The 72,089-nt window shown below is 37.8% G+C and overlaps 5 protein-coding genes, 1 long non-coding RNA gene and 1 pseudogene across 8 annotated transcripts in view; all 7 read left to right on the forward strand.

Annotated features, from left to right (window-relative positions):
- LOC116733096 (gastrula zinc finger protein XlCGF57.1-like) overlaps window positions 1-244 on the forward strand; it is a 19,105-nt gene extending 18,861 nt beyond the window's left edge. For all 3 annotated transcript variants that reach the window (XM_032583802.1, XM_032583800.1, XM_032583801.1), the window contains one exon: window positions 1-244. This exon is cut by the window's left edge. In XM_032583802.1, the coding sequence (XP_032439693.1) occupies window positions 1-95 (95 nt within the window). In that variant the 3' untranslated portion in view covers window positions 96-244.
- Window positions 1-6,032, forward strand: part of LOC116733102 (gastrula zinc finger protein XlCGF57.1-like) — a 366,755-nt gene extending 360,723 nt beyond the window's left edge. The window contains exons 3-4 of the mRNA XM_032583810.1: window positions 3,903-4,772; window positions 4,857-6,032. Of these exons, the coding sequence (XP_032439701.1) occupies window positions 3,903-4,772; window positions 4,857-5,590 (1,604 nt within the window). The 3' untranslated portion in view covers window positions 5,591-6,032. The remainder of the gene's footprint in view (window positions 1-3,902; window positions 4,773-4,856) is intronic.
- A 4,875-nt stretch (window positions 6,033-10,907) lies between these two features.
- LOC116733239 (gastrula zinc finger protein XlCGF57.1-like) lies at window positions 10,908-16,209 on the forward strand. Its single transcript, XM_032584022.1, has 3 exons — window positions 10,908-10,911; window positions 11,473-11,829; window positions 14,184-16,209. The coding sequence occupies exons 1-3, from the start codon at window positions 10,908-10,910 to the stop codon at window positions 15,533-15,535; spliced, it is 1,713 nt and encodes a 570-aa protein (XP_032439913.1). The 3' UTR covers window positions 15,536-16,209.
- A 3,313-nt stretch (window positions 16,210-19,522) lies between these two features.
- On the forward strand, window positions 19,523-21,178 carry LOC116733170 (uncharacterized). The gene is made up of 2 exons (XR_004341968.1): window positions 19,523-19,574; window positions 21,006-21,178. It is a non-coding gene; the product is annotated as an uncharacterized LOC116733170 (long non-coding RNA).
- Window positions 21,179-25,716: 4,538 nt separating this feature from the next.
- LOC116733094 (oocyte zinc finger protein XlCOF6-like) lies at window positions 25,717-38,575 on the forward strand (the record flags this gene model as incomplete). The annotated part of the gene is made up of 4 exons (XM_032583796.1): window positions 25,717-25,986; window positions 35,466-36,390; window positions 36,475-37,811; window positions 38,484-38,575. Coding segments are annotated over exons 1-4 (2,523 nt in total), but the record flags the coding sequence as incomplete, so codon positions are not given.
- A 16,173-nt stretch (window positions 38,576-54,748) lies between these two features.
- On the forward strand, window positions 54,749-57,773 carry LOC116733146 (zinc finger protein OZF-like; the record flags this gene model as incomplete). The annotated part of the gene is made up of 2 exons (XM_032583950.1): window positions 54,749-54,770; window positions 56,187-57,773. Coding segments are annotated over 2 exons (1,206 nt in total), but the record flags the coding sequence as incomplete, so codon positions are not given.
- A 3,590-nt stretch (window positions 57,774-61,363) lies between these two features.
- The window catches only part of LOC116733240 (oocyte zinc finger protein XlCOF6-like), a 29,127-nt pseudogene continuing 18,401 nt past the window's right edge, over window positions 61,364-72,089 (forward strand).

Here is a 72,089-nt window from a genome sequence, read left to right on the forward strand (position 1 = left end):
AGAAACCTTTCTCTTGTGGGAGCTGTGGAAAAAGTTACAGTAACACAAGTTATTTATCTCGTCACATGAAGACTCACTCTGATGAGAAGCCATAGGTCCAAAACAGATCCGATCCAATTTGGCATCTAATCTTATGGAAAATCTGGTCAGATGATGTAAACAGCAAGTTGAACATATTAAAGTCAACAGATTCTTGCAGGCTGCTAGTGATTCACTGTGATTGTGTCTTTCACTGTCTGACCAAGATAAACCTGAGGTCTACTTTTGCCTATCAGCTTGTTTTCCTTAATCCAGTTTTTTGTTTTAATTCTCAGTCGTATTTGTACTTGAGATCCCCATCAGTATCCCATTAGATACTGAAGTTAAAGAGGGGAACACATTCAGACAGGATTAATTTCTGTGCATTTCAGTTTTCATGGAGTTCTGTACCATGTAGAATAATTGAGTTTAGCTTTTATTTGAAGTTTCTGTGTATGACTGGATGTAAAATACTTTAGAAATGAAAGCAGTGAAATGTTCTTGTTTTTCCATAAATAAAACTCTATAATGTTTATTTGAAAAAAATCTCTAAAATAATTTTGATCTGGTCAGATTTTGATTTAGAGCTAACCACACAGTGGTTTTTATGTTCCCAAATTTTTGTCATTGTTACACTTTGCTATGAGAAGCAAAGTATATTATTAAAAAGGTTTGTTAAAATATACACTAGTATTTTGAGCAGAATATGCTTTTTAATAACTGTTGATTTGAATAAATATTGATGGATTATTCAGTGATTGTCATCGTCATTAACTGTTGCCATATTTTTAAATGTCAGCTTTAAGTAAAGCATCTAAAGATCCTTGCAATAACAGTAAAACATGAGTTTTTACACAAATTGAATGTTTTTCCTTTCTTCAATATCAGAATTTAAGACAGTTTTCAAAAAATGTCACATTCATCACATTTTACCACATTAAAAGTATTTTTTCATCAATTAGACTGATTTATTATTCTAATCTCAAATGTAATGTTTTCATTAGTTATTAATTAATTCTGCATTGTCAGAAACTACATCTTTATGGACGTTTCATGCACCTTTCAGTTACTGTATCCAGAGATAACATTGCAGACGATCTACAATACTGTAATGTGACACAAAAACAAGTCAGAAATATCTTTTGCATTTGAAGGATATTTTATAAAAACATTTGAAGCGTATGAGAGGGCTATTTGTCGCCCGCGATTCATATCTCTACCTCACTCTCAGTAATAACAGTGATGAGACATAGATGGTGTGCGCCGAGTTCTGAAATTTTTCAGAAATACATGGAAGTGAATCTGGGAGAGCGTCAGTTACCCTGCCCCATGATTTCGCTCTGACGCACCTTGATAGAAAACCGTAAGCCCTAGAGAAATTTTGAAAACATTTTACCGGAGCAGGCATGCGTATCGATGTCATGACCGAGTTTGACACCAATCGGGCGATATTTGTGGGCGTGACGGCGATTTCTAAATTGTTTTGGGGTCAAAAATCCACTTCATTTCTCACTCTGATGGGCGGCAGTTGGTTTCAGTTATGCTCTGTGTTTCTGCAGTTGGAAATTTTGCTCGTTTTTAGCTTTTTACGTCGCCATCGTAACTCCGATTCCCAATAACAGTAATAGCTAAATGCCGGGATTGAGCCGCACGTTTTGATACCACTTAGACTGTTTTACAAGCTAAAACGATCACAACAATTCTCTGCGTTCCTCTATAATATATGTAGCCATTTACTGTTTAACTTCAAAACTGAATCACAAAATACAAAACTATAATATTAGACTCTGTTTCACAAGCTGAAACGATCACACACAAGAAATGAAAATACCTTCTAATATGGTTCTTGTGTAAGATTAAAAGTATTTTCTGATAACTGACTCCAAGCTCACATTTTTAAATAATTCTTTTTTTCATTAGTGCCAGTATGATGTAATATTCTAATCATAAATGCTGTGTTTCCATTAAATGTGGAAAATCCTCATAATTAACAGAAATAAAAGGCTTGGAAACATCCGTGTGTTTGTGTAATTACTTTAATACTGTGTTTCACTCACTGAAATATATAAACCTTTTATTAATGTTGTAAGATATTTAATATAACTTTATGTTGAGAGGAGGCTCAAAGTGGAAAATTCAAAGGGGAACTAAAAATCGTTTACAGTTTCTTCAGTGCAGCCAAAGTGAAACACACAGGAAGCTACGGAGCTCACGAGGTAGCATTAGCTCCTCTTAGAAGGTAGTTTGAAGACAGGTTTGGTGTTTTCGGTAAATATTTCCGTGTTTTCAGTGAAAATGTCTTCAGTTCCGCCTCAGAGAGAGTTTATCAACGAGCAGGTAACTCCTGCTGGAGAAACATTCACAGAGTGGAAAGAAATCAACGTTAAGATGGAGGAAGAGATGGAGGATCAGCGCAGACTGATGGATTTTACCCGGATACCGAGGATCATCTTACACCGGATAGGTACGAAACACCTTCATGTTTTACTGATTAATCAGGTTTAAGAAAGACGAAGCTGAAGTTGGTTTCCAATTCAAGCTTCCGATTCGGGAAATGGCTAAAGGGCGATTCCACCTATTTTTTCCTTCCGCATGTTTAATCGACTCTAGTTTAAAAACTACAACACCCAGACTCTTCAAACCTGGACTGGAGTATTCTGCTCTAATAGCAGAATATTTAAACCCAGGGGCGATTCTAGGATCTGACCTTTAGGGGTCCTTAGCCCCCAGCAGTGCTAAGGACCAAGAGAAGTTATTTGTTGGTGCATTTTTCTAAACTTCACTGCTTATTTACATACATTCACATAAGAAATTTAATAGTTTTGTCCAACTAAAACCGTTAACAACTACATACAGGTCTGGAAAAAATGAAGAGACCACTGCACTAAACCCCATTGAAAACCTCCTGGTTATTCCACCAAATATTGATTTCTGAACTCTTCCTGAGTTAAAACATTTGTTTTGTTGTCTCTAAATGAATATGAACTAGTTCTCTTTGCATTATTCAAGGTCTGAAAGCACTGCATTTTTAAATTATTTTGACCTTTTCTCATTTTCTGAAAATAAACACAAAGTTTTTGCTTGGAATTTCAGAGACATGTCAGTAGTTCAACAATCTTCATTTTATTTAAACATGTACCTATACAGTGAACCCTCGTTTTTCTCGGGGGTTGTGTTCCCAAAAGAACCCATGATAGGCGAAATCCGTGAAGCATTTACCTTTATTTTTTACAATTATTATAAACCATAATTACCGTATTTTCCGCACTATAGGGCGCACCACATTATAAGGCGCACCTTCAATGAATGGCCTATTTTAAAACTTTTTTCTTATATAAGTTGCACCGTGTTTAAGGCGCATAGGATAGACGCTGCAGTAGAGGCTGGAGTTACGTTATGCATCCATTAGATGGAGCTGCGCTAAAGGGAATGTCATCAAAATAGTCAAATAGACTTAGACTGACTTTATTGTCATTTTGCATGCACAGGGTGTATACAGAATGAAATTTCGTTGCATACGGCTCAGGACAATGTTTTGAGGTTCCAATGTTGTGAGGTTACTCCAGAATAAAATAATATACAGTATAAAATATGAATATAAAATATAAAGTGCAGGACTGACAGTAAAATGGAAGTTATTTTGCTCTGTACATGTGCAAGGTATGAAGTGGAGACCAGATTTTGAGTGCAGTCCAGTTAAGAGTTCAGCAGTCTGATGACAAGTGGGAAAAAGCTGTTTCGGAACCTGGTGGACCTGCACCGGATGCTGCGGAACCTCTTTCCAGAGCCAGAAAAAAATCCTGTTTTTATCCAACAAAATATTAAAATGAAGACTTCCTTGTTTGATTGACATTTAAAGGCTTTTGTTTTGTCTTTTTCTCCAGATCTCCCACAATGTTGCGTGTGTAAAGAGGAGGAGGTTCTCAATGAAACAGAACCACAGAGGAACCAACTCATCTCTCATGGCTCTACAGAAACTGAGAACCAGAATCAGGAAGGAATCAATTCTGAAGACCCGGGAAAAAAGAGAAAGGAAGAACAAAAACAAAAGGAGAAATATGAGACAACGAAAGAGCAGAAAGGCAGAACTGACACTTCAAAACAAAAAAAGCACAAGAAAGCTCACGCAGGGCAAAAATTATATTCTTGTAAAATTTGTTATAAAACCTTTTCTCGAAACGATATCTTGCTGAGACACAGAAGAATTCACAAAGATGAGCAGCCTTTTTCTTGTGGGACTTGTGGAAAGAGTTTCTCTCGGAAAGGCCATCTAAATGCTCATATGAAAGTTCACACAGGTGAGAAGCCCTTCTCATGTGGGACCTGTGGAAAGAGTTACAGTGAAAGAGGGACTTTAACTTGGCACATGAGAATTCACACAGGTGAGAAGCCTTTCTCCTGTGGATCCTGTGGAAAGAGTTTCTCTCGAAAGAATACTCTAAATGTCCATATGGTAACTCACACAGATGAGAAGCCTTTCTCTTGTGGGACTTGTGGAAGACGTTTCTCCCTAAAATCTAATTTAAATGTTCACATGAGAATTCACACAGGTGAGAAGCCTTTTCCTTGTGGGATCTGTGGAAAGAGTTACAGTGAAAGAGGGACTTTATCTCGTCACATGAAAATTCACACAGGTGAGAAGCCTTTCTCTTGTGGGTCGTGTGGAAAACGTTTCTCTCAACAAGGTGTTTTAAATGTTCACATGAGAATTCACACAGGTGAGAAGCCTTTCTCTTGTGGATCCTGTGGAAAGAGTTTCTCTCGAAAGGACGCTCTAAATGTCCACATGATAACTCACACAGATGAGAAGCTTTTCTCTTGTGGGTCTTGTGGAAGAGGTTTCTCCCTAAAAACTCATTTAAATGTTCACATGAGAATTCACACAGGTGAAAAGCCTTTCGCTTGTGGGTCTTGTGGAAGAGGTTTCTCTCGCAAACATTATTTAAATGTTCATATGAAAATTCACACAGGTGAGAAGCCCTTCTCATGTGGGATCTGTGGAAAGAGTTACAGTGAAAAGGGGACTTTAACTCGGCACATTAGAATTCACACAGGTGAGAAGCCTTTTGCTTGTGGGATCTGTGGAAAGAGTTACAGTGAAAAGGGGACTTTAACTCGGCACATTAGAATTCACACAGGTGAGAAGCCTTTCGCTTGTGGGATCTGTGGAAAGAGTTACAGTGATAAAAATACTTTAACTCATCACATGAGAATTCACACAGGTGAGAAGCCTTTCGCTTGTGGGATCTGTGGAAAGAGTTACAGTGATAAAAATACTTTAACTCATCACATGAGAATTCACACAGGTGAGAAGCCTTTCACTTGTGGGACTTGTGGAAAACGTTTCACTCAAAAAGGTGTTTTAAATGTTCACATGAGAATTCACACGGGTGAGAAGCCTTTCTCTTGTGGGTCGTGTGGAAAACGTTTCTCTCAAAAAGGTGATTTAAATGTTCACATGAGAATTCACACGGGTGAGAAGCCATTCTCATGTGGGAGCTGTGGAAAAAGTTACAGTAACACAAGTAATTTATCTCGTCACATGAAGACTCACTCTGATGAGAATCCATAGGTCCAAAACAGATCCGATCCAATTTGCATCTAATCTTATGGAAAATCTGGTCAGATGATGTAAACAGCAAGTTGAACATATTAAAGTCAACAGATTCTTGCAGGCTGCTAGTGTTTCACTGTGATTGTGTCTTTCACTGTCTGACCAAGATAAACCTGAGGTCTACTTTTGCCTAGCAGCTTGTTTTCCTTAATCCAGTTTTTTGTTTTAATTCTCAATCGTATTTGTACTTAAGATCCCCATCAGTATCCCATTTGATACTGAAGTTAAAGAGGGGAACACATTCAGACAGGATTAATTTCTGTGCATTTCAGTTTTCATGGAGTTCTGTACCATGTAGAATAATTGAGTTTAGCTTTTATTTGAAGTTTCTGTGTATGACTGGATGTAAAATACTTTAGAAATGAAAGCAGTGAAATGTTCTTGTTTTTCCATAAATAAAACTGATGTTTGAAAAAAATCTCTAAAATAATTTTGATCTGGTCAGATTTTGATTTAGAGCTAACCACAGAGAGGTTTTTATGTTCCCAAATGTTTGTCATTGTTACACTTTGCTATGAGAAGCAAAGTATATTATTAAAAAGGTATGTTAAAATATACACTAGTATTTTGAGCAGAATATGCTTTTTAATAACTGTTGACGTGAATAAATATTGATGGATTATTCAGTGATTGTCATCGTCATTAACTGTTGCCATATTTTTAAATGTCAGCTTTAAGTAAAGCATCTAAAGATCCTTGCAATAACAGTAAAACATGAGTTTTTACACAAATTGAATTTTTTTCATTTCCTCAATATCAGAATTCAAGACGGTTTTCAAAAAATGTCATATTCATTAAATTTTACAAAATTAAAAGTATTTTTTCATCAATTAGACTGATTTAATATTCTAATCTAAAATGTAATGTTTTCATTAGTTATTAATTAATTCTGCATTGTCAGAAACTACATCTTTATGGACATTTCATGCACCTTTCAGTTACTGTATCCAGAGATAACATTGCAGACGATCTACAATACTGTAATGTGACACAAAAACAAGTCAGAAATATCTTTTGCATTTGAAGGATATTTTTTTAAAAACCCATCAAAAATCCATAAATTAATCAACTCGCCCAATGCTTTCTGTTGTTAAGAGCTTTGGATTAATGATCCTTTTCAGTTTTGTTGTCAATCAAATTGTTGATTTTATGGCTGTAATTAAAGTGATCTGTCTTATAAAAATATCAGACATAAAAACAGGCCAAGAATTTTTCAAAATAACCAGAAGACTTTTATTGTTTTGATGGCTTTAGTTAAAGTGATCTGTCTTGTTCTCACATCTTGTCTCTTCAGTGACCTTTCATGTTTTCACTACTTTTTTGGCAACATGAACCTTTTTTTCACAACACAGTCAGTTATTCTCCATCTTTACAAGTCAAACCAACGAATCTCTGCGCTCCTCTATAAAATATGTATTTATTTACTGTTAACTTCAAGACTGAATCACAAAATACAAAACTAGAAAATTCCTGAAGAAATTCAACCGGGGCCTGCCAAAATGTGCCCGTCGGTTTGGACCCAGCGTTCTGATGCTAAAAATTAGCATCAATGCTAAAGAAACCTGCAATGTAATCAATAGCATGTGGAGAGTAACAAGCATGTTGATTAACATGGTCTTGCACCATTCAGTATGTTAATATTAATGTATAAGCTAAAATGAGTATGTAAGCTTTTTTTGAAAGGGCTACACAAATGTAATGAGTAAGCTTAATTTTAAATCAGTTATAAAACACCCAAAACACAAGTAATTCTAAAGGCCAGCTCAGTCCTCCTCTGTAGTAACTGACAGTTCCACCATGTTTGTAGTTCTGACATTCAGCTCAGACCTCTTTTGTAGGCACTGAGTGTCCGCCATGTTGTAGTCCTAACCTTCAGTCATTGTAGTTCTAAAGAGCAGCTGTTGTGTGAGTGTGAGACAGAAAGGTGGAAAAGAATTATATCTTTGTGAGACACCTAGTCAGTTTTTATTTAAAAAAGCAGTCCGAACAACTCCTTCCCGTTCGGGAACCGTGTTACAGATTCGAAAATCGTTTGAAGAGTATGAGAGGGCTATTTGTCGCCCGCGATTCATATCTCTACCTCACTCTCAGTAATAACAGTGATGAAACATAGATGGTGTGCGCCGAGTTCTGAAATTTTTCAGAAATACATGGAAATGAATCTGGGAGAGCGTCAGTTACCCTGCCGCATGATTTCGCCCTGAAGCACCTTGACAGAAAACCGTAAGCCCTAGAGAAATTTTGAAAACATTTTACTGGAGCAGGCATGCGTATCGATGTCATGACCGAGTTTGACACCAATCGGGCGATATTTGTGGGCGTGACGGCGATTTCTAAATTGTTTTGGGGTCAAAAGTCCACTTCATTTCTCACTCTAATGGGGCAGCAGTTGGTTTCAGTTATGCTCTGTGTTTCTGCAGTTGGAAATTTTGCTCGTTTTTAGCTTTTTACGTCGCCATCGTAACTCCGATTCCCAATAACAGTAATAGCTAAATGCCGGGATTGAGCCGCACGTTTTGATACCACTTAGACTGTTTTACAAGCTAAAACGATCACAACAATTCTCTGCGTTCCTCTATAATATATGTAGCCATTTACTGTTTAACTTCAAAACTGAATCACAAAAGACAAAACTATAATATTAGACTCTGTTTCACAAGCTGAAACGATCACACACAAGAAATTAAAATACCTTCTAATATGGTTCTTTTGTAAGATTAAAAATATCTTTTGATAACTGACTCCAAGCTCACATTTTTAAATAATTCTTTTTTTCATTAGTGTCAGTATGATGTATTATTCTAATCATAAATGCTGTGTTTCCATTAAATGTGGAAAATCCTCATAATTAACAGAAATAAAAGGCTTGGAAACATCCGTGTGTTTGTGTAATTACTTTAATACTGTGTTTCACTCACTGAAATATATGAACCTTTTATTAATGTTGTAAGATATTTAATATAACTTTATGTTGAGAGGAGGCTCAAAGCGGAACATTCAAAGGGGAACTAAAAATCGTTTACAGTTTCTTCAGTGCAGCCAAAGTGAAACACACGGAAAGCTACGGAGCTCACGAGGTAGCATTAGCTCCTCTTAGAAGGTAGTTTGAAAACAGGTTTGGTGTTTTCGGTAAATATTTCCGTGTTTTCAGTGAAAATATCTTCAGTTCCGCCTCAGAGAGAGTTTATCAACGAGCAGGTAACTCCTGCTGGAGAAACATTCACAGAGTGGAAAGAAATCAACGTTAAGATGGAGGAAGAGATGGAGGATCAGCGCAGACTGATGGATTTTACCCGGATACCGAGGATCATCTTACACCGGATAGGTACGAAACACCTTCACGTTTTAGTCAGCCGTGTCATGGTTTGGATCTGAGAATACGGGAGATGTCTCCGTCCGGTGCGGCTGTCAGAGTGGAGGGGTGTTGCTGCATAACACGGAATATTTACAGGAGGATGTTAAAACAAGAGCACGGCGGGAAAGAGGTAGAAATGGTTGTTTTTCGGCCAAAGCTGGCGTTTATGTCTGCTTCATTTGGGCCAACGTTGGAGGGTTCTGGGCTTTACACAAATAATATTCTCAATATTTTCACAGAAACGCCCAACTCTCGCTGAGAGCAGGAAGTATTTATACTCAGATCTGTCCGTGTGTGTGTGTGTGTGTGTGTGCTTAAGAAATGAAATATGAGGAACAATCATGATTTAACCAGCCCTTTTTTGAAAGACAGTTTTGTTTATAGAGATTTCTTAACTTTTTTTTATTTGTTGCAACATGTGTTCTTACATTATTATTAACATTATGTTACTTTTGAAATTGGTCTCAAAACAACAATATTATCGTTTACCGCAATAATTTCTGGGACAATTCATCGCCTAGCAGAACTTATTCTGACTGTCCTGACATCACCCACTTCAACCACTGTATAATAATGCGTAATAATTTAAAGTGTAAATTTCTACAGGAAGTCTTAATTGTTCCTGTGCCACCAAACAGGAAGTGGCTTTAACTTGAACGTTAGGTTCCTGACAAATATTGAATATTCTCCACGGAGCTAAACTGAGACTGACTGAACATAACAAAGAGTCATTCTCAATTGCTTATTGCAATTCCGCTTATCAGTGGCTGTCGATCGATCAGCCACTGATCATAATCAGCCGATTAACGTGAAAAAGTATGTGATCGCTGATCACTGTTTTTTGTTGCTGATCACCTGTATCTCACTTGGCAGCCTGCAGAGACCCTCTGTGCAGCTGATCTCCTCTTTCCTTCACACTGCGAAAACATGCGGCAACAAATCCTAAGTGATGTTGTGTGGAACTTTAATGCTCTGAGAGTGAAAGGGGAAGTTTGCATGTAGTGACGGAAAAATACCTGGAAGGTGAACGACGTCAAAATGCATCAACACGATTTAATATGACATGCAAAAATCAAACACAGAGTGGGTTTGGTGAGTTATCAAGGCTCACTGCAGGAAAAAAAAGACATCCAGAGCGATCAGGCAGCAGGTAAAGCATCACACAACTAGCAACACTCAGCCGGATGAGCATGACGGTCAGAGACTAAACAAATAACACAAAAAATAACTAAAATCATTGGACCAGCAGTGGAAGACGCTGAGTTCTGCTCTCGCTGTTGAACCACCGCTATGCTCTACTGATATTTCACAGACGTATCGCCGTTCGACCTCCACCAGACATTAAACTCTCACATTGAACGTCTGCTTAAAGCTGCAGCTTAAAAAACTACTTTTTACATATGTATTAAGAAGTTTGCTGTCCTAACATGAGACAGATAATCTCTGAATAAAAAGCTCCTGTGCCTCCTCCTGTGTTCTGCAGAATTACTCAGCTTGGTCAGAAACAACCAACCAGAACCAGCATTAATCAGCTGGACCTGCTCTCAGAAAGTTTTGATTTAGCAACTTAGGGATGTTTATTGAATGCAACCTGCATTTGACTTTGAATTAATGTTTTCTTCTTTTATTTGATATTATTTGATATAGGCACTGTTATTAGATTTATTTGACATATGTATAATTTAGGCTACTGAGGCCCATACTGTTAAATGTTATTTTGCTGATTGCAGGTTTTTCAGTTGTCTTTTTGACTTAATAGCTGCTGTATTGGGCTGCAAGTATTTTCCATGTTTTTTGTCCAAATCCGGTGACATTATTGCCAGATCATTTTTTCATTTTGCCAGATAACATAGTAGCATTTATACGTAGCGCAAAAAAAGCTAACAGCCAATCCAGGTTGATCGGCAATGATCGGCCCTCATGGGTGATTGGTATTGGAATCGACAACAGAAACCTGATCAGAGCTTCGCTCATTGGTAGGATTGGAATGGTGAAGCGACATTCGCCAGAGCGTTGCTGAAGTACAAGGGCTTTTCGAAGTTGTTTACAACTTTAATTTTTGTCGTTTCAGTGATAAAGAAAAGAAGATTATGAAATGATGGCTGGAATAAAAACAAGAAACTCTTATTTATTTTTTAATGTGCATTGGAAAACAAACTGTTCTATGTATTAAATGTTTTCAGTATAGAACTACGTTTAAGACTCTATGGTATTAAGCTTGATTAAATCAAGCTGCTGTTTGGAATATTTTTGTTGGGGAGCCACTAGGTTAAGCTGTCGCCATCTTGCTTTCTCACCTGCAGATCCATAGTATTGATTTCTATATCCATTCCTGTCAGAAGGACTAAATTGCTTAAATTAATTTTCATACTTATAAATTTGTAATTTTTGTCTTTGAATAACTTGAAAAGGCTTTAAGTGATTAAAATCAATACTTCCTTCTTTTACTCACATTTAAAAGCTTTTGTTTTGTGTTTCTGTGCAGATCTCCCACAGTGCTGGGGGTGTAAAGAGGAGGAGGTTCTCAATGAATTCAGCAACCAGGAGAGGAAGCCCACTTCAGGTAAAGAAGAACCAGAACATCAAGAGTCCAAAGAGGAAGAGAAGCAACTCTGCATCAGTCAGGATGAAGAGCAGCTTGTGCTGAAACAAGAGACTGATGACATTTTGGTGAATCCTCTTAATGTGCAAAGAATCCACAATGAAACAGAACCACAGAGGAACCAACTCATCTCTCATGGCTCTGCTGAGGATGAGAACCAGGATCAGGAAGGAAGCAATTCTGAGGACTCAGGAGAAAAGAGAGATGAAGAACAGAAACACAACAAAAGATGCCAGAAAGGTAAAACTGATTGTTCAAACTAAAAAAGGCACATGAAAGCTCACAGAGTCCAACAATTATATTCTTGTAAAGTTTGTGATAAAACCTTCTCTCTAAATGTTTGCTTGACTTCACACAAGAAGTCGTTAACATTTTCAACCTGTGGAAAAAGTTTCAGTCAAAAGAATAGTTTAATTTATCACGTGAAGATTCACACAGGTGAAAAGGCTTTTTCTTGTGAAACCCTGCTTTTCTTAAATCAGCAACATAACATGGGATCATTTTGCCATTAATTTCTGCATGTTAACAACAATCACCCCACTGTTACCAATTCTGCTGCGAATCGCAGGAAAGTAAAGGCTGAAAGTTTGTGTTGAGTGTGTGAGTGGAGCAATGTCTGACAATATCAAAGGTTGAGATTAAAAAACCAGTTAGTGTTTTGTGTTAGGCATTTTATGTCATTCTTTAATGTGATATACTGTATATCCTGTAGCTACATAGAGGATAAGTTACCTCCTCTCCTGAGTTGCAATGCTGAATTACTTATTGGATTTAATTGTGCCAGAGCTTTAGCTCCAAAAAAGGTTCTACTGGGAAAGGACAATGAGCCATTTGCTATACAGATGGATCTAGGGTGGAGCATTGTTGGTAGCTTCACATCAGAGTCAAACGAAACTGAAACAAGTCTGTGCCACAGAGTTATGGTAAAGGAACGGTCTTCTGTAGCACTAATGGATATGATCAGTGTTAAGGATGGAAAGGTAAAGGATGAAAGAATCCCACAAAAGGATCACATTTTTCTGGATAAACGTACAGAAAAACAAACAAAGACACAGTGAGAAGGCTCTTCCATTTAAACAAACGTCAGACTCATCAGATAATAAAAGGCCTGCAGAAATCGCATTGAAACACTCAAAGCAAAGGTTTAACAATTAAGAAAGTTACAATAAGGACTATGTGGCACACAAGAATGATATAATTGAAGATGTGGAAGAAGTGCACGACAAAGGAATGCAGGGTGAACATTGCACTTACCACACCCAAAGGCAACCAGCTACCACATCACAACAAACTGCATTAACTAGATGTTGTCATGGATATGGACGGTCTCCTCAAGGTGGGAGGACAACTTCCATCTTTCAAGGACTCCTTCAAGCACCCAGATGTGATCCCAAAGGAATATTAACGAAGCAAACTCTTCATATCTCAAAACCACGACAAAGTAAAGCACCAAGGAAAAGGATTCACCATAAGGAAAATCAGATGGGTTGGTCATTGAATCCCTGAGATAAGCAGAACTGTTGCTTCATTTATCCGCCAGTGTGTCATCGGTCGCAGGCTTCGCAGAGCTCCAGAGGGATGAGAATGAGTGACCTACCTGCACAGCGTTTGAAGCGTCTCCTCCCTTCACACAATGTAGCTTGGACTGTTTAAGGACTGTTAGCAGTGCGCCGAATGCCTTCAGTCACTCAGTAGTACTTCATTAAGGATTTTATGAAGTCATGGATATAGTGAAACCCTGACTGTAAATAACCTGAACAGTCATGACATGTTTTTATTCTGTTGTTAGAAGGTTTTTAAGGTAATGTCTACATGGGTTATTTTGTTAAAATTATCTCTGTTCTTGTGTAAACCAATTAGTTATAATTTTGGCAGGAGTGGAAATAACCCCAACTTATTTGTTGTAATATTTTTAGTAGTGAACGTTATTTTTAGTTGATACGTTTGGTTGTAAGAGCGTGTTTTTGTAGCTTTCACTGTCTTTTTGTTTGTGTGATTGTGCATACAGCTTTTATGGTGAAACTCAAGGTTTACGTTCAATAAACCTCACTGTTCATCAGTCAAGCCAAAATACTTCATTTAGGGGTTGCGGGGGTTTGCTACAACAACAATCACCCCACTGTTACCAATTCTGCTGCGAATTGCAGGAAAGTAAAGGCTGAGATTTAGTCGTGCTTTTGAAAGTTTGTGTTGAGTGTGTGAGTGGAGTAATGTCTGACAATATCAATGGTTGAGATTAAAAAACCATTTAGTGTTTTGCGTAAGGCATTTTATGTCACTCTTTAATGTCATATACAGTATATCGTGTAGCTACATAGAGAAAGAAAACTTTTTGTAATATTTGTCAGGAAGCCACTAAGTTAAGCTATCGCCATCTTGTTTGCTCACCTGGAGGTCCATAATATCATATTTTGACTCACATCTAATTACATTCTGGTCAGAAGAACCTCATTGGTTGAGTTAATGTTAATTCTTGTAAGATTATAATTTTAGAATAACCCAAGAAAATCCTGTTTTGATGCATCAAGAGATTAAAGTGAAGGATTCCTTGTTTGATTGACATTTAAAGGCTTTTGTTTTGTCTTTTTGTCCAGATCTCCCACAATGTTGTGTGTGTAAAGAGGAGGAGGTTCTCAATGAAACGGAACCACAGAGGAACCAACTCATCTCTCATGGCTCTGCAGAAACTGAGAACCAGAATCAGGAAGGAATCAATTCTGAACACCCAGTAAAAAAGAGAAAGGAAGAACAAAAACAAAAGGAGAAATACGAGAAAACCAAAGAGCAGAAAGGCAGAACTGACACTTCAAAACAACAAAAGCACAAGAAAGCTCACGCAGGGCAAAAATTATATTCTTGTAAAATTTGTGATGAAACCTTTTCTCAAAAAGATATCTTGCTGAGACACATAAGAATTCACAAAGATGAGCGGCCTTTTTCTTGTGGGACTTGTGGAAAGAGTTACAGTGAAAGAAGGACTTTAACTCGGCACATGAAAATTCACACAGGTGAGAAGCCTTTCTCCTGTGGGTCGTGTGGAAAACGTTTCTCTCTAAAAGGTACTTTAAATGTTCACATGAGAATTCACACAGGTGAGAAGCCCTTCTCATGTAGGACCTGTGGAAAGAGTTTCAGTGAAAGAGGGCCTTTAACTCGGCACATGAGAATTCACACAGGTGAGAAGCCTTTCTCATGTGGGTCGTGTGGAAAACGTTTCTGTCAAAAATGTCATTTAAATGTTCACATGAGAATTCACACAGGTGAGAAGCCCTTCTCATGTGAGACCTGTGGAAAGACTTACAGTGAACGAGCGACTTTAACTTATCACATGAGAATTCACACAGGTGAGAAGCCTTTCTCTTGTGGATCCTGTGGAAAGAGTTTCTCTCGAAAGGACGCTCTAAATGTCCACATGATAACTCACACAGATGAGAAGCCTTTCTCTTGTGGGTCTTGTGGAAGAGGTTTCTCCCTAAAAACTCATTTAAATGTTCACATGAGAATTCACACAGGTGAGAAGCCTTTCTATTGTGGGTCTTGTGGAAGAAGTTTCTCTTGCAAAGATTATTTAAATGTTCATATGAAAATTCACAATGGTGAGAGGCCTTTCTCTTGTGGGTCTTGTGGAAGAGGTTTCTCCCTAAAAACTCATTTAAATGCTCATATGAAAGTTCACACAGGTGAGAAGCCTTTCTCTTGTGGGATCTGTGGAAAGAGTTACAGTGAAAAAGGGGCTTTAACTCATCACATGAGAATTCACACAGGTGAGAAGCCTTTCTCTTGTGGGATCTGTGGAAAAAGTTTCTCTCAAACAGGTAATTTAAATGTTCACATGAGAATTCACACAGGTGAGAAACCTTTCTCTTGTGGGAGCTGTGGAAAAAGTTACAGTAACAGAAGTAATTTATCTTGTCACATGAAGACTCACTCTGATGAGAAGCCATAGGTCCAAAACAGATCCGATCCAATTTGGCATCTAATCCTATGGAAAATCTGGTCAGATGATGTAAACAGCAAGTTGAACATATTAAAGTCAACAGATTCTTGCAGGCTGCTAGTGATTCACTGTGATTGTGTCTTTCACTGTCTGACCAAGATAAACCTGAGGTCTACTTTTGCCTAGCAGCTTGTTTTCCTTAATCCAGTTTTTTGTTTTAATTCTCAGTCGTATTTGTACTTAAGATCCCCATCAGTATCCCATTAGATACTGAAGTTAAAGAGGGGAACACATTCAGACAGGATTCATTTCTGTGCATTTCAGTTTTCATGGAGTTCTGTACCATGTAGAATAATTGAGTTTAGCTTTTATTTGAAGTTTCTGTGTATGACTAGATGTAAAATACTTTAGAAATGAAAGCAGTGAAATGTTCTTGTTTTTCCATAAATAAAACTCTGATGTTTGTTTGAAAAAAACTCTAAAATAATTTTGATCTGGTCAGATTTTGATTTAGAGCTAACCACAGAGAGGTGTTTATTTTCCCAAATGTTTGTCATTGTTACACTTTGCTATGAGAAGCAAAGTATATTATTAAAAAGGTATGTTAAAATATACACTAGTATTTTGAGCAGAATATGCTTTTTAATAACTGTTGATTTGAATAAATATTGATGGATTATTCAGTGATTGTCATCGTCATTAACTGTTGCCATATTTTTAAATGTCAGCTTGAAGTAAAGCATCTAAAGATCCTTGCAATAACAGCAAAACATGAGTTTTTACACAAATTGAATTTTTTTCATTTCCTCAATATCAGAATTCAAGACAGTTTTCAAAAAATGTCACATTCATCACATTTTACCACATTAAAAGTATTTTTCATCAATTAGACTGATTTAATATTCTAATCTCAAATGTAATGTTTTCATTAGTTATTAATTAATTCTGCATTGTCAGAAACTACATCTTTATGGACGTTTCATGCACCTTTCAGTTACTGTATCCAGAGATAACATTGCAGACGATCTACAATACTGTAATGTGACACAAAAACAAGTCAGAAATATCTTTTGCATTTGAAGGATATTTTTTTAAAAACCCATCAAAAATCCATAAATTAATCAACTCGCCCAATGCTTTCTGTTGTTAAGAGCTTTGGATTAATGATCCTTTTCAGTTTTGTTGGTAATCAAATTGTTGATTTTATGGCTATAGTTAAAGTGATCTGTCTTATAAAAATATCAGACATAAAAACAGGCCAAGAATTTTTCAAAATAACCAGAATACTTTTATTGTTTTGATGGCTTTAGTTAAAGTGATGTGTCTTGGTCTCACATCTTGTCTCTTCAGGGACCTTTCATGTTTTCACTACTTTTTTGGCAACATGAACCTTTTTTTCACAACACAGTCAGTTATTCTCCATCTTTACAAGTCAAAACAACGAATCTCTGCGCTCCTCTATAAAATATGTATATATTTACTGTTAACTTCAAGACTGAATCACAAAATACAAAACTAGAAAATTCCTGAAGAAATTCAACCGGGGCCTGCCAAAATGTGCCCGTCGGTTTGTACCCAGCGTTCTGATGCTAAAAATTAGCATCAATGCTAAAGAAACCTGCAATGTAATCAATAGCATGTGGAGAGTAACAAGCATGTTGATTAACATGGTCTTGCACCATTCAGTATGTTAATATTAATGTATAATCTAAAATGAGCCAAAATGCTAATGTAAACCTAAATGCTGCCAGTAGCATGTGGGCTATCATTAGAATGTTGTCTTACATGGACTTCCTACATTCAGTGTCCTAAACATGGATAATAAGTAAGAAAAATAGCTAAAATCTTATTTTAGGGAAAATGCTTAACCTGAGAGAAAAAGATAATGCAGGCTAATATTATTGCACCACCTATGGCCTTAATTTAACCATAGAGGAATATTAAGGCTTTTATTTTGAAATTTTCAGTAAGCTTCATTTTAAATGTCCAAACTAATTCCATGAGTAACATTGATCTAGGGGCTGCACAGTGGCGCAGTTGATAGCACTGTTGCCTTGCAGCAAGAAGGTCCTGGGTTCGATTCCCGGCCGGGGTCTTTCTGCATGGAGTTTGCATGTTCTCCCTGTGCATGCATGGGTTCTCTCCGGGTACTCCGGCTTCCTCCCACAGTCCAAAAACATGACTGTTAGGTTAATCGGTCTATCTAAATTCTCCACACACACCCTAGGGGTGTGTGTGTGTGAATGTTTGTCCTGTATGTCTTTGTGTTGCCCTGCGACAGACTGTCCAGGGTGACCCCGCCTCCCACCTGGAACGTAGCTGGAGATAGGCACCAGCAACCCTCCCGACCCCATTAGGGACAAGGGTGAACAGAGGATGGATGGATGAATGGAACGTTCATGTAAAAAATACACAAATGTAATGAGTAAGCTTAATTTTAAATCAGTTATAAAACACCCAAAACACAAGTAATTCTAAAGGCCAGCTCAGTCCTCCTCTGTAGTAACTGACAGTTCCACCATGTTTGTAGTTCTGACATTCAGCTCAGACCACTTTTGTAGGCACTGATTGTCCGCCATGTTGTAGTCCTAACCTTCAGTCATTGTAGTTCTAAAGAGCAGCTGTTGTGTGAGTGTGAGACAGAAAGGTGGAAAAGAATTATATCTTTGTGAGACACCTAGTCAGTTTTTATTTAAAAAAGCAGTCCGAACAACTCCTTCCCGTTCGGGAACCGTGATACGTATTCGAAAACCGTTTGAAGAGTATGAGAGGGCTATTTGTCGCCCGCGATTCATATCTCTACCTCACTCTCAGTAATAACAGTGATGAGACATAGATGGTGTGCGCCGAGCTCCGAAATTTTTCAGAAATACATGGAAGTGAATCTGGGAGAGCGTCAGTTACCCTGCCCCATGATTTCGCTCTGAAGCACCTTGTCAGAAAACCGTAAGCCCTAGAGAAATTTTGAAAACATTTTACCGGAGCAGGCATGCGTATCGATGTCATGACCGAGTTTGACACCAATCGGGCGATATTTGTGGGCGTGACGGCGATTTCTAAATTGTTTTGGGGTCAAAAATCCACTTCATTTCTCACTCTAATGGGGCAGCAGTTGGTTTCAGTTATACTCTGTGTTTCTGCAGTTGGAAATTTTGCTCGTTTTTAGCTTTTTACTTCGCCATCGTAACTCCGATTCCCAATAACAGTAATAGCTAAATGCCGGGATTGAGCCGCACGTTTTGATACCACTTAGACTGTTTTACAAGCTAAAACGATCACAACAAGTCTCTGCGTTCCTCCATAATATATGTAGCCATTTACTGTTTAACTTCAAAACTGAATCACAAAATACAAAACTATAATATTAGACTCTGTTTCACAAGCTGAAACGATCACACACAAGAAATTAAAATACCTTCTAATATGGTTCTTTTGTAAGATTAAAAATATCTTTTGATAACTGACTCCAAGCTCACATTTTTAAATAATTCTTTTTTTCATTAGTGTCAGTATGATGTATTATTCTAATCATAAATGCTGTGTTTCCATTAAATGTGGAAAATCCTCATAATTAACAGAAATAAAAGGCTTGGAAACATCCGTGTGTTTGTGTAATTACTTTAATACTGTGTTTCACTCACTGAAATATATAAACCTTTTATTAATGTTGTAAGATATTTAATATAACTTTATGTTGAGAGGAGGCTCAAAGCGGAACATTCAAGCGGGAACTAAAAATCGTTTACAGTTTCTTCAGTGCAGCCAAAGTGAAACACACGGAAAGCTACGGAGCTCACGAGGTAGCATTAGCTCCTCTTAGAAGGTAGTTTGAAAACAGGTTTGGTGTTTTCGGTAAATATTTCCGTGTTTTCAGTGAAAATGTCTTCAGTTCCGCCTCAGAGAGAGTTTATCAACGAGCAGGTAACTCCTGCTGGAGAAACATTCACAGAGTGGAAAGAAATCAACGTTAAGATGGAGGAAGAGATGGAGGATCAGCGCAGACTGATGGATTTTACCCGGATACCGAGGATCATCTTACACCGGATAGGTACGAAACACCTTCATGTTTTACTGATTAATCAGGTTTAAGAAAGACGAAGCTGAAGTTGGTTTCCAATTCAAGCTTCCGATTCGGGAAATGGCTAAAGGGCGATTCCACCTATTTTTTCCTTCCGCATGTTTAATCGACTCTAGTTTAAAAACTACAACACCCAGACTCTTCAAAGCTGGACTGGAGTATTCTGCTCTAATAGCAGAATATTTAAACCCAGGGGCGATTCTAGGATCTGACCTTTAGGGGTCCTTAGCCCCCAGCAGTGCTAAGGACCAAGAGAAGTTATTTGTTGGTGCATTTTTCTAAACTTCACTGCTTATTTACATACATTCACATAAGAAATTAAATAGTTTTGTCCAACTAAAACCGTTAACAACTACATACAGGTCTGGAAAAAATGAAGAGACCACTGCACTAAACCCCATTGAAAACCTCCTGGTTATTCCACCAAATATTGATTTCTGAACTCTTCCTGAGTTAAAACATTTGTTTTGTTGTTTCTAAATGAATATGAACTAGTTCTCTTTGCATTATTCAAGGTCTGAAAGCACTGCATTATTAAATTATTTTGACCTTTTCTCATTTTCTGAAAATAAACACAAAGTTTTTGCTCGGAATTTCAGAGACATGTCAGTAGTTCAACAATCTTCATTTTATTTAAACATGTACCTATACAGTGAACCCTCGTTTTTCTCGGGGGTTGTGTTCCCAAAAGAACCCATGATAGGCGAAATCCGTGAAGCATTTACCTTTATTTTTTACAATTATTATAAAGCATAATTACCGCATTTTCCGCACTATAGGGCGAACCACATTATAAGGCGCACCTTCAATGAATGGCCTATTTTAAAACTTTTTTCATATATAAGTTGCACCGTGTTTAAGGCGCATAGGATAGACGCTACAGTAGAGGCTGGAGTTACGTTATGCATCCATTAGATGGAGCTGCGCTAAAGGGAATGTCAACAGAATAGTCAAATAGACTTAGACTGACTTTATTGTCATTTTGCATGCACAGGGTGTATACAGAATGAAATTTCGTTGCATACGGCTCAGGACAATGTTTTGAGGTTCAATGTTGTGAGGTTACTCCAGAATAAAATAAAATACAGTATAAAATATGAATATAAATATGAATATAAAATATAAAGTGCAGGACTGACAGTAAAATGGAAGTTATTTAGCTCTGTACATGTGCAAGGTATGAAGTGGAGACCAGATTTTGAGTGCAGTCCAGTTAAGAGTTCAGCAGTCTGATGGCAAGTGGGAAAAAGCTGTTTCGGAACCTGGTGGACCTGCACTGGACGCTGCGGAACCTCTTTCCAGAGCCAGAAAAAAATCCTGTTTTTATCCAACAAAATATTAAAATGAAGACTTCCTTGTTTGATTGACATTTAAAGGCTTTTGTTTTGTCTTTTTGTCCAGATCTCCCACAATGTTGCGTGTGTAAAGAGGAGGAGGTTCTCAATGAAACAGAACCACAGAGGAACCAACTCATCTCTCATGGCTCTGCAGAAACTGAGAACCAGAATCAGGAAGGAATCAATTCTGAAGACCCAGGAAAAAAGAGAAAGGAAGAACAAAAACAAAAGGAGAAATATGAGAAAACCAAAGAGCAGAATGGCAGAACTGACACTTCAAAACAAGAAAAGCACAAGAAAGCTCACGCAGGGCAAAAATTATATTCTTGTAAAATTTGTGATAAAACCTTTTCTCGAAACGATATCTTGCTAAGACACAGAAGAATTCACAAATATGAGCGGCCTTTTTCTTGTGGGACTTGTGGAAAGAGTTACAGTAACAGAGGGACTTTAAATTATCACATGAGAATTCACACAGGTGAGAAGCCTTTCTCCTGTGGATCCTGTGGAAAGAGTTTCTCTCGAAAGGACGCTCTAAATGTCCACATGATAACTCACACAGGTGAGAAGCCTTTCTCATGTGGGTCTTGTGGAAGAGGTTTCTCCGTAAAAACTAATTTAAATGTTCACATGAGAATTCACACAGGTGAGAAGCCTTTCTCTTGTGGGTCTTGTGGAAGAAGTTTCTCTCGCAAAGATTATTTAAATGTTCATATGAAAATTCACAATGGTGAGAGGCCTTTCTCTTGTGGGTCTTGTGGAAGAGGTTTCTCCCTAAAAACTCATTTAAATGCTCATATGAAAGTTCACACAGGTGAGAAGCCCTTCTCATGTGGGACCTGTGGAAAGAGTTACAGTGAAAGAGGGACTTTAACTCGGCACATTAGAATTCACACAGGTGAGAAGCCTTTCGCTTGTGGGATCTGTGGAAAGAGTTACAGTGAAAAACATACTTTAACTCATCACATGAGAATTCACACAGATGAGAAGCCTTTCTCTTGTGGGTCGTGTGGAAAACGTTTCTCTCAAAAAGGTGTTTTAAATGTTCACATGAGAATTCACACGGGTGAGAAGCCTTTCTCTTGTGGGTCTTGTGGAAAACGTTTCTCTCAAAAATGTTATTTAAATGTTCACATGAGAATTCACACAGGTGAGAAGCCTTTCTCTTGTGGGACTTGTGGAAAAAGTTTCACTCAAAAAGAACATTTATCTTATCATCTGAGAATTCACACAGGTGAGAAGCCTTTCTCTTGTGGGACTTGTGGAAAAAGTTTCACGCTGAAAAGAACTTTAAATGATCATATGACAATTCACACAGGTGAGAAGCCATTCTCATGTTGGAGCTGTGGAAAAAGTTACAGTAACAGAAGTAATTTATCTCGTCACATGAAGACTCACTCTGATGAGAATCCATAGGTCCAAAGCAGATCCGATCCAATTTGGCATCTAATCTTACTGATCACATGAGAATTCACACAGGTGAGAAGCCTTTCTCCTGTGGATCCTGTGGAAAGAGTTTCTCTCGAAAGGACACTCTAAATGTCCATATGATAACTCACACAGAGGAGAAGCCTTTCTCTTGTGGGTCTTGTGGAAGAGGTTTCTCCCTAAAAACTAATTTAAATGTCCACATGATAACTCACACAGGTGAGAAGCCTTTCTCTTGTGGATCTTGTGGAAGAGGTTTCTCCCTAAAAACTCATTTAAATGCTCATATGAAAGTTCACACAGGTGAGAAGCCCTTCTCTTGTGGGTCGTGTGGAAAACGTTTCTCTCAAAAAGGTGTTTTAAATGTTCACATTAGAATTCACACAGGTGAGAAGCCTTTCTCTTGTGGATCCTGTGGAAAGAGTTTCTCTCGAAAGGACGCTCTAAATGTCCACATGATAACTCACACAGATGAGAAGCCTTTCTCTTGTGGGACTTGTGGAAAACGTTTCTCTCAAAAAGGTGATTTAAATGTTCACATGAGAATTCACACGGGTGAGAAGCCATTCTCATGTGGGAGCTGTGGAAAACGTTTCTCTCAAAAAGGTTATTTAAATGATCATATGAGAATTCACACATGTGAGAAGCCTTTCTCTTGTGGGAGCTGTGGAAAAAGTTACAGTAACAGAAGTAATTTATCTCGTCACATGAAGACTCACTCTGATGAGAAGCTATAGGTCCAAAACAGATCCGATCCAATTTGGCATCTAATCTTATGGAAAATCTGGTCAGATGATGTAAACAGCAAGTTGAACATATTAAAGTCAACAGATTCTTGCAGGCTGCTAGTGTTTCACTGTGATTGTGTCTTTCACTGTCTGACCAAGATAAACCTGAGGTCTGCTTTTGCCTAGCAGCTTGTTTTCCTTAATCCAGTTTTTTGTTTTAATTCTCAGTCGTATTTGTACTTAAGATCCCCATCAGTATCCCATTAGATACTGAAGTTAAAGAGGGGAACACATTCAGACAGGATTAATTTCTGTGCATTTCAGTTTTCATGGAGTTCTGTACCATGTAGAATAATTGAGTTTAGCTTTTATTTGAAGTTTCTTTGTATGACTGGATGTAAAATACTTTAGAAATGAAAGCAGTGAAATGTTCTTGTTTTTCCATAAATAAAACTCTGATGTTTGTTTGAAAAAAATCTCTAAAATAATTTTGATCTGGTCACATTTTGATTTAGAGCTAACCACAGAGAGGTTTTTATGTTCCCAATTTTTTGTCATTGTTACACTTTGCTATGAGAAGAAAAGTATATTATTAAAAAGGTTTGTTAAAATATACACTAGTATTTTGAGCAGAATATGCTTTTTAATAACTGTTGACTTGAATAAATATTGATGGATTATTCAGTGATTGTCATCGTCATTAACTGTTGCCATATTTTTAAATGTCAGCTTTAAGTAAAGCATCTAAAGATCCTTGCAATAACAGCAAAACATGAGTTTTTACACAAATAATTTTTTTTTCATGTCTTCAATATCAGAATTCAAGACAGTTTTCAAAAAATGTCATTCATTACATTTTACAAAATTAAAAGTATTTTTTCATCAATTAGACTGATTTAATATTCTAATCTCAAATGTAATGTTTTCATTAGTTATTAATTAATTCTGCATTGTCAGAAACTACATCTTTATGGACGTTTCATGCACCTTTCAGTTACTGTATCCAGAGATAACATTGCAGACGATCTACAATACTGTAATGTGACACAAAAACAAGTCAGAAATATCTTTTGCATTTGAAGGATATTTTATAAAACCGTTTGAAGCGTATGAGAGGGCTATTTGTCGTCTCCGATTCATATCTCTACCTCACTCTCAGTAATAACAGTGATGAGACATAGATGGTGTGCGCCGAGCTCTGAAATTTTTCAAAAATACATGGAAGTGAATCTGGGACAGCGTCAGTTACCCTGCCCCATGATTTCGCTCTGACGCACCTTGACAGAAAACCGTAAGCCCTAGAGAAATTTTGAAAACATTTTACCGGAGCAGGCATGCGTATCGATGTCATGACCGAGTTTGATACCAATCGGGCGATATTTGTGAGCGTGACGGCGATTTCTAAATTGTTTTGGGGTCAAAAATCCACTTCATTTCTCACTCTAATGGGGCAGCAGTTGGTTTCAGTTATGCTCTGTGTTTCTGCAGTTGGAAATTTTGCTCGTTTTTAGCTTTTTACGTCGCCATCGTAACTCCGATTCCCAATAACAGTAATAGCTAAATGCCGGGATTGAGCCGCACGTTTTGATACCACTTAGACTGTTTTACAAGCTAAAACGATCACAACAATTCTCTGCGTTCCTCTATAATATATGTAGCCATTTACTGTTTAACTTCAAAACTGAATCACAAAATACAAAACTATAATATTAGACTCTGTTTCACAAGCTGAAACGATCACACACAAGAAATTAAAATACCTTCTAATATGGTTCTTTTGTAAGATTAAAAGTATCTTTTGATAACTGACTCCAAGCTCACATTTTTAAATAATTCTTTTTTTCATTAGTGTCAGTATGATGTATTATTCTAATCATAAATGCTGTGTTTCCATTAAATGTGGAAAATCCTCATAATTAACAGAAATAAAAGGCTTGGAAACATCCGTGTGTTTGTGTAATTACTTTAATACTGTGTTTCACTCACTGAAATATATGAACCTTTTATTAATGTTGTAAGATATTTAATATAATTTTATGTTGAGAGGAGGCTCAAAGCGGAAAATTCAAGCGGGAACTAAAAATCATTTACAGTTTCTTCAGTGCAGCCAAAGTGAAACACACAGGAGGAGGAAACAGTTATATCTAGGTTGCGGTTTGGACATACAAGGTTAAACAGTAATTTATTTAAAATAGGAAAACATCGAACTGGAAGTTGTGATTTTTGTGGTCAAGAAGAGACAGTAAAACATGTTTTGTTGTTCTGTACCAAATATTCTGTTGAGAGAAGGAAATTAGTTTGCCGGTTACAAGAAAATAAATTACAGTTAAATTTACAAGATATTTTGGGAAAAATTTCTAATTCTAAAGATATAAGTTATTTAATTAATTATCTTAAGAAAACAAAATTGATAGAAAAGATTTAAGTGTTGTTATTTTATTATTATTATTATTATTTTATTGTTTTGTTTGTATTGTTTTGTTTTGAGGGGGGTGTATATAGTTAGCGTCCCGATCCACACTCCATTCCAGTAGATGGCGGTAATGCACATCTAAAAGTTGCTTGCCAACCGCCATAAAAAAGGAAAAGAAGAAGAAGAAGAAGAAGAAGAACACACACAGGAAGCTACGGAGCTCACGAGGTAGCATTAGCTCCTCTTAGAAGGTAGTTTGAAAACAGGTTTGGTGTTTTCGGTAAATATTTCCGTGTTTTCAGTGAAAATGTCTTCAGTTCCGCCTCAGAGAGAGTTTATCAACGAGCAGGTAACTCCTGCTGGAGAAACATTCACAGAGTGGAAAGAAATCAACGTTAAGATGGAGGAAGAGATGGAGGATCAGCGCAGACTGATGGATTTTACCCGGATACCGAGGATCATCTTACACCGGATAGGTACGAAACAACTTCATGTTTTACTGATTAATCAGGTTTAAGAAAGACGAAGCTGAAGTTGGTTTCCAATTCAAGCTTCCGATTCGGGAAATGGCTAAAGGGCGATTCCACCTATTTTTTCCTTCCGCATGTTTAATCGACTCTAGTTTAAAAACTACAACACCCAGACTCTTCAATCCTGGACTGGAGTATTCTGCTCTAATAGCAGAATATTTAAACCCAGGGGCGATTCTAGGATCTGACCTTTAGGGGTCCTTAGCCCCCAGCAGTGCTAAGGACCAAGAGAAGTTATTTGTTGGTGCATTTTTCTAAACTTCACTGCTTATTTACATACATTCACATAAGAAATTCAATAGTTTTGTCCAACTAAAACCGTTAACAACTACATACAGGTCTGGAAAAAATGAAGAGACCACTGCACTAAACCCCATTGAAAACCTCCTGGTTATTCCACCAAATATTGATTTCTGAACTCTTCCTGAGTTAAAACATTTGTTTTGTTGTCTCTAAATGAATATGAACTAGTTCTCTTTGCATTATTCAAGGTCTGAAAGCACTGCATTTTTAAATTATTTTGACCTTTTCTCATTTTCTGAAAATAAACACAAAGTTTTTGCTTGGAATTTCAGAGACATGTCAGTAGTTCAACAATCTTCATTTTATTTAAACATGTACCTATACAGTGAACCCTCGTTTTTCTCGGGGGTTGTGTTCCCAAAAGAACCCATGATAGGCGAAATCCGTGAAGCATTTACCTTTATTTTTTACAATTATTATAAAGCATAATTACCGTATTTTTCGCACTATAAGGCGCACCACATTATAAGGTGCACCTTCAATGAATGGCCTATTTTAAAACTTTTTTCATATATAAGTTGCACCGTGTTTAAGGCGCATAGGATAGACGCTACAGTAGAGGCTGGAGTTACGTTATGCATCCATTAGATGGAGCTGCGCTAAAGGGAATGTCATCAAAATAGTCAAATAGGTCAGTCAAACTTTATTAATAGATTACTGTTGTGGAAAAAATACTATTTCCAAGCACTGTTCAGGTGAAATCACTCAGTCAGGTTTATTCATATATTGTGCACAATACAGAGAGCTTGTAGGACAGTCAGTAATGATGCAGGTCTGGATGAAAAGCTGTCAGGCAGAGAAACACATGAGTTTTATACCAAGGATAAAGATTTAACAACAAGAGGTGAGACAGTCTGGTTCTGATGCAGCTGTAGAAAACAACTTCCAACCTTCTACATGTAACCCAAATAGTTCTTTTGGTGAAAGTTCACAATAATTCATATAACATGACTAGCAGATGTGACCTTAATGTAATTTTTCCATCACATTTCCCCCCTTTTGATTCTAAATAAATATGATAATGTTTAATATTAATCAACACACATTTCCCTCCTCAGTCATAAGACATAACACAACACTATCCTGGAAGATGTAACAAAAACAACAAAACACATATACACAAGATACGAAAAACCTACCGGCATTCACCTGTTCAACCCTATAACAATATGACTGTGTTTGGTAGGAAAAGTTATCTTGCAGCCCCTCCTTGCCAGGGAGGCGGTCCTCTATATGTTCTGTCCAGGAAAAGTGTGGAGGTATCATACCAATGATTGAAGACATAAAAACCCAAGAAACAATAATAAAGAAAATGAAAATGTAACACAAAAGCTAATTAAGGAGGAGAAAAAAAATTAACAATAATAAAAACATTTAAAAGGAAAAACAAACAAAAATCAACGTCAAAACAAAAACACCAAGCTTAATAGAAAACTTATATCTAATCGAATAAATCAATCTAAACCACATCACAACAACAATCCATAATCATGAAATACCTTACTCCAACTAAACTTAAAAAGAGAAAAAAAAACTAAAATGGAAAAAAAAATTTCATTTCCAGATCAAATGAAAAGTAAAATCAAAATATAAAATGCATATTTAGAACATGCAGAAAGGATAGGCATTTGTTTTTGTGAAACAGACATTTCAGTGAATTGCAAAGCAGTATAGGAAAGCTAGGATACTAGCCTGAAAATATCAATGATTAACACTACTTAAAGACAAAAAACAAACAAAAAAAACCCCAAATCAAACGTTACACATTATCTCAATATCAATTAATATCCCGCAGTTCATGTAGAGGAAACGTTTCTACTGTAGCAGAGAGAAAGAAACCCCAATGACACAAACAAACAATAAAAAATCAGAAATAACCAACACAAATGTCTGTAATTGAAACAAGATGAAGACGTGATCGCTGTCATAATGAACATCCTTGTTCTTTTCTTCTTTCTCTCTCAGGAACTTTTTTAATATATATATATTTATTCTTCATTCCCCACTTCGACCACTCGCCAGTGGACCAGCAATAGTTCTTTGGTTGGGGAGCCTTTTTTGATGTACAAAAGCAACCAATGTTTGTTGTTATGTTTCGTCTCTTCCGTATTCGATTGTTTGCATCCTTCTCCTCTTCCTGAAAGTTGGGTGTCAGAGGTTACCAGCACTTAACACCAATTGTAATGAAAGTATTTCAGTGATCCAGGAAATTAAACGTGGCTGTCTGCGGTGTAAATAAATGGCGATTTCAGACCCTTTTTTGCATCTGGATCACTCTAGAACAGGGGTGTCAAACTCAATTTCACCAAGGGCCACTTCAGCATATTGGCCACCCTCAAAGGGCCACATTGACGGTATAAATCAGGAATGCCCAAGTGCAGTCCTCCAGACTGCAACTTTTAGATGCGTCCCTGCTAAAACATACCCCAGACAAAAAGTTGACTTCCCTCATTAGCAGCAACTCAGTTCTGTAGAGGCCTATGAATGAGTTTATGATCCAGATGTGTTAGAGAAGGAACGCATCTAAAGTTGCAGAGTGATAGGTCTGGAAAACTAGACTTGGGCAACCCTAGCATAAATGTATTAAAATACAATGTTAAAAATAAATTAAACAACACCTCATATTGTTAAATGACTGATTTTATGTATTCAAGTTTTAAATATTACATTTGCATGGATGCAAAATTACTGCTCAGTTTAAAAATATGCTCAGTATTTTTAAACTGCTCAGCTAAACTTCGCTCTTTAGCTTGTTAGCTTGTCGATGTTTCAGTTTTATTCCCTGGGAAAATTAATCTTTGTCTGCTTTAAAGATAAGCAGACAAAGAATAAAAACAAGTTTTGATATTAACTCTCAACTTCATTCACAAAACTTTTTCGTTATTTATTACACAACCAACATGTATTTCACATAAGAACAAAACAATGAGGTGATGCTGCCTGTCCTTGAACACAACGCTGATCCCTCTTCACCCTGTCACCAACTCACACACATCCTCATTGTGTTGTGTTGTGTAAATAAACACAAAACAAGCAAAATCAATAAACTATATTTATATTCCAGTAAACTGAGTTTTGGTTTTACATTCATTCTATTTAAATTTAGTTTGTTCGTGCTTACCAATGTTTCCCCCTGGTCAGTTCGTCGATGTCTGGTTTTAGTTCTATTCTGTGGAAATCCACAAAATGGCGTGTAGGTTTTTGTCAGTAATGCGCGATCTGTATTTGGTCTTGTTTAAATTCATTATTGAAAACATCTGTTCGCACAGATAGGTGCTTCCAAACATGGACAAAACACGAGCTGCATGGAGTCGAAGCTGTGGCATCAAATCAGGGGGCAGGAGACGGTAAAAGTCCTCGATTGAAACGTCACGGAACTTCGCTCTTTAGCTTCTTAGCTTGTCGATGTTTTTGGATCCGTAATTTTTTTAATTCTCCAGCGTCTTTCTGGAATACTATACCCTTTCATATTTTTTCCAAATTCGGTGGTCTAAAGTTCTTTCTAATTTGTAATTTTGATATAACGAAACTACCAATTAAACTCTCTAATTTTCATCGGCAGGCCTTTTTATCATGGTTACTCATCTACAAGCATAACTTCTCTCCTCACCGATACTTTATTTGGAATAATAAGGACATTCTATATAAGAGGAAAACTATATTTTTTGATTCTTGGTTTAATAATAACATTGTTTTGGTTGACCAATTGTTCAACAGTGATGGTCTGTTGTTGACTTATGAAGAATTTCTCTGTAAGTTCAGTTTTCCTGTTTCTCCTGGAGAATATGCCAAAGTCTTTGGTGCCGTTTCTACAAAGATCTGTATGTTATTTCGGCAGAAGCCGAGAATCGTTTATCACTCTCCCATTTTATCTCCCATACATTCTCCTGTTGGCAAAATTTGTTTGAATCCTTTTCCTTGTAACAATAATAAGTCAATCAGATCCCTGTTTCTGAAGGACGTGACCTCTACTCCTGTGGTCGTTCATTATTGGAATCGCTTTCATATTACAGTGTCTTGGAAATTTATCTGGCTGCTCCCTAATCACTTTCTTCTCTCTAACAAGGTAAAGGAAGTTTCTTTTAAACTCATTCACCGAATCTACCCCGTTAAAGTCTATTTAAAGAAATTCAATTCTAACATTGATGTGAACTGTTCCTTCTGTGTCGTTTGCCCAGAATCGGTCACTCATTTGTTCTGGTTGTGCCCTCATTCTAAAATATTTTGGCAACATTTTTGTAACTTTGTTGATTCCAAAATTTCAGCAGGCTTTCACTTATATTGGGAAAATGTCTTATTTGGATTTCAACAAAATGGAGGAATGAATGTAAAGAGTCTCCTTATCAATTTACTAATTATTAAGGCTAAATTTCACCTACATAAATGCAAATTTTTGAAGAAAAAACCAAATATTTTAGTTTTTTTGATCGAACTTAAACATTATTTATCAACAATTCATTCCTCCACTAATCAAAAAGCAGAATCAACAATACGGGCTTGTAATCAACTTGGAATTTTGGATTATCTTTTAAGTTAATGCACTGTGACATCTGGGACACATATCACAATTTGTGCTATTTCCTTTGTACATATTTATATTTATTGTCGTTTTCTTATCTTCTTGCTTTATTTTATGCTCCCCCTGGTAAATTATTGTTATTATCTTCCTGAGATTTGTTCACAGTACATTTGTATTGTTGTTTATTACAATAAATAAAGTTTAAGAAAAAAAAAAAAAAAAAAAAAAGAAAAATAGCTTGTCGATGTTTCAGTTTTATTCGCTGGGAAAATGAATAATCAGCCTGAGGTAACTCTGCTGCACTCTAGTGGCGAGAAGCCGTAATGTTGGCTGGTAAGAATCTGAAGGCATTATGGGATATGTAGTTTGTAGTCAATTCGTGCTCAAAACCTATTTTAAGTCAATCAATAGGGCTGTAAAACGGTGGTGGGGGGGAGAGGGCCACATAAAATGACGTAGCGGGCCACATGTGGCCCGCGGGCCTTGAGTTTGACACATGTGCTCTAGAATGTCTCTAATTCCAAGACTACAACACCTAGACACTTCAATCCTGAACTGGGATTATTCTCTACTAATATCAGAATATTTAAAGGCATGTTTGGGATTCGTGAAACCTTTTTCTGCATTGTGAAACTTCATTTCACTTAACAGACTGCTGCAGAAGTTCTTTCCTTCCAACAGTCATCACCATCTACAATAACTTTGAAGAATTACACCAACATCTAATTTCCCATTGGGATTAATAAAGTGGTTTTGAATTAGAATTGAATTTGAACAAAAGAACTGCATGGAACAAGTGTAAATAGTAATCTAAACTTTAGTGAAGTTTCACAAATCATGTAAAGGTTTCACAAATCCCAAACATGGTTTTAAATATTCTGCTGTTAGAGCAGAATATTCTAGTCCAGGTTTGAAAAGTCTGGGTGTTGTAGTTTTTAAACGAGTCGATGAAAGATGCGGAAGGTAGTGAAAAATTAGGTGGAATCGCCCTTTAGCCATTTCCCGAATCGGAAACTAACTTCAGCTTTGTTGAGTAAAGTTGGAGTTATATGAAAGAGATGCAGGAGATTAAGGAGCGCTGTACTCAAAGAGCTTTTACACCAAACTAAAAGACTCTAATAAATCTGTAAACATTAAATTCTTAAAAATGATCAACAGCAACCCGGACTATTATTCATCATTTAATATGACAATTACAGTTTCCGTGACGCCAGTTTAAGGAAGTACACGGACACTGAAGGAAATTTTACACCGAATACAGTTTACTGGAGAGACTGGTTAAACATCGCTGTATCTGAAAATTATTTAAACAATCTGCACAAATGATAAATATTAAATACTCATTGGTTGGCTGTAAGGGCCAGCAAGTTCTTCTCTGCTAGCCATAAAAAAATAAAAATAGTAAAAGTCTCAATTATGTTTAATTTTAGCTATAATTTAACTTTTATTCTACAAATTAGTTGCTTATTGGTGTCATTGAGGTTTAATTTCCTACTTTAAAAAGTGCCTTAAATGCATCTCATATCGTTCTAAGTATTTAAAATACTTGGAATGATCAACTTTGACCTGGACTGTTTACTATTCATCATATAATATCTAAATTACAGTTTGTGATCCGTGACAGTCTTATCTTATAAAAAATGTCTGTACTCCAGCTTTTAGTTTATGTATTCATCTTCAGTGAGTTTAATAGATGAACTCTCACCTTGTCCCATACCTGTCAAGCTGTAGGTTTGAGAATATGGGAAATGTCGCCTGGATTTGGGGGAGAGGAGGCAAACGAAGGAACATAAGATGGGGGTGGAGGGGAGGAAATGGACCAGGAGACAGACGAAGTCCAGGGGGGAGGGCCCATTGCATTAAATAAATGACTTAAATAATTTATATCATTGTCCATTTTCACCTTTCATATTTATTCTTCCAAAGTGTCCAACATTCATGTCAAATATTTTCAATAGGATCATTTTGCCATTATTTTCTGCATGTTAACAACTGTTAAAAAAGAGGATAATTTAATGTTAACTTTGGACAAAACGTTTGGCTCTTTCCTCTTTAATTTCCCCGGATCCTCAGCGAGTGGCGGCGTGCTCTAAAGCGAAAACAACAACAAAGCGTGTTGACGTCACAGATCACAGAGTTTAATCTCATACAAAGCAATCAACAACAAAACTGCAAAGGAACAGAGATATGCATTTTTCTCATAAAAATAAAGACAGACAAGGGGAAGACAGACAAACACAAAACCAAGACAAACAAAAAGCAAAGACGCGTCTTTGGAGAGAGCCGATGCAAAAAGGCAAAATGGTGGCCGCTCTCTGCATTTTCTCTCCTGACACGAAATCTTATACTAAAGAGGTGTTTCTCTATTTAATTTATGCACTCAAGGCGTTCCTCCTGTTGACCAACTGGAAACTCCCTTAAGCACTCAGAGAGACTTGTAACTCCCCCTGATCTACAGCAAAGATCAAAGGACCATCTGCCTTCTAGCGAGACAAAGAAGCAAACCGCTGCGCTCTGACCCCCCGTGGCTCCCACGGTCATTCTGAGTACAGAACAACCTGGGATACAATCTCACAGATACCTGTGAAATCTAAAGTCTCTGTCTCCCAAGGAAAATGCTAATTTTATGGCCTCCTATGGCCCGGCCTCACAGCACGGAGACTCCATTGAGTGATCTGCATTTTGGCCCCTGTTTGTCTGAATGCCTGCTCATCTGCTCAACAGAAAACTGTTCCAAATAAGAGTGCTGAATATACCTTTTACACATGTCGTAAGATTAACTGTATTAAGCACTAAAAATAATCATTTTTTCTTAACACAACAATCACCCCACTGTTACCAATTCTGCTGCGAATCGCAGGAAAGTAAAGGCTGAGATTTAGTCGTGCTTTTGAAAGTTTGTGTTGAGTGTGTGAGTGGAGCAATGTCTGACAGTATCAGTGGGTCAAGATTTGAAAGCACTTTAGGGCTTTGCTTTAGAGATTTTATGTCATTCTTTAATGTGATATATATCCTGAAGCTACATAGAGGAAGAAAACTTTTTGTAATATTTGAATGGAAGCCACTAGATTAAGCCACTAAGTTAAGCTATCACTAGGCCTGTCGCGATAAACGATAAATCGATTAATCATACGATAAATTAAAACTATCGACGTCATTTCAATTATCGGCATTATCGTCTCTTCCGGCCTTTTTCTCTTTCTGTTGATGACACCGAATGAAAAAAGGCTCAACTCCGGTGCTCTCCACTGACCCTCCTTCCTCATTTCCTTAGTGTAAAGCCCAGCGCACACAACACGATCTTAGAGCTGTCGGCAGATTGTCGGCCCATTTTTAAAACCTGACAGACCACACATGAGCCGACAGAAATACTAGGTATAACGGTTCGATCGGGTTCGTTCCTGCCGTGTGGTGTCCAACAATGGGCACAAAATAATGGCTGCAAGTCCAGTGAACTAATTTTAAAACCAGACATTAATCAATGCTTTACTACAATCTACCTGCAATGCATGTGGCTAGTGTCAGCGTAAAGTCCTGACTGAATGAAAATCATTAGAACCTATTTACGTCACGTTAACGAAGAACAGCTGAAAAGTTACCGGGTTTGTCAACTGCGGTAGCAATTTCGCTCCAACTCCTCCTCTTGTCATTTCTATATTATTTGCATGTTGAATAAACATTAATGTTGTTTCCACATATCATCTCCAATGTCCGCTGGACTTCGGGTTGCGCCGTGTCAGCTGTTTGGGATTCCCCGACGTAATTTCCCCTCAGAAAACACGGAGGAGAATCCGAGCTTTCTGATTGGCTACCTGTCACATTCAACAGGCTGCGTTAAGATCCCAGTGGGGAAAACCCCTGATTTAGATCGGAGCGGCAACGACGATCTACCGTAACACACCACACAATCTTAGGAAGACCAACAAGATTGTCTTAAGGGGAAAAATAGGAGCAAAAAATCATGTAGTGTGAACTATTGCATCAGGTAGTCGATGTGCCCATCTTCTCTATTTAAATCTAATTATTACTGAAGGGCAACATAATATACAGACTTCATAATCTGCACTCTTTTGGTTGAATGCAGTATTTATTTCCACTTTGGCTTTATGTTGTTTAGTTTTTATTAAGTACATTTTTTGTTTATGGAGACTGAGAATCCATTTTGTTTTTGGTTGTTTTGTTTATTTTGTTTATCAGCTCCAGTGTTCTTTTGAAAATAAAGTGTATCTATCTTTGGCAGGAAATCACATGCATTATTACGTCATTTCCATTAAATCAGTGTAAAAAGGTCTTCAGACAATATTATCGTTTATCGCAATAATTTTTTGAGACAATTAATCGCTCAGCAAAATTTGCTATCGTGACAGGCCTAGCTAACACCATCTTGTTTGCTCACCTGGAGGTCCATAATATCATATTTTGACTCACATCTAATTCCATTCTGGTCATAAGAACCTCATTGGTTGAGTTAATGTTCATTCTTGTAAGATTGTGATTTTAGAATAACCCCCCAAAAATCCTGTTTTTATCCAACAAAATATTAAAATGAAGACTTCCTTGTTTGATTGACATTTAAAGGCTTTTGTTTTGTCTTTTTGTCCAGATCTCCCACAATGTTGCGTGTGTAAAGAGGAGGAGGTTCTCAATGAAACAGAACCACAGAGGAACCAACTCATCTCTCATGGCTCTGCAGAAACTGAGAACCAGAATCAGGAAGGAATCAATTCTGAAGACCCAGGAAAAGAGAGAAAGGAAGAACAAAAACAAAAGGAGAAATATGAGAAAACGAAAGAGCAGAAAGGCAGAACTGACACTTCAAAACAAAAAAAGCACAAGAAAGCTCACGCAGGGCAAAAATTATATTCTTGTACAATTTGTGATAAAACCTTTTCTCAAAACGATATCTTGCTGAGACACATAAGAATTCACAAAGATGAGCGGCCTTTTTCTTGTGGGACTTGTGGAAAGAGTTTCTCTCGGAAAGGCCTTCTAAATGCTCATATGAAAGTTCACACAGGTGAGAAGCCTTTCTCATGTAGGACCTGTGGAAAGAGTTACAGTGAAAGAGGGACTTTAACTCGTCACATGAAAATTCACACAGGTGAGAAGCCTTTCTCTTGTGGGTCGTGTGGAAAACGTTTCTCTCAAAAAGGTGTTTTAAATGTTCACATGAGAATTCACACAGGTGAGAAGCCTTTCTCTTGTGGATCCTGTGGAAAGAGTTTCTCTCGAAAGGACGGTCTAAATGTCCACATGATAACTCACACAGATGAGAAGCCTTTCTCTTGTGGGACTTGTGGAAAGAGTTTCTCTCGGAAAGGCCTTCTAAATGCTCATATGAAAATTCACAAAGGTGAGAAGCCCTTCTCATGTGGGACCTGTGGAAAGAGTTACAGTGAAAGAGGGACTTCAACTAATCACATGAGAATTCACACAGGTGAGAAGCCTTTCTCTTGTGGGTCTTGTGGAAGAGGTTTCTCTCGCAAAAATTATTTAAATGTTCATATGAAAATTCACACAGGTGAGAGGCCTTTCTCTTGTGGATCCTGTGGAAAGAGTTTCTCTCGAAAGGACGCTCTAAATGTCCACATGATAACTCACACAGATGAGAGGCCTTTCTCTTGTGGGACTTGTGGAAAGAGTTTCTCTCGGAAAGGCCTTCTAAATGCTCATATGAAAATTCACAAAGGTGAGAAGCCCTTCTCATGTGGGACCTGTGGAAAGAGTTACAGTGAAAGAGGGACTTTAACTAATCACATGAGAATTCACACAGGTGAGAAGCCTTTCTCTTGTGGGTCTTGTGGAAGAAGTTTCTCTCGCAAACATTATTTAAATGTTCATATGAAAATTCACACAGGTGAGAGGCCTTTCTCTTGTGGATCCTGTGGAAAGAGTTTCTCTCGAAAGAATACTCTAAATGTCCATATGGTAACTCACACAGGTGAGAAGCCTTTCTCATGTGGGTCTTGTGGAAGAGGTTTCTCCCTAAAAACTCATTTAAATGTCCACATGAGAATTCACACAGGTGAAAAGCCTTTCTCTTGTGGGTCTTGTGGAAGAAGTTTCTCTCGCAAACATTATTTAAATGCTCATATGAAAGTTCACACAGGTGAGAAGCCTTTCGCTTGTGGGATCTGTGGAAAGAGTTACAGTGATAAAAATACTTTAACTCATCACATGAGAATTCACACAGGTGAGAAGCCTTTCGCTTGTGGGATCTGTGGAAAGAGTTACAGTGAAAAACATACTTTAACTCATCACATGAGAATTCACACAGGTGAGAAGCCTTTCACTTGTGGGATCTGTGGAAAGAGTTACAGTGGTAAAAATACTTTAACTCATCACATGAGAATTCACACAGGTGAGAAGCCTTTCTCCTGTGGATCCTGTGGAAAGAGTTTCTCTCGAAAGAATACTCTAAATGTCCATATGGTAACTCACACAGGTGAGAAGCCTTTCTCTTGTGGGACTTGTGGAAGAGGTTTCTCCCTAAAAACTCATTTAAATGTTCACATGAGAATTCACACAGGTGAAAAGCCTTTCTCTTGTGGGTCTTGTGGAAGATGTTTCTCTCGCAAACATTATTTAAATGTTCATATGAAAATTCACACAGGTGAGAGGCCTTTCTCTTGTGGATCCTGTGGAAAGAGTTTCTCTCGAAAGAATACTCTAAATGTCCATAGGGTAACTCACACAGGTGAGAAGCCTTTCTCATGTGGGTCTTGTGGAAGAGGTTTCTCCCTAAAAACTCATTTAAATGTTCACATGAGAATTCACACAGGTGAAAAGCCTTTCTCTTGTGGGTCTTGTGGAAGAAGTTTCTCTCGCAAACATTATTTAAATGCTCATATGAAAGTTCACACAGGTGAGAAGCCCTTCTCATGTGGGATCTGTGGAAAGAGTTACAGCGATAAAAATACTTTAACTCATCACATGAGAATTCACACAGGTGAGAAGCCTTTTGCTTGTGGGATCTGTGGAAAGAGTTACAGTGATAAAAATACTTTAACTCATCACATGAGAATTCACACAGGTGAGAAGCCTTTCGCTTGTGGGATCTGTGGAAAGAGTTACAGTGATAAAAATACTTTAACTCATCACATGAGAATTCACACAGGTGAGAAGCCTTTCGCTTGTGGGATCTGTGGAAAGAGTTACAGTGAAAAACATACTTTAACTCATCACATGAGAATTCACACAGGTGAGAAGCCTTTCACTTGTGGGATCTGTGGAAAGAGTTACAGTGGTAAAAATACTTTAACTCATCACATGAGAATTCACACAGGTGAGAAGCCTTTCACTTGTGGTGTCTGTGGAAAGAGTTATAGTGAAAAACATACTTTAACTCATCACATGAGAATTCACACAGGTGAGAAGCCTTTCACTTGTGGTGTCTGTGGAAAGAGTTACAGTGAAAAACATACTTTAACTCATCACATGAGAATTCACACAGGTGAGAAGCCTTTCTGTTGTGGGACTTGTGGAAAACGTTTCGCTCAAAAAGGTGTTTTAAATGTTCACATGAGAATTCACACGGGTGGGAAGCCTTTCTCTTGTGGATCCTGTGGAAAGAGTTTCTCTCGAAAGGACGTTCTAAATGTCCACATGATAACTCACACAGATGAGAAGCCTTTCTCTTGTGGGTCTTGTGGAAGAGGTTTCTCCCTAAAAACTCATTTAAATGTTCACATGAGAATTCACACAGGTGAGAAGCCTTTCTCTTGTGGGTCTTGTGGAAGAAGTTTCTCTCGCAAAGATTATTTAAATGTTCATATGAAAATTCACACAGGTGAGAAGCCATTCTCATGTGGGAGCTGTGGAAAAAGTTACAGTAACACAAGTTATTTATCTCATCACATGAAGACTCACTCTGATGAGAAGCCATAGGTGCAAAACAGATCCGATCCAATTTGGCATCTAATCTTATGGAAAATCTCCTCAGATGATGTAAACAGCAAGTTGAACATATTAAAGTCAACAGATTTTTGCAGGCTGCTAGTGATTCACTGTGATTGTGTCTTTCACTGTCTGACCAAGATAAACCTGAGGTCTACTTTTGCCTAGCAGCTTGTTTTCCTTAATCCAGTTTTTTGTTTTACTTCTCAGTCGTATTTGTACTTAAGATCCCCATCAGTATCCCATTAGATACTGAAGTTAAAGAGGGGAACACATTCAGACAGGATTAATTTCTGTGCATTTCAGTTTTCATGGAGTTCTGTACCATGTAGAATAATTGAGTTTAGCTTTTATTTGAAGTTTCTGTGTATGACTGGATGTAAAATACTTTAGAAATGAAAGCAGTGAAATGTTCTTGTTTTTCCATAAATAAAACTCTGATGTTTGTTTGAAAAAAATCTCTAAAATAATTTTGATCTGGTCAGATTTTGATTTAGAGCTAACCACAGAGAGGTTTTTATGTTCCCAAATTTTTGTCATTGTTACACTTTGCTATGAGAAGCAAAGTATATTATTAAAAAGGTTTGTTAAAATATACACTAGTATTTTGAGCAGAATATGCTTTTTAATAACTGTTGATTTGAATAAATATTGATGGATTATTCAGTGATTGTCATCGTCATTAACTGTTGCCATATTTTTAAATGTCAGCTTCAAGTAAAGCATCTAAAGATCCTTGCAATAACAGTAAAACATGAGTTTTTACACAAATTGAATTTTTTTCATTTCCTCAATATCAGAATTCAAGACAGTTTTCAAAAAATGTCACATTCATTACATTTTACAAAATTAAAAGTATTTTTCATCAATTAGACTGATTTATTATTCTAATCTCAAATGTAATGTTGAAAATGAGATCTAGATATCAACGGGGTTTACCTGATTAAATAAAGAATTATTATTAAAAAGTCTTTGTGATGTATCAAGAGCCACGGTATCCAGGGTTATGTCAGCATACCACCAAGAAGGACGAACCACATCCAATAGGATTAACTGTGGACACAAGAGGAAGCTGTCTGAAAGGGATGTTCGGGTGCTAACCCGGATTGTATCCAAAAAACATAAAACCACGGCTGCCCAAATCACGGCAGAATTAAATGTGCACCTCAACTCTCTTGTTTCCACCAAAACTGTCCGTCGGGAGCTCCACAGGGTCAATATACACGGCCGGGCTGCTATAGCCAAACCTTTGGTCACTCGTGCCAATGCCAAACGTCGGTTTCAATGGTGCAAGGAGCGCAAATCTTGGGCTGTGGACAATGTGAAACATGTATTGTTCTCTGATGAGTCCACCTTTACTGTTTTCCCCACATCCGGGAGAGTTACGGTGTGGAGAAGCCCCAAAGAAGCGTACCACCCAGACTGTTGCATGCCCAGAGTGAAGCATGGGGGTGGATCAGTGATGGTTTGGGCTGCCATATCATGGCATTCCCTTGGCCCCAGACTTGTGCTAGATGGGCGCGTCACTGCCAAGGACTACCGAACCATTCTGGAGGACCATGTGCATCCAATGGTTCAAACATTGTATCCTGAAGGAGGTGCCGTGTATCAGGATGACAATGCACCAATACACACAGCGAGACTGGTGAAAGATTGGTTTGATGAACATGAAAGTGAAGTTGAACATCTCCCATGGCCTGCACAGTCACCAGATCTAAATATTATTGAGCCACTTTGGGGTGTTTTGGAGGAGCGAGTCAGGAAACATTTTCCTCCACCAGCATCACGTTGTGACCTGGCCACTATCCTGCAAGAAGAATGGCTTAAAATCCCTCTGACCACTGTGCAGGACTTGTATATGCCATTCCCAAGACGAATTGACGCTGTATTGGCTGCAAAAGGAGGCCCTACACCATACTAATAAGTTATTGTGGTCTAAAACCAGGTGTTTACCTATCTCCTTTTACCAAGGTGTTGAGGGGATCCGTTTTGGTGGCCTTAGGATCGCATCTCTGCTTTTTGCGGATGATGTGGTCCTATTGACTTCATCAGGTCGTGATCTGCAGCTCTTGCTGGAGCGGTTCGCAGCCGAGTGTGAAGCGGCCTGGATGAGGATCAGTGCCTCCAAAACCGAGGCCATGGTCTTGAGCCGGAAAAGGGTAGAGTGCCTTCTCCGGTTCAGGGGGGGTGTCCTGCTCCAAGTGGAGGAGTTCAAGTATCTTGGGATCTTGTACATGAATGAGGGAAGAAGGGAGCTGGAGACCGACAGGCGGATTGGCGCAGCGTCTGCCGTCAAGCGGGCGCTGTACCGGTCCGTCGTGGTGAAGAAAGAGCTGAGCCAAAAAGCGAAGCTCTCGATTTACCGGTCGATCTACGTTCCCACCCTCATCTATGGTCATGAGATTTGGGTCATGACTGAAAGAACGAGATTGCGGATACAAGCGGCCGAAATGGGTTTTCTCTGTAGGGTGGCTGGGCTCTCCCTTAGAGATAGGGTGAGAAGCTCAGTCATCCGGGAGGGACTCAGTGTAGAGCCGCTGCTCCTTCACATCGAGAGGAGCCAGTTGAGGCTCGGGCATCTGGTCAGGATGCCTCCTGGACGCCTCCCTGGTGAGGCGTTCCGGGCACGTCCCACTGGGAGGAGGCCCCGGGGAAGACCCAGGACACGCTGGAGGGACTATATCTCTCGGCTGGGAACGCCTCGGGATTCCCCCGGAGGAGCTGAATTATTCATAGTGGACTCACGGGATTATATTGCATTGTGTAACCCGCAATTAGTAAAGGACTTTTATTTTTGCGGGCCCACTTCCTGTGTTGCCCGAACTCTGCTAACTTATTTAAAGCCACGCCTCCAGTGCGCAGTAAAAGATCCTCACCTGTTCCACTGATTGTGGCTTGCTGTTGGCGTCTTCCTCAGGAATTCCTCCAAAAATCTTTGAACCTATTGATTTGATTGCTGGATGAGTTTGTTATTTGTTAACAGTATTACTTTTTCATGTGGTACTTCTGCTCGATTGCTCATTGGAGGGTTGTTTTATTAGAATCACTGGCATTGTTTACCTGGACCGCCACCAGGATTCTGTTAGTGCTGATTGTGGCTCAGTACGCCCCACTCTCTTCTAAAAGGTAACTTGTTGCTGAATTTTGTGCGCATTCTGACACCTTTACATTGATGCTGAGGCACTGAAGTTTAAGATAAAATTGATCAGAACAGAATGTAGCTACACTTAAGTTGATATTACGCAGTATATTTATTTATTTATTTATTTTCCTTCCCTCACTCTGCTTGAGTATTTGATGATTAATTTATTTTATTTTTCTTGATTGATATTTTGGAAGTGCACTTTAACTTTAAATTGATTAGTTGAAATATGATAGTTTTGTTTTGTTTTATTTAAATTATGGTTAATTTAACCTGATTGAAATGTTTGTTTAATTATTAGGAATCTAAATATTGCATTTGCATTTAGTATGCATAAACTAGATGTTTAAATTTAATAATTATTTCCTTTGTATTATATTTGTACATAATTGTTTCTGATAAAACACTTAATGGGTTTTCTGACCTTTTAGGTCGGTTTTTTTTTTTTTTCACCTGTCGGATCAGATCCTCATCTGGATCGAAAGATGGCGAGCTAGGAATGGACTATGGACTTTATGATTTGGAAATCAATTTATTCTGACTCAATTCTCATGTGTCTCATTGTGTTGTTGTAATTGTATGTTTTTTTATTCAAATCACTTAATATATATTCACCAAAACTAAAAGCACTGCGTCCTGTTTTTTTCACACCTCAGGCTCCTTGAAAGGCCACTCTTCTGATGCTGCTTATGTAGCCGCAGTTAGCTGCCTAGCCCATAACTGTTACAATTGACATGAACATTTTCAGTGTGATTGTGTTTAAACTGAGACTAACTTTCATCCTTCTGAGAATTTATTCTCAAACAATCGTATGATCTTTCTACATCAAGTAAAGAAACTATTTCTGATAAGATCTTTATAGAAGATCACATCACAATAAAATACTTTTTAACTCTTTTATTATCAGTAAAAAAACCAAAAACAAATGTTTTGATCATCATGGAGTTGAAGTTTATGTCAACTGCATTCAGTTTATCTAACGTCTTTTTAGCCTCTATTGAAGTATTCCACCATGTTGGCCATTAAGTCCCAGTTAGCTTTTCATCTGGACACTTAGTAAAAAATCATAAGCTTGAATTTTTTATCCTGATCTGACTTAGAAACAAACCACATGAATTCTGCAGAATTTTACCACAAAATTTGTTTTGCGGTTCCTTAAGTGACTGAAAAAAAATATGAAAAGAACGAAGCAAAACTGACTTTGTCTCATCCTTCGCCTCTGCCTCTATATTTGAAATTCAGGACAGAGACGGTGTTGTAATTTCCTGCATAAACATTTATGATTCCTGAGAAAGGATCTGAGAACGCAAATCATCCTGAGTAAACAGCAGCAGGCAGGGAACTGTGTTCAGCTCCAAAGGAATCATATCAATCAACGTGTGAACAACAAAAGTGTCCAGTAACCACTTGCTACATGTCAGAATTGGTCAAATATTAAATGCTCCAATATGCATCAGCAAATCACCAATTCAGTTCAATGTAAATAGAAATTAAATGTCGTAATATCCAGTATCAAGCAGTCTTCTAAAGACAGTGTTGCCGTCATGGCCTGCTAACTGTTCCAATAGCTAACATTGGAATATTCCAATATTCCAATATGGATTTTTCTATATCTAAATATGACTGTGCGGTGAAGCTAAAAATTAAACTACTGTAATAATTGGTGCAACAACAGTTACATTTTGTCAGAAATATTTACAAATAAAATATAAATGGGGCATATGGGATCATTTCACCTCCTCTGGGTGTCACAGACACAGAATCTGAGCACCGGCAAGAGGAGCGTTCATATCTACTAGCTGGGGTTTATTTTACTATTTTTATGATTTACTTCATTTGTAAGAAATAAGCTATGTAGGAATATATGTGTGTGCCTGTGTCGCATTGTGCGTGTTTGTGTTTGTGTGGCTCATAAGCATTGTGTTGATTTTGTGCTCCACTTACATGAAGCGCATTAGGGTTGTGTTTGTGTGAGTCGTGTGGAAATTAGGGCATAAGCAAATTATCACTGATATTTAAGATAAGTTATAATTTGCTTATCTTAGAGATAAGTGGATTATCTCTAAGATAATAAGCAAATTATTACATATCTCTAAGATAAGTAATAATTATCTTATTAATTAAGATAATTATTATTAATATGCAAATTATTACGTATCTCTAAGATAAGTAATAATTTGCTTATTATCTTAGAGATAATTAAATTATCTCTAAGATAATAAGCAAATTATTACGTATCTCTAAGATAAGTAATAATTATCTTATTAATTAAGATAATTATTATTAATATGCAAATTATTACGTATCTCTAAGATAAGTAATAATTTGCTTATTATCTTAGAGATAATTAAATTATCTCTAAGATAATAAGCAAATTATTACGTATCTCTAAGATAAGTAATAATTATCTTATTAATTAAGATAATTATTACTGAGAACAACTTTTGCAAAGTGAGAACAACTTTTGCAAAGAAAAAAAACAGGACTGGGTTTATTCCTGGCAACAACTAGCTATCAAGCAATGCAACATGGCTCAACAGCAACAGCAAGGGCCCCTCCTTTTCCAGTTCAGGCATTCGCCTTGTTAGGCCTACGACAAAGATTATTTGCCCACAGCTGATGAAGCCAATAGGACCTCATCACATCTGCAAAAAGCAGAGACGAGATGCTAAGGCCACTAAAACGGATCCCATTAAAAATCCTTGACTGCATCTAGAAACTGGTGGGGAAGGGCAACCTGTGGAGGGCAACCTGTGGAGAGCAACCTGTGGAGAGCAACCTGTGGAGAGCAACCTGTGGAGGGCAACCTGTGGAGAGCAACCTGTGGAGAGCAACCTGTGGAGGGCAACCTGTGGAGAGCAACCTGTGGAGGGCAACCTGTGGAGAGCAACCTGTGGAGAGCAACCTGTGGAGGGCAACCTGTGGAGAGCAACCTGTGGAGGGCAACCTGTGGAGAGCAACCTGTGGAGGGCAACCTGTGGAGAGCAACCTGTGGAGAGCAACCTGTGGAGGGCAACCTGTGGAGAGCAACCTGTGGAGGGCAACCTGTGGAGGGCAACCTGTGGAGAGCAACCTGTGGAGAGCAACCTGTGGAGGGCAACCTGTGGAGGGCAACCTGTGGAGAGCAACTCTCACTATGTTTCTCTAATCTGAACCATTTGCAAATTCAATTTTCTAGAAATTAATACTACCTTTGTGAGGACAATGTACATTAGTCAATAACCCCAATTTAAATCATTTTTGAAATCCTGGGGGGAACCGGAGCACCCGGAGAAAACCCCACACTAACACGGGGAGAACAGACAAACTCCCACAGAAAGAGGCGCCTGGTTGAGAATGAAGAACGCTTTTCTGTGAAGATGCAGCACTAACCACTGCATCACCGTGTTGTCCTTTTTTGTTTTGTAGTGTAAAATGTAAAATGTAATTTGGGGTTTTGAAAATGGTTCAGGACTGACCTGGACTCTTTAACTAGTTGCTTGTTTTAGAGGTTTTCTTGCTTTTCTCACCACAAATGTTTCTCCAATCGGAACCGTTTGCAAATTAAATTTTCCAGAAATCAATACTACCTTTTTTGAGGACAATTTACTTTGGTCAATAACCCTAATTTATATGGTTTTGGAAATCTGTGGGAAACCGGAGCACCCGGAGAAAAACCCACGGTCATTTTTTTGGGGGGGATCTAAAATAAGAAATATATTTTGGGGTTTCAAACGGTTCAGAAATTACATTTTTTCCTAATCGCTTGACTCAGAGGCTTTTTTGCTTTTCTTCTTGAACATTTGTGGTTTTCTGAGCCCCAAACAGTGCCGTATCTTCTTCCACACTGATTTTTCCTCGGCGACTGCCCCCACTGGTTCCTGTGACAGATTTTCCACAGAGCGGTCCGTCACGTCCATGGATTCTAAGTTACTCGGCATGTTTTCCATAAAGTCGTTTACCTGGTTGGGAGAGGCATCAGGAACATCAATGTTTTCTGACAGGGTTTCCTCTGTCAGACGGTCCTGATCCATGGACGCAGTGTCAGAAACCTTGTTTTCCGGGGTAGTGTCTTTCTCGTTTGGTTCTTTTTGTCTCTCAGGTCCTAATTCGTGTTTGAGTTGCAATTCAGTTTTCATGTTTTCCTGCTGTGAGTTAAACTCACAGCCGGAGTGAAGTTGTTGAAAAGCAGTCAGTTGTTTTAGGAGACTGTCCTTCTCAGCTTTAAGCTCGGTGATAATCTTCAGGTCACTCATCCTTTGCTCTGAATAAGTTTTAAACTCGTTACGTAGATTCTGCTTAAATGTTTCTAACTGCTGTATTAGAGTCAAAACCCTTCCATCATATCCGGCTTTTAGTTCTTGGTAAGTAACTGTTGCGAATTCCACAACAGATTCCAGACGTTTTATTACCTTAGTCGATTGCCATTTCAGGAAAGAGATACCTTCTGCATTTTTCTGGTTGAGGTTGTCCTTCTCTGCTCTGAGTGCCTTGATGAGCTCAATAATATCATGCTTGGTTTTTTCCAAATTAGCTTCTTTCATATGAGTCACATCTGCTTCATACCTCGACTTTAGTTCTTGGTATGAACCATGAATCTGCTCTAGTTCTCTCACCAGGCATTTCTCGGTAACCTTGAAGCTGCTGATCTCCTTGGACATTTTCTCTATTAAATTTTGGTCCTGTCTGATCTTGTCTTCATTGACCATCTGCATGTCAGCCTGACGTTTCCTCTCACTAATGTCTGCTTCAGATTTGGACTGAAGCTCCTCGTATTTAGCCTTCATGTCGTCCAGCTCTTGTTGGAGTGCTCTGTTTTTATCTTTTAATTCCTCAATCCTTGACATGAACGCTCGCTCTGTGGCAATATGATCTACCTTCACTAGGTCTAAGTCCTCTATCAGCTGCTGTTTTGTGTCGCTGTCCACCTCGGAATCGATAATTGCAGGGCTGAGAGTCTCTGGATTGTTGCACTTTTCAATTGCCTGTAGTTTTTTCTTCAACTCGATGCTCCTGCCGATGAAAATCTCCTTAAGAGCTCTCTGCGTCTCTACCTCAACTTTTGTTTCCTCCAGTTTTGTTTGGGTGTCGTCCAGCTTTTGGTTCTGGTCAAATAATTTTGCTTTCTCCATTTTTAAAAGAGAGGCAAGTCGTTGTATCTCTATGTGGAAATCAAAGGGAGGAGGTCTGTTCCCTACCCACCCATACTGACGTCCTTTGGCTAAATCACTGATGGAACAATATTGGCTTTGATGTGCCATGTTTTGACAAAATAATACTTGTTCAAATCAGTCTGCTAACAATCTCACTGTAAAAGCGCTTTGCGTGCGTCTGAACTCCTCAGTAGTGCAGCAAGCAATGACAAGAAGGTAGAAGTTTGTTACATAGATAGAGAGCTGATGACATCACAAGCATGACTCTAGTTGTGACATCACAGAGTTTTCCTTCATCTTTGGAATGTGTTACCGTTGGTTACACTGTCTATGTTGTTATACAAGCAGTTTATGGAGAGACGTTTTTTTTGGCAATATTTACATAAAATGTGTGAATTTAGATTTCCAGATTTGTTTCATTGTGTCCAATGAAACATAAAACCGTTCAAAAGTTTTCACACACTCACACTTTTACAAACCTGAAAGTTGCAAAGAAAAATGATACTCTCCTTTAAATCTTTGTTTTAATATGTAGCGTCGCTGCTGGCTATCTGTTTGTATTGGGACTTTTTTGTCCTCCTCTGTGATTCTGTAGATTCATTTTCGCGTTTAGATGTTTTCCTGTTGGCTTACATCCATCAATCAGTTCTTGGTCCATTAAGTCCCCACAGAAATATTATCTGTTTCTTTTTGTCTTTTTTTTTACTCTTGGTTTTGTGCTGCTTCTGTCTGCTGTCTCTCTTTGGATCCGTTTGGCCTGAGGTACCGGCTCTCCAGAACTAATCTAGACAAAAGTTTTCTCTTTTGTGATGTGATTAAAAAAAATGCCTCAAAGTCTTTTGTATTATTATTATTATTATTTGCTCTACAGAGCTAAAGCTGGTTGAATAATCTGTTGGTCTTCTCCTTTCTTCCTTTTGTAGAGATATTTGATATTTGAGAGATAAGACACGCCGTGTCTTCCATTTTGTTGACCCCAGTAAAGGTTCCTCATTTCTGCCTGCTACTATGATTGAAGTCTGAGTTCTCCAGCAATCAGTGCAGAACGATTACCAATGAAACATGCAGCAGGAGATCTCTCACCTGTGCAACAACACCGGCTGTTTTACCTGGAGGTTGATACTGATGGAGCTGACAGTCTATGAAGCAACACTGACCTGAAACATAAAATATGCTGCTATAATTGGAACTCTATAATGTAATCTCAGTAAATATGTTTTATACTATGTCTGTTTTTATAAACTATCGTATCCGTAATAAAAACAGATAGGTTGCTGAATCTAGCTGATGGGTCGGTCCCGAATGTTTGGGCTGTTAGAGTCGGTTCTTTGAATTGAACCATGGGAACCGGCTCCTAGAGCCGTTCTTCATTATGAGGGCCGGGGCTGCAAACACAGTTCCTTCCCAACTCTTCAAACCGCACAGTGATCGATCTGCACAGGTGCTGTGAGGAACAAAAGACAATTTTAACTCTGTTTCTCGTCCAGTAGCATAAACACTGAAATTAAGAAACCACAATCCCTGAATTAGGAGGGAATGTGGGGCAAATGTGATGAAAGATTTGCATTATTACTAAACTTCTATCACTGCTGACTATTCTATCACAACTCTGACTATTATTCATCATATAATCTGACAATTACAGTTTCCGTGACGCCAGTTTAAGGAAGTACACGGACAGTGAAGGCAATCTTACACCGAATACTCATGAAACACTTTCACAGTTTACTGATGAGACTGGTTAAACATCGCTGTATCTGAAAACTATTTAAACATCCAGACATCCATCCATTTTCTGTTCACCCTTTGTCCTTAGTCGGGTCGGGAGGGTTGCCGGTGCCCATCTCCAGCTAGGTTCCGGGCGAGAGGCGGGGTTCACCCTGGACAGGTCGCCAGTCTGTCGCAGGGCACTATTTAAACAATCAGCTCAAATTATAAATATTAAATAATCACTGGTTGGCTGTAAGGGCCAGCAGATTCTACTCTGCTAGCCGTAAAAAAATAAAAATAGTAAAAATCTCAATTATGTTTAATTTAAGCTATAATTTAACTTTTATTCTACAAATTAGTTGCTTATTGGTGTCATTGAGGTTTAATTTCCTACTTTAAAAAGTGCCTTAAACGCATCTCATATCGTTCTAAGTATTTAAAATACTTAGAATGATCAACTTTGACCTGGACTGTTTACTATTCATCATATAATATCTAAATTACAGTTTGTGATCCGTGACAGTCTTATCTTTACTCATACTGGTTAAAGATTATGTTTTAAACCAGATTGTTTTCCAGCTTGTTTTCCTTAATCCACTTTTTTGTTTTAATTCTCAGTCGTATTTGTACTTAAGATCCCCATCAGTATCCCATTAGATACTGAAGTTAAAGAGGGGAACACATTCAGACAGGATTAATTTCTGTGCATTTCAGTTTTTTTTTTTTTGTTTTTTTTTTGTTTTTTTTTTATATTTATTTATGATTTTCAAGAATAAACAGGCAAATTAGAGGACAAAACAACAAGGATAAAAAAAACTAACCAGAATCATCAAAACAAAAATCCACAGAACAGAACAATCAAAACACTGTCAGCTAGCAAAGGGTCTGATAAGAGGATAAAATGCACATCAGATTGTAGAGTGTTATCGAGCATGAGACAGAGTCCAAGCGAGTAAGAGACATTTCTGAGGACATTGAAACAAACAGCCCACCATGGAATATGGAATAACAAGAAAAGATGAACACAAGTTATAATCACAATAAATATGACGAAACGGTAAATGAGTAAAATAAATTATTAGAAAATACAGGTCCAGATCTAAACGACAGTTATTTTAGCCTATTATTTTGTATGTATCTATTGAAAGGACCCCACACATCCAGGAACTTCTGATGATTGTCAGACAAAGAGTATCGAATCTCCTCAAGATAGATACAGGACACCATATCATTAAGCCATTTCTTAAAACAAGGCGGGGTAGAGGATTTCCATTCCCGTAGAATAACCCGCTTTGCTACCACTAAACCAAACATTAGAGACTGTTGTAGGGACATGGGAAGAGCAAGAGAGGATTTAGAGCAACCCAAAATAATCAAATGCCTATCCGGACATAGAGGCTTGCCATAAGCATTGCTATAAAATTCAAAAATCTTGCACCAGAAGTCCATTAGTTTAGGACAGGAGCAAAACATGTGACCCAGAGTCCCATCATCTAATTTACATTTGTCGCATTTTGGTGAGACGCAGGGGAATAGCCTATTGAGTTTAGTTTTAGAAAAGTGCAGCCGATGGATAACTTTGAATTGAATAAGTTGCAGTCTAGAGTTAATGGAGCAGGTCTTGATTCTTGAAAGAGACAAATCCCATTGCTCATCCGAAATCTCACCAAGTAGATCAGAAGCCCAGGCCTCTTTTATATGCCTAGTAGATGGGGATGAACTGAGAAGATTAACAAACTGAGAAATTAGGTTTTTAGAGGTAGAGGGCTTTCTTATAAGCTCGTAGAAACTATGCTGTGCCGGTAAGGTTTCATAGTGGGGGAGGTGCTGTTTTACAAAGTTCCGGGCTTGCAAGTACCTGAAAAAATGGCTAGAAGGAAGACCAAATTTTGATTGTAGTTGCGTGAAGGAAGCAAAGTGATTATTAATGTATAAATCCTTAACAGCAACTATCCCCTTATTTAACCAGTGCTTAAAAACTACATCCATATTACCTGGCTTAAATGCTGAATTCTGACAAATCGGGGCATAGATGGACAAGCCAGGGAGATTCAATACATTCTTTAACTGCTTCAGAATCCTGAGTGAATTTCTTAGTATAAAATTATCCTTCAGCAACTGAAAGGACAAAGAAGGATTGGAAAACAATACTGCAGCTGAGGAAGAAGAAGTAAGCTCCAATAACGCAAGGTTTTCGTTCAATGGCCATTTGGGTAGTAGCGAGTCAACCACCTCACCCCTCGAACAGAACTGAGTCCAGAAAACCCAGGATCTGGCATTACACGCCCAGTAATAGTATCGAAAAACAGGAAGGCCTAGGCCCCCCTCCGCAGTAGGTTTCTGTAGGTGAGACTTTGATATTCGAGGGTGCTTACCAGCCCAGACAAAAGGGATTATAATAGAGTCTATCATCTTAAAAAAGGAAGCAGTGAGATAAATGGGTATATTTTGAAAAAGATAGGTAAATTTCGGAAGGAGCACCATCTTGACAACATTGATGCGACCAATCAATGAAAGAGGAAGGTGCCTCCACATGTCAGCCATGGATTTAATTTTGTTGATTAAATCCAAAAAATTATATTTAAAAAGGAGTTTAGGGTCTCTTGTGATATTTATCCCCAGATACTCGAAATGACTAGTGGAAACTTTGAATGGCAGATTGCTAAGAAAAGCAGCGTTCAGACCATTTGAAAGAGGCATAAAAAGACTTTTATCCTAATTAATAGTAAAACCGGAAAGCTTGCCAAATTTATTTATAAGTGTAAGAAGTGGAGAAAGAGAGACTGTAACGTCTGAAAGGGTCAGGATAACATCGTCTGCATACAGGCCAATGGGACTATCTGTAGCATAGTCTGAAATGCCAGTGATCGATGGATGGTTCCTGATGGAAATAGCAAGGGGTTCCATGGCCAGTGCAAATAGCAACGGAGAAAGACAACACCCCTGTCTGGTTCCGCGATGCAATAAAAAAGAAGCAGACCTGTCGTGATTACTCAGAACTGAGGATCTTGGCTGAGCGTAAAGCATTTTTAGTAAAGTCATAACTTTATCGCCAAAGCCAAATTTTTGGAGAACCAAAAACAAATAGTCCCATTCAATTTGGTCGAATGCCTGTTGAGCATCTAATGAAATAACTGCGGAGGCAGGAAGGTTGGACTGGTACATAACACTTAAGAGTCGACGAGTGTTTGAAAAGGAATACCTGTTGGGGATAAAGCCAGTCTGGTTGGGATGGATCAGATGAGCTATGCATTTATTTAAACGAGTAGCTAGTACTTTGGCTACTATTTTTTGGTCACCATTTAGTAAGCTTAAAGGACGGTATGAGGCAACATTAGAGCAATCCCTGCCCTTCTTCAGGAGAAGACAGATATGAGCATCATACAAACTCTGGGGAAACACTCCCTCCACCACAGAAGAGTTCACCATACGCAGAAGAAGAGGGGCAACCAGATCCAAATAACATTTATAGAAATCTATTCCAAACCCATCCGGACCACAAGCCTTACCAGGAGATAAAGAGTGTATCGCGGATTTAATTTCTTCAATAGTAAAACTAGAGTCCAGGTGTGCCCTGGCGGATTCATCCAGGACAGGTACATTTAAATTGTTTAGAAAGACTTTAATATCCGTGCTGGTAGCACTACTCTTGGAGGTGTATAAATCACTGTAATAATTGAAAAAGGCATCATTAATGAGTTTAGGATCAGTTAACAGTTGGCCAGAAGGAGAAGTAACTTTATGAATAGCTCTATCTGCCAGTGTGCCTTTTATTTGTCTAGAAAGCAATCTATCAGGTTTGTCCGCCAGTTCAAAATGCTTTTGTTTAAGTTTGCGAATGCAATTACCAACTTGTTCCCCAAGCATGTGGTTATATTCAGATTTTATCTTCAGAATGGCATTAAGTATATTTTCATCATTTGAGTTCTGGTACCTGTCCTCCAAAACAGCCAATTCAGCCTGAATATCTGCAAAACGCTGAGATCTGGCCCTTTTGACCGAAGACTGATAAGAAATAATGTTGCCCCTCAGAACCACCTTAAATGTCTCCCACAAGACTGAATCAGACACATCACCTTTGTCATTAAAAAGAAGGAAATCTGAGATTTTAGCTGAAATGAAGTCCTTAAGTGCTTGATCCGAATTGATGGGGGGGATAAATTTCCAGTTGAACGATGGAGCATGAAGATTAAAGTGGATCTGAAGTAAGAGAGGGGCGTGATCTGAAATTAAGATCCCGTGAATGTGCATTTCAGTTTTCATGGAGTTCTGTACCATGTAGAATAATTGAGTTTAGCTTTTATTTGAAGTTTCTGTGTATGACTGGATGTAAAATACTTTAGAAATGAAAGCAGTGAAATGTTCTTGTTTTTCCATAAATAAAACTCTGATGTTTGTTTGAAAAAAATCTCAAAAAAAAATTTGATTTGGTCAGATTTTGATTTAGAGCTAACCACAGAGAGGTTTTTATGTTCCCAAATTTTTGTCATTGTTACACTTTGCTATGAGAAACAAAGTATATTATTAAACAGGTATGTTAAAATATACACTAGTATTTTGAGCAGAATATGCTTTTTAATAACTGTTGATGTGAATAAATATTGATGGATTATTCAGTGATTGTCATCGTCATTAACTGTTGCCATATTTTTAAATGTCAGCTTTAAGTAAAGCATCTAAAGATCCTTGCAATAACAGTAAAACATGAGTTTTTACACAAATTGAATTTTTTTCATTTCCTCAATATCAAAATTCAAGACAGTTTTCAAAAAATGTCATATTCATGACATTTTACAAAATTAAAAGTATTTTTTTATCAATTAGACTGATTTATTATTCTAATCTCAAATGTAATGTTTTGATTAGTTATTAATTAATTCTGCATTGTCAGAAACTACATCTTTATGGACTTTTCATGCACCTTTCAGTTACTGTATCCAGAGATAACATTGCAGACGATCTACAATACTGTAATGTGACACAAAAACAAGTCAGAAATATCTTTTGCATTTGAAGGATATATTTTTTAAATCCATCAAAAATCCATAAGTTAATCAACTCGCCCAATTCTTTCTGTTGTTAAGAACTTTGGATTAATGATCCTTTTCAGTTTTGTTGTCAAATTGTTGATTTTATGGCTTTAGTTAAAGTGATCTGTCTTCTTCTCACATCTTGTCTCTTTTCACTTCTTTTTTTAGCAACATGAACCTTTTTTTCCACAACACAGTTATTCTCTTATCTGCAAATCAAAGTCAAAACAACAATTCTCTGCGTTCCTCTATAATATATGTAGTCATTTACTGTTTAACTTCAAGACTGAATCACAAAATACAAAACTATAATATTAGACTCTGTTTCACAAGCTGAAACGATCACACACAAGAAATTAAAATACCTTCTAATATGGTTCTTTTGTAAGATTAAAAATATCTTTTGATAACTGACTCCAAGCTCACATTTTTAAATAATTATTTTTTTCATTAGTGTCAGTATGATGTATTATTCTAATCATAAATGCTGTGTTTCCATTAAATGTGGAAAATCCTCATAATTAACAGAAATAAAAGGCTTGGAAACATCCGTGTGTTTGTGTAATTACTTTAATACTGTGTTTCACTCACTGAAATATATGAACCTTTTATTAATGTTGTAAGATATTTAATATAACTTTATGTTGAGAGGAGGCTCAAAGCGGAACATTCAAGCGGGAACTAAAAATCGTTTCCAGTTTCTTCAGTGCAGCCAAAGTGAAACACACGGAAAGCTACGGAGCTCACGAGGTAGCATTAGCTCCTCTTAGAAGGTAGTTTGAAAACAGGTTTGGTGTTTTCGGTAAATATTTCCGTGTTTTCAGTGAAAATGTCTTCAGTTCCGCCTCAGAGAGAGTTTATCAACGAGCAGGTAACTCCTGCTGGAGAAACATTCACAGAGTGGAAAGAAATCAACGTTAAGATGGAGGAAGAGATGGAGGATCAGCGCAGACTGATGGATTTTACCCGGATACCGAGGATCATCTTACACCGGATAGGTACGAAACACCTTCATGTTTTACTGATTAATCAGGTTTAAGAAAGACGAAGCTGAAGTTGGTTTCCAATTCAAGCTTCCGATTCGGGAAATGGCTAAAGGGCGATTCCACCTATTTTTTCCTTCCGCATGTTTAATCGACTCTAGTTTAAAAACTACAACACCCAGACTCTTCAAACCTGGACTGGAGTATTCTGCTCTAATAGCAGAATATTTAAACCCAGGGGCGATTCTAGGATCTGACCTTTAGGGGTCCTTAGCCCCCAGCAGTGCTAAGGACCAAGAGAAGTTATTTGTTGGTGCATTTTTCTAAACTTCACTGCTTATTTACATACATTCACATAAGAAATGAAATAGTTTTGTCCAACTAAAACCGTTAACAACTACATACAGGTCTGGAAAAAATGAAGAGACCACTGCACTAAACCCCATTGAAAAGCTCCTGGTTATTCCACCAAATATTGGTTTCTGAACTCTTCCTGAGTTAAAACATTTGTTTTGTTGTTTCTAAATGAATATGAACTAGTTCTCTTTGCATTATTCAAGGTCTGAAAGCACTGCATTTTTAAATTATTTTGACCTTTTCTCATTTTCTGAAAATAAACACAAAGTTTTTGCTTGGAATTTCAGAGACATGTCAGTAGTTCAACAATCTTCATTTTATTTAAACATGTACCTAAACAGTGAACCCTCGTGTTTCTCGGGGGTTGTGTTCCCAAAAGAACCCATGATAGGCGAAATCCGTGAAGCATTTACCTTTATTTTTTACAATTTTTATAAAGCATAATTACCGTATTTTCCGCACTATAAGGCGCACCACATTATAAGGCGCACCTTCAATGAATGGCCTATTTTAAAACTTTTTTCATATATAAGTTGCACCGTGTTTAAGGCGCATAGGATAGACGCTACAGTAGAGGCTGGAGTTACGTTATGCATCCATTAGATGGAGCTGCGCTAAAGGGAATGTCATCAAAATAGTCAAATAGACTTAGACTGACTTTATTGTCATTTTGCATGCACAGGGTTTATACAGAACGAAATTTCGTTGCATACGGCTCAGGACAATGTTTTGAGGTTACTCCAGAATAAGATAAAATACAGTATAAAATATGAATATAAATATGAATATAAAATATAAAGTGCAGGACTGACAGTAAAATGGAAGTTATTTAGCTCTGTACATGTGCAAGGTATGAAGTGGAGACCAGATTTTGAGTGCAGTCCAGTTAAGAGTTCAGCAGTCTGATGGCAAGTGGGAAAAAGCTGTTTCGGAACCTGGTGGACCTGCACCGGATGCTGCGGAACCTCTTTCCAGAGCCAGAAAAAAATCCTGTTTTTATCCAACAAAATATTAATAGGAAAACTTCCTTGTTTGATTGACATTTAAAGGCTTTTGTTTTGTCTTTTTGTCCAGATCTCCCACAATGTTGTGTGTGTAAAGAGGAGGAGGTTCTCAATGAAACAGAACCACAGAGGAACCAACTCATCTCTCATGGCTCTGCAGAAACTGAGAGCCAGAATCAGGAAGGAATCAATTCTGAAGACCCAGGAAAAAAGAGAAAGGAAGAACAAAAACAAAAGGAGAAATATGAGAAAACCAAAGAGCAGAAAGGCAGAACTGACACTTCAAAACAAAAAAAGCACAAGAAAGCTCACGCAGGGCAAAAATTATATTCTTGTAAAATTTGTGATAAAACCTTTTCTCGAAACGATATCTTGCTGAGGCACAGAAGAATTCACAGATATGAGCGGCCTTTTTCTTGTGGGACTTGTGGAAAGAGTTACAGTAACAGAGGGACTTTAACTCATCACATGAGAATTCACACAGGTGAGAAGCCTTTCTCATGTGGATCCTGTGGAAAGAGTTTCTCTCGAAAGGACGCTCTAAATGTCCACATGATAACTCACACAGATGAGAAGCCTTTCTCTTGTGGGACTTGTGGAAGAAGTTTCTCTCAAAAAACTTATTTAAATGTTCACATGAGAATTCACACAGGTGAGAAGCCTTTCTCTTGTGGGATCTGTGGAAAAAGTTACAGTGAAAAAGGGACTTTAACTCATCACATGAGAATTCACACAGGTGAGAAGCCTTTCGCTTGTGGGATCTGTGGAAAAAGTTACAGTGAAAAAGGGACTTTAACTCATCACATGAGAATTCACACAGGTGAGAAGCCTTTCTTCTGTGGATCCTGTGGAAAGAGTTTCTCTCGAAAGGACTTTCTAAATGTCCACATGAGAATTCACACAGATGAGAAGCCTTTCTCTTGTGGGACTTGTGGAAGAAGTTTCTCTCAAAATACTAATTTAAATGTTCACATGAGAATTCACACAGGTGGGAAGCCTTTCTCTTGTGGGTCTTGTGGAAGAAGTTTCTCTCAAAAAGGTTCTTTAAATGTTCACATGAGAATTCACACGGGTGAGAGGCCTTTCTCATGTGGGACTTGTGGAAAACGTTTCTCTCAAAAAGGTGATTTAAATGTTCACATGAGAATTCACACGGGTGAGAAGCCTTTCTCATGTGGGAGCTGTGGAAAAAGTTACAGTAACAGAAGTAATTTATCTCGTCACATGAAGACTCACTCTGATGAGAATCCATAGGTCCAAAACAGATCCGATCCAATTTGGCATCTAATCCTATGGAAAATCTGGTCAGATGATGTAAACAGCAAGTTGAACATATTAAAGTCAACAGATTCTTGCAGGCTGCTAGTGATTCACTGTGATTGTGTCTTTCACTGTCTGACCAAAATAAACCTGAGGTCTACTTTTGCCTATCAGCTTGTTTTCCTTAATCCAGTTTTTTGTTTTAATTCTCAGTCGTATTTGTACTTAAGATCCCCATCAGTATCCCATTAGATACTGAAGTTAAAGAGGGGAACACATTCAGACAGGATTAATTTCTGTGCATTTCAGTTTTCATGGAGTTCTGTACCATGTAGAATAGTTGAGTTTAGCTTTTATTTGAAGTTTCTGTGTATGACTGGATGTAAAATACTTTAGAAATGAAAGCAGTGAAATGTTCTTGTTTTTCCATAAATAAAACTCTGATGTTTGTTTGAAAAAAACTCTAAAATAATTTTGATCTGGTCAGATTTTGATTTAGAGCTAACCACAGAGAGGTTTTTATGTTCCCAAATGTTTGTCATTGTTACACTTTGCTATGAGAAGCAAAGTATATTATTAAAAAGGTTTGTTAAAATATACACTACTATTTTGAGCAGAATATGCTTTTTAATAACTGTTGATTTGAATAAATATTGATGGATTATTCAGTGATTGTCATCGTCATTAACTGTTGCCATATTTTTAAATGTCAGCTTTAAGTAAAGCATCTAAAGATCCTTGCAATAACAGTAAAACATGAGTTTTTACACAAATTGAATTTTTTTCATTTCCTCAATATCAGAATTTAAGACAGTTTTCAAAAAATGTCACATTCATTACATTTTACAAAATTAAAAGTATTTTTCATCAATTAGTCTGATTTAATATTCTAATCTCAAATGTAATGTTTTCATTAGTTATTAATTAATTCTGCATTGTCAGAAACTACATCTTTATGGACGTTTCATGCACCTTTCAGTTACTGTATCCAGAGATAACATTGCAGACGATCTACAATACTGTAATGTGACACAAAAACAAGTCAGAAATATCTTTTGCATTTGAAGGATATTTTTTTAAAAACCCATCAAAAATCCATAAATTAATCAACTCGCCCAATGCTTTCTGTTGTTAAGAGCTTTGGATTAATGATCCTTTTCAGTTTTGTTGTCAATCAAATTGTTGATTTTATGGCTGTATTTAAAGTGATCTGTCTTATAAAAATATCAGACATAAAAACAGGCCAAGAATTTTTCAAAATAACCAGAAGACTTTTATTGTTTTGATGGCTTTAGTTAAAGTGATCTGTCTTGGTCTCACATCTTGTCTCTTCAGTGACCTTTCATGTTTTCACTACTTTTTTGGCAACATGAACCTTTTTTTCACAACACAGTCAGTTATTCTCCATCTTTACAAGTCAAAACAACGAATCTCTGCGCTCCTCTATAAAATATGTATTTATTTACTGTTAACTTCAAGACTTAATCACAAAATACAAAACTAGAAAATTCCTGAAGAAATTTAACCGGGGCCTGCCAAAATGTGCCCGTCGGTTTGGACCCAGCGTTCTGATGCTAAAAATTAGCATCAATGCTAAAGAAACCTGCAATGTAATCAATAGCATGTGGAGAGTAACAAGCATGTTGATTAACATGGTCTTGCACCATTCAGTATGTTAATATTAATGTATAATCTAAAATGAGCCAAAATGCTAATGTAAACCTAAATGCTGCCAGTAGCATGTGGGCTATCATTAGAATGTTGTTTTAGATTGACTTCCTACATTCAGTGTCCTAAACATGGATAATAATTAAGAAAAATAGCTAAAATCTTATTTTAGGGAAAATGCTTAACCTGAGAGAAAAAGATAATGCAGGCTAATATTATTGCACCACCTATGGCCTTAATTTAACCATAGAGGAATATTAAGGCTTTTATTTTGAAATTTTCAGTAAGCTTCATTTTAAATGTCCAAACTAATTCCATGAGTAACATTGATCTAGGGGCTGCACAGTGGTGCAGTTGATAGCACTGTTGCCTTGCAGCAAGAAGGTCCTGGGTTCGATTCCCGGCCGGGGTCTTTCTGCATGGAGTTTGCATGTTCTCCCTGTGCATGCATGGGTTCTCTCCGGGTACTCCGGCTTCCTCCCACAGTCCAAAAACATGACTGTTAGGTTAATCGGTCTATCTAAATTCTCCACACACACCCTAGGGGTGTGTGTGTGTGAATGTTTGTCCTGTATGTCTTTGTGTTGCCCTGCGACAGACTGTCCAGGGTGACCCCGCCTCCCACCTGGAACGTAGCTGGAGATAGGCACCAGCAACCCTCCCGACCCCATTAGGGACAAGGGTGAACAGAGGATGGATGGATGAATGGAACGTTCATGTAAAAAATACACAAATGTACTGAGTAAGCTTAATTTTAAATCAGTTATAAAACACCCAAAACACAAGTAATTCTAAAGGCCAGCTCAGTCCTCCTCTGTAGTAACTGACAGTTCCACCATGTTTGTAGTTCTGACATTCAGCTCAGACCTCTTTTGTAGGCACTGAGTGTCCGCCATGTTGTAGTCCTAACCTTCAGTCATTGTAGTTCTAAAGAGCAACTGTTGTGTGAGTGTGAGACAGAAAGGTGGAAAAGAATTATATCTTTGTGAGACACCTAGTCAGTTTTTATTTAAAAAAGCAGTCCGAACAACTCCTTCCCGTTCGGGAACCGTGATACGTATTCGAAAACCGTTTGAAGAGTATGAGAGGGCTATTTGTCGCCCGCGATTCATATCTCTACCTCACTCTCAGTAATAACAGTGATGAGACATAGATGGTGTGCGTCGAGCTCTGAAATTTTTCAGAAATACATGGAAGTGAATCTGGGAGAGCGTCAGTTACCCTGCCGCATGATTTCGCCCTGAAGCACCTTGACAGAAAACCGTAAGCCCTAGAGAAATTTTGAAAACATTTTACCGGAGCAGGCATGCGTATCGATGTCATGACCGAGTTTGACACCAATCGGGCGATATTTGTGGGCGTGACGGCGATTTCTAAATTTTTTTGGGGTCAAAAATCCACTTCATTTCTCACTCTAATGGGGCGGCAGTTGGTTTCAGTTATACTCTGTGTTTCTGCAGTTGGAAATTTTGCTCGTTTTTAGCTTTTTACGTCGCCATCGTAACTCCGATTCCCAATAACAGTAATAGCTAAATGCCGGGATTGAGCCGCACGTTTTGATACCACTTAGACTGTTTTACAAGCTAAAACGATCACAACAATTCTCTGCGTTCCTCTATAATATATGTAGCCATTTACTGTTTAACTTCAAAACTGATACACAAAATACAAAACTATAATATTAGACTCTGTTTCACAAGCTGAAACGATCACACACAAGAAATTAAAATACCTTCTAATATGGTTCTTTTGTAAGATTAAAAGTATTTTCTGATAACTGACTCCAAGCTCACATTTTTAAATAATTATTTTTTTCATTAGTGTCAGTATGATGTATTATTCTAATCATAAATGCTGTGTTTCCATTAAATGTGGAAAATCCTCATAATTAACAGAAATAAAAGGCTTGGAAACATCCGTGTGTTTGTGTAATTACTTTAATACTGTGTTTCACTCACTGAAATATATAAACCTTTTATTAATGTTGTAAGATATTTAATATAACTTTATGTTGAGAGGAGGCTCAACGCGGAAAATTCAAGCGGGAACTAAAAATCGTTTACAGTTTCTTCAGTGCAGCCAAAGTGAAACACACGGAAAGCTACGGAGCTCACCAGGTAGCATTAGCTCCTCTTAGAAGGTAGTTTGAAAACAGGTTTGGTGTTTTCGGTAAATATTTCCGTGTTTTCAGTGAAACTGTCTTCAGTTCCGCCTCAGAGAGAGTTTATCAACGAGCAGGTAACTCCTGCTGGAGAAACATTCACAGAGTGGAAAGAAATCAACGTTAAGATGGAGGAAGAGATGGAGGATCAGCGCAGACTGATGGATTTTACCCGGATACCGAGGATCATCTTACACCGGATAGGTACGAAACACCTTCACGTTTTAGTCAGCCGTGTCATGGTTTGGATCTGAGAATACGGGAGATGTCTCCGTCCGGTGCGGCTGTCAGAGTGGAGGGGTGCTGCTGCATAACACGGAATATTTACAGGAGGATGTTAAAACAAGAGCACGGCGGGAAAGAGGTAGAAATGGTTGTTTTTCGGCCAAAGCTGGCGTTTATGTCTGCTTCATTTGGGCCAACGTTGGAGGGTTCTGGGCTTTACACAAATAATATTCTCAATATTTTCACAGAAACGCCCAACTCTCGCTGAGAGCAGGAAGTATTTATACTCAGATCTGTCCGTGTGTGTGTGTGTGTGTGTGTGTGTGTGCTTAAGAAGTGTGTGTGTGCTTAAGAAATGAAATATGAGGAACAATCATGATTTAACCAGCCCTTTTTTGAAAGACAGTTTTGTTTATAGAGATTTCTTAACTTTTTTTTATTTGTTGCAACATGTGTTCTTACATTATTATTAACATTATGTTACTTTTGAAATTGGTCTCAAAACAACAATATTATCGTTTACCGCAATAATTTCTGGGACAATTCATCGCCTAGCAGAACTTATTCTGACTGTCCTGACATCACCCACTTCAACCACTGTATAATAATGCGTAATAATTTAAAGTGTAAATTTCTACAGGAAGTCTTAATTGTTCCTGTGCCACCAAACAGGAAGTGGCTTTAACTTGAACGTTAGGTTCCTGACAAATATTGAATATTCTCCACGGAGCTAAACTGAGACTGACTGAACATAACAAAGAGTCATTCTCAATTGCTTATTGCAATTCCGCTTATCAGTGGCTGTCGATCGATCAGCCACTGATCATAATCAGCCGATTAACGTGAAAAAGTATGTGATCGCTGATCACTGTTTTTTGTTGCTGATCACCTGTATCTCACTTGGCAGCCTGCAGAGACCCTCTGTGCAGCTGATCTCCTCTTTCCTTCACACTGCGAAAACATGCGGCAACAAATCCTAAGTGATGTTGTGTGGAACTTTAATGCTCTGAGAGTGAAAGGGGAGGTTTGCATGTAGTGACGGAAAAATACCTGGAAGGTGAACGACGTCAAAATGCATCAACACGATTTAATATGACATACAAAAATCAAACACAGAGTGGGTTTGGTGAGTTATCAAGGCTCACTGCAGGAAAAAAAAGACATCCAGAGCGATCAGGCAGCAGGTAAAGCATCACACAACTACCAACACTCAGCCGGATGAGCATGACGGTCAGAGACTAAACAAATAACACAAAAAATAACTAAAATCATTGGACCAGCAGTGGAAGACGCTGAGTTCTGCTCTCGCTGTTGAACCACCGCTATGCTCTACTGATATTTCGCAGACGTATCGCCGTTCAACCTCCACCAGACATTAAACTCTCACATTGAACGTCTGCTTAAAGCTGCAGCTTAAAAAACTACTTTTTACATATGTATTAAGAAGTTTGCTGTCCTAACATGAGACAGATAATCTCTGAATAAAAAGCTCCTGTGCCTCCTCCTGTGTTCTGCAGAATTACTCAGCTTGGTCCGAAACAACCAACCAGAACCAGCATTAATCAGCTGGACCTGCTCTCAGAAAGTTTTGATTTAGCAACTTAGGGATGTTTATTGAATGCAACCTGTATTTGACTTTGAATTAATGTTTTCTTCTTTTATTTGATATTATTTGATATAGGCACTGTTATGAGATTTATTTGACATATGTATAATTTAGGCTACTGAGGCCCATATTGTTAAATGTTATTTTGCTGATTGCAGGTTTTTCAGTTGTCTTTTTGACTTAATAGCTGCTGTATTGGGCTGCAAGTATTTTCCATGTTTTTTGTCCAAATCCGGTGACATTATTGCCAGATCATTTTTTCATTTTGCCAGATAACATAGTAGCATTTATACGTAGCGCAAAAAAAGCTAACAGCCAATCCAGGTTGATCGGCAATGATCGGCCCTCATGCGTGATTGGTATTGGAATCGACAACAGAAACCTGATCAGAGCTTCGCTCATTGGTAGGATTGGAATGGTGAAGCGACATTCGCCAGAGCGTTGCTGAAGTACAAGGGCTTTTCGAAGTTGTTTACAACTTTAATTTTTGTCGTTTCAGTGATAAAGAAAAGAAGATTATGAAATGATGGCTGGAATAAAAACAAGAAACTCTTATTTATTTTTTAATGTGCATTGGAAAACAAACTGTTCTATGTATTAAATGTTTTCAGTGTAGAACTACGTTTAAGACTCTATGGTATTAAGCTTGATTAAATCAAGCTGCTGTTTGGAATATTTTTGTTGGGGAGCCACTAGGTTAAGCTGTCGCCATCTTGCTTTCTCACCTGCAGATCCATAGTATTGATTTCTATATCCATTCCCGTCAGAAGGACTAAATTGCTTAAATTAATTTTCATACTTATAAATTTGTAATTTTTGTCTTTGAATAACTTGAAAAGGCTTTAAGTGGTTAAAATCAATACTTCCTTCTTTTACTCACATTTAAAAGCTTTTGTTTTGTGTATCTGTGCAGATCTCCCACAGTGCTGGGTGTGTAAAGAGGAGGAGGTTCTCAATGAATTCAGCAACCAGGAGAGGAAGTCCACTTCAGGTAAAGAAGAACCAGAACATCAAGAGTTCAAAGAGGAAGAGAAGCAACTCTGCATCAGTCAGGATGAAGAGCAGCTTGTGCTGAAACAAGAGACTGATGACATTTTGGTGAATCCTCTTAATGTGCAAAGAATCCACAATGAAACAGAACCACAGAGGAACCAACTCATCTCTCATGGCTCTGCTGAGGATGAGAACCAGGATCAGGAAGGAAGCAATTCTGAGGACTCAGGAGAAAAGAGAGATGAAGAACAGAAACACAACAAAAGATGCCAGAAAGGTAAAACTGATTGTTCAAACTAAAAAAGGCACATGAAAGCTCACAGAGTCCAACAATTATATTCTTGTAAAGTTTGTGATAAAACCTTCTCTCTAAATGTTTGCTTGACTTCACACAAGAAGTCGTTAACATTTTCAACCTGTGGAAAAAGTTTCAGTCAAAAGAATAGTTTAATTTATCACATGAAGATTCACACAGGTGAAAAGGCTTTTTCTTGTGAAACCCTGCTTTTCTTAAATCAGCAACATAACATGGGATCATTTTGCCATTAATTTCTGCATGTTAACAACAATCACCCCACTGTTACCAATTCTGCTGCGAATCGCAGGAAAGTAAAGGCTGAAAGTTTGTGTTGAGTGTGTGAGTGGAGCAATGTCTGACAATATCAAAGGTTGAGATTAAAAAACCAGTTAGTGTTTTGTGTTAGGCATTTTATGTCATTCTTTAATGTGATATACTGTATATCCTGTAGCTACATAGAGGATAAGTTACCTCCTCTCCTGAGTTGCAATGCTGAATTACTTATTGGATTTAATTGTGCCAGAGCTTTAGCTCCAAAAAAGGTTCTACTGGGAAAGGACAATGAGCCATTTGCTATACAGATGGATCTAGGGTGGAGCATTGTTGGTAGCTTCACATCAGAGTCAAACGAAACTGAAACAAGTCTGTGCCACAGAGTTATGGTAAAGGAACGGTCTTCTGTAGCACTAATGGATATGATCAGTGTTAAGGATGGAAAGGTAAAGGATGAAAGAATCCCACAAAAGGATCACATTTTTCTGGATAAACGTACAGAAAAACAAACAAAGACACAGTGAGAAGGCTCTTCCATTTAAACAAACGTCAGACTCATCAGATAATAAAAGGCCTGCAGAAATCGCATTGAAACACTCAAAGCAAAGGTTTAACAATTAAGAAAGTTACAATAAGGACTATGTGGCACACAAGAATGATATAATTGAAGATGTGGAAGAAGTGCACGACAAAGGAATGCAGGGTGAACATTGCACTTACCACACCCAAAGGCAACCAGCTACCACATCACAACAAACTGCATTAACTAGATGTTGTCATGGATATGGACGGTCTCCTCAAGGTGGGAGGACGACTTCCATCTTTCAAGGACTCCTTCAAGCACCCAGATGTGATCCCAAAGGAATATTAACGAAGCAAACTCTTCATATCTCAAAACCACGACAAAGTAAAGCACCAAGGAAAAGGATTCACCATAAGGAAAATCAGATGGGTTGGTCATTGAATCCCTGAGATAAGCAGAACTGTTGCTTCATTTATCCGCCAGTGTGTCATCGGTCGCAGGCTTCGCAGAGCTCCAGAGGGATGAGAATGAGTGACCTACCTGCACAGCGTTTGAAGCGTCTCCTCCCTTCACACAATGTGGCTTGGACTGTTTAAGGACTGTTAGCAGTGCGCCGAATGCCTTCAGTCACTCAGTGGTACTTCATTAAGGATTTTATGAAGTCATGGATATAGTGAAACCCTGACTGTAAATAACCTGAACAGTCATGACATGTTTTTATTCTGTTGTTAGAAGGTTTTTAAGGTAATGTCTACATGGGTTATTTTGTTAAAATTATCTCTGTTCTTGTGTAAACCAATTAGTTATAATTTTGGCAGGAGTGGAAATAACCCCAACTTATTTGTTGTAATATTTTTAGTAGTGAACGTTATTTTTAGTTGATACGTTTGGTTGTAAGAGCGTGTTTTTGTAGCTTTCACTGTCTTTTTGTTTGTGTGATTGTGCATACAGCTTTTATGGTGAAACTCAAGGTTTACGTTCAATAAACCTCACTGTTCATCAGTCAAGCCAAAATACTTCATTTAGGGGTTGCGGGGGTTTGCTACAACAACAATCACCCCACTGTTACCAATTCTGCTGCGAATTGCAGGAAAGTAAAGGCTGAGATTTAGTCGTGCTTTTGAAAGTTTGTGTTGAGTGTGTGAGTGGAGCAATGTCTGACAATATCAATGGTTGAGATTAAAAAACCATTTAGTGTTTTGCGTAAGGCATTTTATGTCACTCTTTAATGTCATATACAGTATATCGTGTAGCTACATAGAGAAAGAAAACCTTTTGTAATATTTGTCAGGAAGCCACTAAGTTAAGCTATCGCCATCTTGTTTGCTCACCTGGAGGTCCATAATATCATATTTTGACTCACATCTAATTACATTCTGGTCAGAAGAACCTCATTTGTTGAGTTAATGTTAATTCTTGTAAGATTATAATTTTAGAATAACCCAAGAAAATCCTGTTTTGATGCATCAAGAGATTAAAGTGAAGGATTCCTTTTTTGATTGACATTTAAAGGCTTTTGTTTTGTCTTTTTGTCCAGATCTCCCACAATGTTGTGTGTGTAAAGAGGAGGAGGTTCTCAATGAAACGGAACCACAGAGGAACCAACTCATCTCTCATGGCTCTGCAGAAACTGAGAACCAGAATCAGGAAGGAATCAATTCTGAACACCCAGTAAAAAAGAGAAAGGAAGAACAAAAACAAAAGGAGAAATACGAGAAAACCAAAGAGCAGAAAGGCAGAACTGACACTTCAAAACAACAAAAGCACAAGAAAGCTCACGCAGGGCAAAAATTATATTCTTGTAAAATTTGTGATGAAACCTTTTCTCAAAAAGATATCTTGCTGAGACACATAAGAATTCACAAAGATGAGCGGCCTTTTTCTTGTGGGACTTGTGGAAAGAGTTACAGTGAAAGAAGGTCTTTAACTGATCACATGAAAATTCACACAGGTGAGAAGCCTTTCTCCTGTGGGTCGTGTGGAAAACGTTTCTCTCAAAAAAGTACTTTAAATGTTCACATGAGAATTCACACAGGTGAGAAGCCCTTCTCATGTAGGACCTGTGGAAAGAGTTACAGTGAAAGTGGGCCTTTAACTCGGCACATGAGAATTCACACAGGTGAGAAGCCTTTCTCTTGTGGGTCGTGTGGAAAACGTTTCCGTCAAAAATGTCATTTAAATGTTCACATGAGAATTCACACAGGTGAGAAGCCCTTCTCATGTGAGACCTGTGGAAAGACTTACAGTGAACGAGCGACTTTAACTTATCACATGAGAATTCACACAGGTGAGAAGCCTTTCTCTTGTGGATCCTGTGGAAAGAGTTTCTCTCGAAAGGACTCTCTAAATGTCCACATGATAACTCACACAGATGAGAAGCCTTTCTCTTGTGGGTCTTGTGGAAGAGGTTTCTCCCTAAAAACTAATTTAAATGTTCACATGAGAATTCACACAGGTGAGAAGCCTTTCTATTGTGGGTCTTGTGGAAGAAGTTTCTCTTGCAAAGATTATTTAAATGTTCATATGAAAATTCACAATGGTGAGAGGCCTTTCTCTTGTGGATCCTGTGGAAAGAGTTTCTCTCGAAAGGACTCTCTAAATGTCCACATGATAACTCACACAGATGAGAAGCCTTTCTCTTGTGGGTCTTGTGGAAGAGGTTTCTCCCTAAAAACTCATTTAAATGCTCATATGAAAGTTCACACAGGTGAGAAGCCTTTCTCTTGTGGGATCTGTGGAAAGAGTTACAGTGAAAAAGGGACTTTAACTCATCACATGAGAATTCACACAGGTGAGAAGCCTTTCTCATGTGGGAGCTGTGGAAAAAGTTACAGTAACAGAAGTTATTTATCTCGTCACATGAAGACTCACTCTGATGAGAATCCATAGGTCCAAAACAGATCCGATCCAATTTGGCATCTAATCTTATGGAAAATCTGGTCAGGTGATGTAAACAGCAAGTTGAACATATTAAAGTCAACAGATTCTTGCAGGCTGCTAGTGATTCACTGTGATTGTGTCTTTCACTGTCTGACCAAGATAAACCTGAGGTCTACTTTTGCCTACCAGCTTGTTTTCTTTAATCCAGTTTTTTGTTTTAATTCTCAGTCGTATTTGTACTTAAGATCCCCATCAGTATCCTATTAGATACTGAAGTTAAAGAGGGGAACACATTCAGACAGGATTAATTTCTGTGCATTTCAGTTTTCATGGAGTTCTGTACCATGTAGAATAATGAGTTTAGCTTTTATTGAAGTTTCTGTGTATGACTGGATGTAAAATACTTTAGAAATGAAAGCAGTGAAATGTTCTTGTTTTTGTAAACAAACGTCTCCTTCCCATCTCCTCACCCTCCTGAAGTCACCCGGGGAATCTTATGGCTGAACTCTCAAGGATTCGCTCTTGATTATTCCACCTTTATCAGACACTTATTTGGAGAACCGGCTGTGCGAGACATGGGCTAATCTGCAAACACATCATAGTTACAGACACACACTCCCTGACCTCAATGTCTTTGCCAGCTTTTTTTTTTTGTCTTGCCATATGTGCCATATTCTTCCTAATGTTGTCTTTTCATCCTACTTATCAGTTACTTTTTAGATTATTGCCTGTTAGACACTGTGGAGTTCTCACTTTTAACCCAGAAAAGGAATTAGAACCAACTTGAAATCAAGAGACTCTAGTTTATTAGTCACTCTTTAGCTGATTTTTTTTTACGAACTGTACAGTACTCGCTATGTAGACCAATATTATACTTCTTAGTTTAATGTTTAGATTATTATGCAGATGGACTCCTATTACTGCAACCAGGAAAATGAATTAGAACAAACTTAGAGTCCAGAAAAAATTCATTCAGAACAGGAACATTAAGTTTTTATTATTACTTAGAAACTGAGGAGTACTCATTACTTTTACAAATTTAGAGCATACTTAGAAGTCCAGAGAATACTTATGCTTATCTAACAACCCAGAAACAGGGATTAGAACAAACTTAGAATCCAGAAAACTACGTTAGCAATTACTTTTTAGACTCCTGTTCTTCCAGCCCAGATAAGGAATTGGACCAGAGGAAACTTACTTATACTTACCTACCAACCTCCAGCAAATTTAGTTTGAATCGTCACATGCTGATTCACAAGTGAGGAGCCTTTCTTATGTGTGACCTGTGGAAAAAGTTTCACTCAAGAAATTAAGTTTAAATGTTCATATGAGAACGGCATCATTTGAACCTCAAGTATCAAGTAGTTTTATCTTTCCATGAAACTTTTTTATTTTATTTTAAGGGAACTTTTAATCTTCAAGTGTTTTTGAAATAATGTACTGTGTATTTGTAATGTTTTAAAGGAACAATGCATTGGAACATTTTTAGTTTTAGATTTAAACTTTTGTAGTCCTTGTGTGTTTATTTTTTGTTGTACTTGTACTTTGTTTTAGTTTCATGATTACTGTTAGCTGTTCCTGTATGCACTGGTGTAGTCACAGACAAATTTTGCTTCAGCAATAATGTTTCCTGGATTTGAATCTACATATACACTATTATATACATTGGATGTAGAGGTGTCTCAGAAAACTCTACGACATACACTAAACCAGAAGCATGGTTCTGGTCTAGTGGTTGACTTGGTTTCTGTATATATTTCTGTATTATATATGTTTTTCTAGTGGTTTAATGTTATGTTGTAATTTAAATGTCATGTTTTCATTGCTTGTAAATGTAAAATCATCTTTCAACAGAAATAAAGTCATTCACACATCCATCTATGTTATTTCATGTGATGTGTTAGTAATACAGATTATGAGAAAAATCAGCTTTTAAAGTGAATTCCTTTCTCCTGTGGGTCGTGTGGAAAACGTTTCTCTCAAAAAAGTACTTTAAATGTTCACATGAGAATTCACACAGGTGAGAAGCCCTTCTCATGTAGGACCTGTGGAAAGAGTTACAGTGAAAGTGGGCCTTTAACTCGGCACATGAGAATTCACACAGGTGAGAAGCCTTTCTCTTGTGGGTCGTGTGGAAAACGTTTCCGTCAAAAATGTCATTTAAATGTTCACATGAGAATTCACACAGGTGAGAAGCCCTTCTCATGTGAGACCTGTGGAAAGACTTACAGTGAACGAGCGACTTTAACTTATCACATGAGAATTCACACAGGTGAGAAGCCTTTCTCTTGTGGATCCTGTGGAAAGAGTTTCTCTCGAAAGGACTCTCTAAATGTCCACATGATAACTCACACAGATGAGAAGCCTTTCTCTTGTGGGTCTTGTGGAAGAGGTTTCTCCCTAAAAACTAATTTAAATGTTCACATGAGAATTCACACAGGTGAGAAGCCTTTCTATTGTGGGTCTTGTGGAAGAAGTTTCTCTTGCAAAGATTATTTAAATGTTCATATGAAAATTCACAATGGTGAGAGGCCTTTCTCTTGTGGATCCTGTGGAAAGAGTTTCTCTCGAAAGGACTCTCTAAATGTCCACATGATAACTCACACAGATGAGAAGCCTTTCTCTTGTGGGTCTTGTGGAAGAGGTTTCTCCCTAAAAACTCATTTAAATGCTCATATGAAAGTTCACACAGGTGAGAAGCCTTTCTCTTGTGGGATCTGTGGAAAGAGTTACAGTGAAAAAGGGACTTTAACTCATCACATGAGAATTCACACAGGTGAGAAGCCTTTCTCATGTGGGAGCTGTGGAAAAAGTTACAGTAACAGAAGTTATTTATCTCGTCACATGAAGACTCACTCTGATGAGAATCCATAGGTCCAAAACAGATCCGATCCAATTTGGCATCTAATCTTATGGAAAATCTGGTCAGGTGATGTAAACAGCAAGTTGAACATATTAAAGTCAACAGATTCTTGCAGGCTGCTAGTGATTCACTGTGATTGTGTCTTTCACTGTCTGACCAAGATAAACCTGAGGTCTACTTTTGCCTACCAGCTTGTTTTCTTTAATCCAGTTTTTTGTTTTAATTCTCAGTCGTATTTGTACTTAAGATCCCCATCAGTATCCTATTAGATACTGAAGTTAAAGAGGGGAACACATTCAGACAGGATTAATTTCTGTGCATTTCAGTTTTCATGGAGTTCTGTACCATGTAGAATAATTGAGTTTAGCTTTTATTTGAAGTTTCTGTGTATGACTGGATGTAAAATACTTTAGAAATGAAAGCAGTGAAATGTTCTTGTTTTTGTAAACAAACGTCTCCTTCCCATCTCCTCACCCTCCTGAAGTCACCCGGGGAATCTTATGGCTGAACTCTCAAGGATTCGCTCTTGATTATTCCACCTTTATCAGACACTTATTTGGAGAACAGGCTGTGAGAGACATGGGCTAATCTGCAAACACATCATAGTTACAGACACACACTCCCTGACCTCAATGTCTTTGCCAGCTTTTTTTTTTGTCTTGCCATATGTGCCATATTCTTCCTAATGTTGTCTTTTCATCCTACTTATCAGTTACTTTTTAGATTATTGCCTGTTAGACACTGTGGAGTTCTCACTTTTAACCCAGAAAAGGAATTAGAACAAACTTGAAATCAAGAGACTCTAGTTTATTAGTCACTCTTTAGCTTATTTTTTTTTACGAACTGTACAGTACTCGCTATGTAGACCAATATTATACTTCTTAGTTTAATGTTTAGATTATTATGCAGATGGACTCCTATTACTGCAACCAGAAAATGAATTAGAACAAACTTAGAGTCCAGAAAAAATTCATTCAGAACAGGAACATTAAGTTTTTATTATTACTTAGAAACTGAGGAGTACTCATTACTTTTACAAATTTAGAGCATACTTAGAAAGTCCAGAGAATACTTATGCTTATCTAACAACCCAGAACAGGGATTAGAACAAACTTAGAATCCAGAAAACTACGTTAGCAATTACTTTTTAGACTCCTGTTTGTCCAGCCCAGAAAAGGAATTGGACCAGAGGAAACTTACTTATACTTACCTACCAACCTCCA

The sequence above is a fragment of the Xiphophorus hellerii genome, chromosome 14 (genome assembly GCF_003331165.1).
Source record: "Xiphophorus hellerii strain 12219 chromosome 14, Xiphophorus_hellerii-4.1, whole genome shotgun sequence".
NCBI lineage: Eukaryota > Metazoa > Chordata > Actinopteri > Cyprinodontiformes > Poeciliidae > Xiphophorus > Xiphophorus hellerii.

Coding starts and splice junctions, on each gene's coding strand:
- LOC116733239 (XM_032584022.1), top strand. Junction 11,830..14,183: donor CAACAAAAGATGCCAGAAAG/GTAAAACTGATT, acceptor CTTTTTGTCCAG/ATCTCCCACAATGTTGTGTG.